General features: G+C 38.0%; 2 protein-coding genes across 2 annotated transcripts; one reads left to right on the top strand and one right to left on the bottom strand.

Annotated features, from left to right (window-relative positions):
- Window positions 1-840: 840 nt before the first annotated feature.
- Window positions 841-24,418, top strand: LOC131993136 (kynurenine 3-monooxygenase). Its single transcript, XM_059358889.1, has 15 exons — window positions 841-977; window positions 2,387-2,456; window positions 2,695-2,792; window positions 5,356-5,445; window positions 6,723-6,771; window positions 9,786-9,873; window positions 13,896-14,061; window positions 16,316-16,387; window positions 18,064-18,185; window positions 18,764-18,911; window positions 18,985-19,042; window positions 19,630-19,712; window positions 22,243-22,344; window positions 22,669-22,728; window positions 23,950-24,418. Exons 1-15 carry the CDS (start codon window positions 927-929, stop codon window positions 24,100-24,102), a joined length of 1,410 nt encoding a protein of 469 aa, XP_059214872.1. The 5' UTR covers window positions 841-926; the 3' UTR covers window positions 24,103-24,418.
- A 1,322-nt stretch (window positions 24,419-25,740) lies between these two features.
- opn3 (opsin 3) lies at window positions 25,741-43,665 on the bottom strand. Its single transcript, XM_059358890.1, has 4 exons — window positions 43,141-43,665; window positions 37,625-37,944; window positions 30,850-31,101; window positions 25,741-27,898 (listed from the first exon to the last, which is right to left on the bottom strand). Exons 1-4 carry the CDS (start codon window positions 43,466-43,468, stop codon window positions 27,587-27,589), a joined length of 1,212 nt encoding a protein of 403 aa, XP_059214873.1. The 5' UTR covers window positions 43,469-43,665; the 3' UTR covers window positions 25,741-27,586.
- Between the last annotated feature and the right edge of the window lie 17,283 nt (window positions 43,666-60,948).

The following is a 60,948-nucleotide window of genomic DNA, read 5'->3' as shown; positions in this document are numbered from 1 at the left end:
ACAGTTATAATAACAGCTAATAACAGTTATAATAACGGCTAATAACAGTTATAATAACAGCTAATAACAGTTATAATAACAGCTAATAACAGTTATAAAAACAGCTAATAACAGTTATAATAACAGCCAATAACAGTTATAATAACAGCTAATAACAGTTATAATAACAGCCAATAACAGTTATAATAACAGCTAATAACAGTTATATTAACAGCTAATAACAGTTATAATAACAGCTAATAACAGTTATAATAACAGCTAATAACAGTTATATTAACAGCTAATAACAGTTATAAAAACAGCTAATAACAGTTATAATAACAGCTAATAACAGTTATAATAACAGCTAATAACAGTTATAAAAACAGCTAATAACAGTTATAATGACAGCTAATAACAGTTATAATAACAGCTAATAACAGTTATAATAACAGCTAATAACAGTTATAATAACAGCTAATAACAGTTATAATAACAGCTAATAACAGTGTAGCTGCTGGTTGGTGCATGTGTTATTATGAGTGGTGGCCACTAGATGGCGACAGATCTCTTCTCTTGTTCAATGATTCACTGCTCGTCTCATTATGATCCTGAAACATTCCTGCTATTATCATCTCATTGTTACTAAGTATCAGACACAGGTAATATTTGACAAACTTTTTTTTTCTGTCTTTTTTTTACAAACCCCTTCAGCAGGAAGCTGAGCTCACCTTTGAAACCAGTGTGTCAGGTGACTGGCTGGAGCGTCTCCAGTTATCTGTTGCTGTGTTGACTTTAAAAGGGGAACTGATTCAGTGACATTCATGTGCTCCTCCTGCTCCTCCTGCTCCTCCTGCTCCTCCTCTTTGAATCATTAGCCACTTCTCTCTCCTGTGAACACTGAGTGGACAGAGAGAGGTCACAGCAGCAGAGAGAAGCTCAGCACCATGGACGAGTCAACGGGCAAGAAAACAGTGGCTGTGGTGGGCGGAGGTTTGGTAAGAAAAGGAAAATGAAACTCAGTTATCAATTCATAAAGTGCCGCTTGTCTTTTGATATCTTCACTGCATCATGACCTTTACCCAGATGTCTGGGTAAAGGTGAAACATAACAAAACACTTTTAAAGAAAAGGACTTTTTGTTGTGTAATGTAATCAGATGTGTGTTTGTTCTTAACAGTGTGGAGGAAAAGGATATAAGGTTACAAAAGAATGTTTACACTGTAAAAAATGTTTGTAGAAATTACAGTAAAACACTGTAAAAAGTTGCATCAGAAGTAGGGCATAAAATAAAAAAATGTAATGTGATAATAGACAGTGTTAATTATCTTAAATCAAGGAATAATACAACACTTTAAACTGTAGAAAACAAACCGTTTTTTTTCATGTAAGGTAAAACTTTAATGTCCCAGAGAGCCATTTGATTTACAGACAGACAGCATAAGATAAAGATTTTATTTTAACCCTCTGGAGTCCATCTATTTATTGAAAATACACGTTTTATTTACAGTAATAACTTTATTTATATCTGATATGTAGACAAGCTGAGAAAGCCAGTTAAAGTTCAATCATAGGAGCTTTCACAGTGTTATGTTTCTAGAACATTTTTGAAATGGGAATTTTCTTTCTACAATGAAAACTATTACTGTTTTTAATTAACATGCAAATAGACTGTTTTGTAGTTTTATTATTTATTTTTTTTTTCTGCTGTTTTTGTGTGTATAAATGGTTTTAAGTTGACAAATGTCAACCGAAATCTCCTGGACTTCAGAGGTTTAATAAAAAATGTAACCATAATGTCACACAAGGACACAATTACCCTAAAAATAAAGGGACTACTCGGTCTAAAATACAGTTTTTGCTGATATTTACATTTAAATTTACAGTAGAAAACCCACTTCTTCTTCTTTTTTTGGTGAAGTTCTGGCAACCACAGCTGCCGGTATTTTACTGTAAATTAAACAGATTTTTTTTTAACCGTAGGTATGGATACAGGCATGGGAAAATTATTAAACCACCCTTGTTTTCTTCAATTTCTTGTTCATTTTAATGCCTGATAACAACAAAAGTAGCTGATATCTATTTTTCATGGTTTTCTTGATAATGATTTTGGTTATTATGAAGTAAAAACATGTTAAATGTCTTGATATCAGCTCTTAAATGAAACTCTTATCAGCTATTTTTGTTGTTATCATTATATTTGTCTAAACAAATTAACCTTTAGTTGTTCCAGGCATTAAAATTAACAAGAAATTGAAGAAAAAGGGTGCTCTAGTAATTTTTTCCATGCCTAAACTAAACAATGTTAACACTGTAGGGTACAGTGTTAACATTGTGTAGTTAAAAGTGTATTATTTATTGATATTGAGTGTGTAAAGCAGAGTATTTGTGGTTTTATGTTGTAACAGGTCGGAGCTCTGAACGCCTGTTTCTTTGCTAAAAGAGGCTTTGATGTGGAAGTCTTTGAGTCTCGGGAAGGTAAAGCTCAAAGATCTCTCTAAAACCTGCTTTTACATCATATATATACATATATATTTACATCATTATCCTCCAGAAGAACAGCTCAACACATCAATATGACAGTAATGTTGACTAGAGGACTCACAGCGAGGAGCTCTACTGATTCCACAGCGACATTATTAACTCTCTGTGATTAACTCTTTGTGTGGTTTATCAGATTACATTACATTACATGTCATTATATATCCGTCATTAGATATCCGTCAGGCTAAAGTGGTGAAGGGACGAAGCATCAACCTGGCTTTATCTCACAGAGGACGACAAGCACTGAAGCATGTTGGGATGGAGGAGAAGGTGAATATATACACAAATATATATAAATATAACATGTACAGTACAGGCCAAAAGTTTGGACACACCTTCTCATTCAATGCGTTTTTCTTTATTTTCATGACTATTTACATTGTAGATTCATCAAAACTATTAATGAACACATGTGGAATTATGTACTTAACAAAAAAAGTGATAAATAACTGAAAACATGTCTTGTATTTTAGATTCCTCAAAGTAACCACCCTTTGCTTACTAGAATATAAGACATGTTTTCAGTTATTTCACACTTTTTTTGTTAAGTACATAATTCCACATGTGTTCATTAATAGTTTTGATGAATCTACAATGTAAAATAGTCATGAAAATAAAGAAAAACGCATTGAATGAGAAGGTGTGTCCAAACTTTTGGCCTGTACTGTATATGTATTCACAGTTTAACCCTCCTGTTATGTTTGTTTCTCAGAAATAATGTTTGTGGGTCAGTTTGACCCAGGGCATCTTTAATTATTATACAAAAGTGTAAAGAAACTACAAATCCCAATAAACATTGTTAAATATCATTAATAACTCCACTACTAAACATTTCAAATCAATATTTAGTGCACAGATCATGGTTCAATGAGGAGAATTCACTCGTTTGTCATAAATAAAAATGCATGTTAAAACTTTTTTAATGTATATTGGAAAGACCAACATATCAAATACATTGGTTTTACATGACATTGCTTTAAAAAATATTTTAATGTTTTTTTCTTTTCATGAAAAAATACTTTTTAACTATTTTTTAATAGATTTTTAAACTTTGAATGGGTCAATTTGACCCACAACATAACAGGAGGGTTGAAGAGTTCTTTGCAAAAACACATTCATTTCCCACATTTCATTATTTATTTATTATTTTTGGTGCATTCCAACTGTTGTTTTGGTTGTTTTAATGAAAAACAAATTTTCCTGAACCATTATTATTATTTATGTACATTGTACATTTATTTTACATTTTACATATTTTTCTTTTTATAAAAAAATTTATTAATTAAGTAATTAAGTATTAATATTTAAATTTAACTATTTTTCAAATGGATTTGTTGTTTTGTTGTGGGTTAAATTGACCCATATCAAAATGAAAAGAGGAGGGTTAATAATAAAAGTATGAATGAGATAAAGTTTCTCTCCAGGCTGCAGCTTGTTAAAGCTCAGTACTACAAACCGACTGGTAGTTTATCCTGCAGGTCATCCATTATTCCTGCCTGCTGCCGTATGATTCCTCTTAAAACACATAATAGGCCCCGAATGGATGCAAGCTGGTGGAAACCCTTAATTCTTCCTTACTGTATTTTAATTTATTAAATATTAAATCTGTAAGCAGGCTGCAGGGAGCCTGTCTTCACTGCTTTCTATCCTCGAGTCCACTCAACATGTTTTATTCTGAGGTCAGCAGGGTTCTTTCTTCTTGTTGCTGCTCTGAGCTTGTTATGAACTCTGCTTCAGACAGAACTGGGTTGTTGTTGTTTTTTTTACACTTTTCAGCAAGACACAACAACTCCTGCTCTACAGGGTTTACATGTTCTCCCAGGGTCAGATACTGGGACTACATGTTCTATAGACTAACAAGATGTTTAGAGCTGAAAGTTAAACACACTGCAAGAAACATGAAGCTTTCTTCTTCTATCTAGCAGCAGTACCTTAATTATATTGTTTTGAGAATAATTTACCAATTGACCGTAGCTTTATGTGCTTATTTAATTATTAGTATTGTTATTATGTGCTTATTTAATTATTGTATTGTTTAACCTTTTGATGCACAACGTGGTCTAAAGTGACCCAACAGAGTTTTTATGTTCTATATCTTTGCAATAAATTATTTTCATCATTCAGTATTCCAGGTTTTCCTCAATTAGTTTGTTTCTGATCATCATACATCCTAATTTTATGTTTTCCTTTATTAATTTTTTAATAAAATCCCTTTTTGTGTCACTACTCTTCTAATGCACAACATGGGTCAAAAATGACCCATATCCATTTTTTTTAGCTTAGTAGCTTGCTAAGCTAACTACTTAGCCAAGTAGTTAGCTATGTAAAATACAAAAACTTTTCTTCATAAAGTATGAGAAGCAAAATGGAAATAATGATCTGTTGTTATCAAAAACAAGATATCTAAAGAATACTTTATATTATATTATTATAAGAATATTCAATCATAATAAGTTGATATCAAAAGATAGAGCACAGAAACACACAGCAACATTAAATAACATGAAGGATGAATGAGGGCCATGTTTGACCCATGTTGTGCATTAGAAGAGTAGTGACACAAAAAGGGGATTTTATTAAAAATTAATAAAGGAAAACATAAAATGAGGATGTATGATGATCAAAAACAAACTAATTGAGGAAAACCTGGAATACTGAATGATAAAATAATTTATTGCAAAGATATAGAACATAAAAACTCTGTCACTTTAGACCATGTTGTGCATCAAAGGGTTAAATAAGAGATCAGAATTCTTCTTCACTGCTGAATAAAAGTCATTTATTTTATATTTGATGCTATGTTTTATATATATGTATTATATTTCCCTCTCAGATTGTGTCCCAGGGGATCCCCATGCATGCCAGAATGATCCATTCCCTGAGTGGGAAACAGTCCCCGATCCCTTACGGCAAGAAAGGCCAGGTAAGCTCACCATTGGGTTCTATGGGTACCCACGAGTCTCGCCTTTACAGACATGCCGTCTTTATGCTAATCAGAGGCAAAAAACACACGTTTCACTGAAACTACCAGTGTAAACACTGTAACATTAACTTCATGTATCCTCAGTTTGCAAATTAAATATTAATGTTGACAGCTTGCTAGAACGCACCAACATAGAGAAAGAGCTCCGTGTTTGTGTGTTTGTGTACTCACAGAGTTTATTTACTTTGACTCAAGGATGAAACAAATGATGAAGAGAACAAGAGACAACTAGTCTGATGAACTCTGTCATAAACAACACGACAAGCACGACGAGAGTCTGAGAATATCTGTTTATAATGACGCTGCTGCTGGTTGGAGATTCTTCATCTCTCATCTTCATCTTCATCAGGGATTTACTGCTAAATAAAACTAGAATATACAAGAGAGACAGACAGGAAGAGTCAGATCAGCTTCATGGAGGAGAATTCACTCTTTTTTCATTAATTAATGCAACTGTTTTAATGTACGTTGGAACGATCTACATATAAAATACAATAGTTTTTCATGATAAGGATTTTTTTTTCTTTTTATGAAAAAATACTAATAAGTTTCAAAAATGTAAAATGGGTGAATTTGACCCAAAACATAACAGGAGGGTTAAATAATAATATAGATCAGGTTCAATGAGGATATTTCACTCGTTTTTCATAAAAAAAAAAATGCATGTTAAAAGTTTTTTTAATGTACATTGGAAAGACCTACTTATAAAATGAAATGGTTTTACATGACATTGATTTATTATTATTATTATTATTATTATTATTATTATTTTAATGTATTTCTTTTGATGAAAACATACTTTTAACTATCTTTTTAATAGATTTTTAAATTTTGAAATAGGTCTATTTAACCTGCAACATAACAGGAGGTTGACGAGTTCTTTGCAAAAACACATTCATTTCTCACATTTTAATGATTTATTTTTGGTGCAGTCCAACTGTTGTTTTGGTTGTTTTAATGAAAAACTAATTTTCCTTAATTATTGTTATTATTTTTTTGTACATTGTACATTTATTTTACATTTTAAATGTTTTTTTTAATTTTTTAAATACAATTTAACTAAGAATCTAGAAGAGAGACAGACAGGGAAGTGTGATGATGAATGTAGACAGAATCTCCCTCCAGGCTTCATGTTCCAGTTTGTTCAGTTTCCTGTTTGTGAAGCTGAAGTTGTTGTTGTTTTTCTGCATTTTAATTCAGATTATTTCCCTTTTCAGTTCATCCTGTCAGTAGACCGAGCCAACCTGAACAAAGAGCTGCTGACAGGTAAAACATTCACAGTCTAACACTGAACACAATGTTATAGAATATGTGCTGAAATAACAAATTATAACCAAACTGAAACAATTATTTGGCTTTTAAATGATTCATTGATTTAAGTTTTACTCTCTTTCAGACAAACATCTCTTTAAATTAATCTGATGAAACTTTAGACCAGGGGTCTCAAACTCTAATTACCTGGGGGCCGCTGGAGGCAGGATCAAAATGACAAAAAAAGACACAAAATGACAGAAAAAAAATTAAATTACTTAAAAAAGACACAAAATTACCAAAAAAAGACACAAAATGACAGAAAAAACGAAATTTCCTAAAAAAAGACACAAAATTACTAAAAAAGACACAAATTTACCAAAAAAGACACAAAATTACTAAAAAAGACACAAATTTACCAAAAAAGACAAAAAATTACTAAAAAAAAGACACAAAATGACCAAGAAAAAGACACAAAATTACAAAAAAATACACAGAATTACCAAAAAAGACACAAAATTATTTTTAAAAAGACACAAAATTACCAAAACAGTAATTAAAGGGACCTTCCACCACAACACAGTAAAGTGCCATTCATATAAAACTCACATTAAACTTTCATATCAAGGTGGGGGCCACAAAATATCATCACGAGGGCCGCAATTGGCCCGCGGGCCGCGAGTTTGAGACCCCTGGTTTAGCATGTCTGTTTTAAGCAGTGGTGGGAAGTAACTAAGTACATTTACTCAAGTACTAAACTTAAATATGATTTGAGGTATTTGCACGTGAGTATTTCCATTTTATGTAACTTTTTACTTCCACTTCACTACATTTTGAGGCAAATATTGAACTTTTTATTCCGCTACATTTATCTGACAGCTTTAGTTACTTTAGTTACTTTCTACTACGTTGATAAAATTGAAATGCATCAATAATAATCTAATAATATATTTGGAATCTGTAGAATATATCACTGTAAGTTGGTCCATTCTGCATAACAAGTACTTTTACTTTTGATACTTCAAGTACATTTTGATGCTGATACTTTTGTACTTTTACTTCAGTAAGTTTTGAATGCAGGACTTTTACTGTAGGATCTGAATCCTTCTTCCTCCGCTGGTTTAATGTCTCTAACCACCCAAGTTATTTTTATTAATGTTATGGCAGCAACCTTACCAGGTCAGATATCTCTGTAACACTTCAACATTTCAACCGTTCTAATAGAAGTCTAACACGAGGTAAAACATGTAGCAGAAGAAGAGAAAGAGAAAAAAAATATTTTTATATTTCTTCCTTCCAGCAGCCCTGTAGTAAATGCAGCATATTATGTTTATAATCTTCATCAAAAACTGTTTAAAAAATCAGTTTAATTAAGAACTCTGATTCCAGAAAAGTTGGGATGAAATGTAAATAAAATAGAAAGTGCTGATCCTTTTTGACATTATGTCCTTAAGACTTGTTTATAGAGCAGGGATGGTCAACATGAGGCCCGGGGGCCACATACGGAAGTATAAATAACTATCTGAGGAAAAGTTAAATTTTAGCGAGTGAAAAACTGACACGGCCATTTTCAAAGAGGTCCCTTGACCTCTGACCTCCAGATATCTGACTAACAACGTGTAATCTCCTCTCAGACTTTATGTTCATCCATCATGCAGTTTATGGTCAAACCAACAGTTTAACATGTTTAAATATGTGAATATTTCTGACAGTCTTGTGATGATGTTCTGTATAAAATGACCTCTAGAATAATCCTCATGAAACTTTACAACCATTAACTACAGACCTATAGAGCCTTTAGAGCAGGGGGCTCAAACTGGTGGCCCGCGGGCCAATTGTGGCCCTCGTGATGATATTTTGTGGCCCCCACCTTGATATGAAAGTTTAATGTTGTGGAAGGTCCCTTTGTTGGTCATTTTTTAAAATAATTTTGTTTCTTTTTTTTTAGCAATTTTGTGTCTTTTTAGGTAATTGTGTGTGTTTTTTAAATAAATTTGTGTCTTTTTTTTGGTAATTTTGTGTCTTTTTTTGTAATTTTGTGTCTTTTTTTGGTAATTTTGTGTCTATTTTTTAGTAATTTTGTATCTTTTTAAAACAATTTTGTGTCTTTTTTAGTAATTTTGTATCTTTTTAAAACAATTTTGTGTCTTTTTTAGCAATTTTGTTTATTTTTTGGGGCAATTTTGTGTCTTTTTTTGGTCATTTTGTCTTTTTTTATAAGTAAGTATATCAGTATAAAATATAAAAACTGTTAGTTAAACATCCACATCTTTTATTATAATAAATTCAACTTTTTATTTGTAAAATGAAGAATGTGAATATATTTCTTCTTTTAAAAGTCACATACTGTATTATTACTTTGAAGGATCCGCTTCTCCAAACAGCATATTATGCACTGTATTAATACATATTCTTGAGTTCTATGAAGCCTGCAGCCTGAATACATTATTAATTCATGGACTCTGCAAAGCAATCCAACTTATAAAAGACTCAAACTCTTTCCAGCGATTGTTCTAAATGAGGTTGTTTCTATATTTTCCTGTCGGTTCTCTTCTCAGACTGTCTGGACGTCTTGTGTTGTGTGTCAGTGTTTTCAGGCTAAAAAGGATTTCGCCTCATTCTTAACGAAACGCCTCAGAGCTCGCTGGAGATAATGTGTGACAGCAGGAGTCTGTTTTTTAATTACGAGTGCTGAAAAAAAAAGAGTGTGATTGTAAAGCCGTCGCTGTTATCAGGACTCATCCAGACTCCTGGAGAGAAACATAAAGACATAATCTAATCATCTAAAAAACCAGAAAGGCTGCCTGCTGAGTTAATGTTGTTGATGAGATTCACTCTAATCATCATCAGGTCGTTCCTCTCCAGCAGGGGTTGATTAACTCTTTGCTGACAACCTGCCGCTGCATTTTATTACAACTGTAAAGGTTTTTTCTGCACTTTCTGAAGTTATTACATGTCATATTAACCTGCTGCTGTTATGTCATGTTTGCATGTGATATAAGCTCTTTTTGTAACATGTTTCTCCTCAGAGGCAGCGACGTATCCAAACACAACGCTGAACTTTGATCACAAACTGCAGAACTGGAGTGCAGAAACAGGGCTGATGACCTTTAACAGGTAAATATTACAGAAGCTGAGGATTCAAAGCACGAACACACAGAACGAGATCAATCTGGATGATGATGCACGCTTTGTTTTAACTGCAGCGTTATTGATCACGTCCCTCTCTCAGGGGACAGATGGGATGAACCCAATATAACCCAAATATGTTTTATTTAAAACAAACTAGTGTAAACCAGCTGTTCTCAACCTTGGGGTCTTGAGATGATTTCTGGGGGTCGCCAAATCATTTAGGAAGTCAGCTCTGTCTCCACTGTGTTAAAGTGTTCATGTGATAATGTGTTTTAGTCTTTTTGGTCACTTAATGTCTTTTTTTTGGGTCATTTTTATGTCTTTTTTTGATCATTTTGTGGTCAATTTGTGACTTTTTTGGTCATTTTGTTTCTTTTTTAGTCATTTTGTGTCTTTTTTTGGTTATTTTGTTTCTTTTTTGGGTCATTTTGTGTCTCTTTTGGGTCATTTTGTGTCTTTTTTTGGTTATTTTGTTTCCTTTTTGGGTCATTTTGTGTCTTTTTTGGGTCATTTTGTGTCTTTTTTAGTCATTTTGTGTCTTTTTTTGGTTATTTTGTTTCTTTTTTGGGTCATTTTGTGTCTTTTTTGGGTCATTTTGTGTCTTTTTTTAGTCATTTTGTGTCTTTTTTTGGTTATTTTGTTTCTTTTTTTAGGTCATTTTGTGTCTTTTTTGGGTGATCTGAACTGTGTGTGTGAGATTGTGTTCAGTGAGTGGGGGTTGCGGACAACATGCATGTTAAATTGGGGGTCATGACTCAAAAAGGTTGAGAACAGCTGGTGTAGACAACAGCCAAGACATTTACATAAATAAAAAGACGTTTGTACATTAAATTTCCAGAGCAGCCAAACAAATTTACTGACTTGAAGCTGACTCAATGGAGGACCCAAAACATCTCTAATCCTTTCATCACTCTGAACAAACTGCTGGGTGATTTCTAGTCTGTCAGGACTTTCTGAGACTATGATGGGGGTCTGGGGGGGTCTGGGGCCATTCTCCCCCGGAGAACATTTCTGCCCTAAAAGCCTAAATTTGGTGCCTCTCCACTTTCTAATTCCACGATTCCATCTTAATCATTGCACATTTTAATGGATTATTGTAAAGGAGAATAAGGGTTCTTCTATGTTTTATTTAAGGCGTCTTATTTTGACAGTCTTCTTGCAAATTTTGTGGTGGACTCTGCTAACACATCCACGTGCTCTTATTTTGAAAGCTACATGTGTTTAATTTATTTTGAAGGTGGGTTTAACACGTTCTTACCGTAACGCCTTATGGTGTGTTTAATTTACACTGAAAGTCAGTAGTTGGAGCTCGGAACAGCATCGAAAATACTGACATAAGTGTAGACCTTGAACGCACCATTAGCCCCCCCCCCCCCCGTTAAACCAGGTGACCCTGGTTACATGTCCACTCTGCAGGTTAACTAACGGTGGTAAACATGCTGCCTGTGAAGCCTCTCTGTGACTCTTTAGTGGCTTTATAACAGCTCGTCCTTGAGCCAAATGTGACACAATTTACAACCCAGTTACCAGTGAAACAGCTCCAGGTCCTTTTAGTTGCAGAATAATTGTTGCAGTGATTTATTAACAGAGTCTGCAGAAGCACGAACTGTTTTATTTTATCACAGAGCTTTTAAATTGAATTCAGCCTTATCGAAAATGTGTAAAAATCAATTGATGTGTATGTTGTCCTTTATTTTTATTAATTAAACCTGTAGCCAGTTAAAATGTGAGTCACTGTGCAGCTATTATCACAGTGAACAAACACTATAATTAAATCAGACTTTACATAAAGACTGTGAGTGTGATTTGGATTTAAAACCCTCCCCCTCCCCTCTAGCCTGTGGTTGAACTGCTCATATTTGCTCTCTGCAGCTTCTATAATATAATATAATTCAATGAACATGGAAAAGTCTGATGCTACTTGATAGCCTGTTTCCTCCAGAACTAGCAGGACATGTTCAGAGATATGATCAGCATGAAACGGATCTTCATGACCTGGTTTCTCTCAGTAATCTACTTTATTACTGTAAATCTAATAACGTGTTAATGATCTTATGGAGATCACTGAACATTATTTCAATATTGTTAATCTTTAGCTTAGCGCTGTACACTGCAAAACAAACAAAAGTTGGATGAACTCAAAGTTTCAAGGCAACAAACTTCGATAAAATTTTAAGTTGGACAATTAAACTAAATATTTTAAGTTTTCTTTTTGAGTTTGCTCAACTCTGAATTTCTCTGGCACGATTGTAACGCCGCTATGAAATGTCAGCTAATGTTGTGACCACAATTTTGAGTTAGCATTGATACGCTAATGGCTACTCTTGTAGCTGTAACAAACAGCGCCACTAGCATCAGTTAGCCGCTAGCATCAGTTAGCCGCTAGCTTTCGCTAATGACCGAATTTCCCAACATACATTAGTGGCCATGATGTGCATCATCTATAGCAGGGATGGGCAACTGGAGGCCCGGGGCGTAAAAATGCACAAAATCACTTCTTGTAATTAATGTTGGTCTGCTGTTCTTGCACTGAAAAGAAAGAAATCACAGTAAGTGGTTATTTTTTATTTGCTTCAAACATTTTGTATTCCTATTTATACTGTTATATGCATTTTACACTGTTGCACTGTAAACATATTTAAAATTGCAGTTTCATCATATCTGGTTAGGGCTGCTCCTATATGTGGCCCTGTGGTAGTGAACATGATAAACTGAGGCCCCCTGCAGGATTTAAGTTGCCCATCCCTGGTCTATGGCCACTGTGGCTTAGAATAAAATTCCTGTGAATCAGAAAAAGCCAGATACCAAAGTTCAAATTTTAAGTGTCAATAAAATATTATATATTTGACGAGTGGCTTGTAAATGAGGTAAATGCAGCTGTCTTACTTTAAAATGAATCTTTAAGTTGGCTATATTTAGTTTCGTAAGGGGAAGGTTTATTCTGCACAAAATGAAATACTTTTTCATTGTAGCCTATGGGAATACAAAAAGCCAATGATCTCATTTTCCAACGTACTACTGGCAAAGTCAAAGAGTTTCAGCTTTAACTGAACTCCTGGAGAGGAAAAGATACTCCCAGTGGGCGGGTGATGAAAAGGCCAAGTGTGAGAAAGAAAAGCTCAAACATACACTGTGTGTCTGAATCAAGGTCCACATTTTTTCTCAGGCTAAACATCCACAAATGAACACTTCTTACCTGAGGTTCAGCCTGGCTCACAGGTACGTGGGCATGTGGACATTTCTGGCTTCTGGGAAACCCGATGGTCCTTTTTTTAACATGTTGAGTGGTTACTGGTATTATTCCATAATGTTAAGGACTCTCAGGCTAAATATGAAAATAATGTTAAATATAGTTTGAATCTACACTGCAAAAAAGCCAACTTGTATTTTTTGGCCTAAAACAGTGATTTAAGTTGGTAAAACTTGGAAATATAAATGATTGACATTTAGGGCAATAATGTAAGTTAGCACAACAAAGGAAGCCAGTTGTCTGCTCAAAAACAAGTTGGTGAGTTGTTGTTACTTATATCTTTAAGTTGGGGTTCACAACAAGGGACAATAGTTCTGATAACTCTTATTTCTTTGTTGGGAAATTCGGTCATTAGCGAAAGCTAGCGGCTAACTGATGCTAGCAGCTAACTGATGCTAGCGGCTAACTGATGCTAGCGGCTAACTGATGCTAGCAGCTAACTGATGCTAGCGGCGCTGCTTGTTACAGCTACAAGAGTAGCCATTAGCGTATCAATGCTAACTCAAAATTGTGGTCACAACATTAGCTGACATTTCATAGCGGCGTTACAATCGTGCCAGAGAAATTCAGAGTTGAGCAAACTCAAAAAGAAAACTTAAAATATTTAGTTTAATTGTCCAACTTAAAATTTTATCGAAGTTTGTTGCCTTGAAATTTTGAGTTCACCCAACTTTTCTTTTTTTGCAGTGTAGTATTTAGCGTGTTTACATTGGTGTCAGCATTGAAGTGAATTCATCATGTTTCTGGTGTTTCTCAGGCCGGATGGGTCCGATAAGCAGATCAAGGCGGACCTGATCGTCGGCTGTGACGGAGCTTTCTCCGCCGTCCGCAAGCAGTTCCTCCGCCGCAGCCGCTTCAACTACAGCCAGACCTACATCCCCCACGGATACATGGAGCTCACCATGCCCCCCATCCACGGAGAGGTCAGTCTCTCTACTCTACCTCCTTTCATTATGCCTTCATGTCTGCAACCCCCTCCAAGAAATTCCACCGGATTTGGCACAAACATCCAGTTGGACTCAAGGATGAACTGATAAGATTTTGGAGGTCAAATGTCAGGGTCACTGTGACATCATGTCCATCCTATTCTCGTGAACTAGATATCTCAGGAACACATTTAGGAATAATCTTTAAATTTAGTCCACCTATCCAGCTGGACTCAAGGATGAACTGATAAGATTTTGGACGTCAAATGTCAGTGTCACTGTGACATCATGTCTGTCCTATTCTCATGAACTAGATATCTCAGGAACACATTTAGGGAAAATCTTAAAGTTTAGTACAAACATCCAGTTGGACTCAAGGATGAATTTATTACTTTCGTGGTAAAAGTTTAAGATCACTGTGACCTCATGTTCATCCCATTGGCATGAACATGGTATATCAGGAACACCTTTAGGAACAATCTTTAAATTTAGTCCACATATCCAGTTGGACTCAAGGATGAATTTATTAGATTTTGGAGGTAAAAGGTGAAGGTCACTGTGACCTCATGTCCATCCCATTCTTGTGAACATGATATCTCAGGAACACCTTTAGGGAACATCTTTAAATTAAGTACGAACATCCAGTTGGACTCAAGGATGAATTTATTACTTTGGTGGTAAAAGCTTAAGATCACTGTGACCTCATGTCCATCCCATTGTCGTGAACATGATATCTCAGGAACATCTTAGGGGAACACCTTTAAATTCAGTCGACGTATTCAGTTGGACTCAAGGATGAATTGTTTACATTTTAGTGGTCAAAGGTCAGGGTCACTGTGACATCATGTCTGTCCTATTCTCGTGAACTAGATATCTCAGGAACACATTTAGGGAACATCTTTAAATTAAGTACAAACATCCACTTGGACTCAAGGATGAATATAATACTTTGGTGGTAAAAGTTTAAGATCACTGTGACCTCATGTCCATCCCATTCTTGTGAACATGATATATCAGGAACACCTTTAGGGAAAATCTTAAAGTTTAATCCACATATCCAGTTGGACTCAAGGATGAATTTATTAGATTTTGGAGGTAAAAGTTTAAGGTTACTGTGACCTCATGTCCATCCCATTCTTGTGAACATGATATATCAGGAACACCTTTAGGGAAAATCTTAAAGTTTAGTCCACATATCCAGTTGGACTCAAGGATGAATTTATTAGATTTTGGAGGTAAAAGTTTAAGGTTACTGTGACCTCATGTCCATCCCTTTCTTGTGAACATGATATCTCAGGAACACCTTTAGGGAAAATCTTAAAGTTTAGTACAAACATCCAGTTGGACTCAAAGATGAATTGATTTTATTTTGGAGATCAAAGTTCAAGATTACAGTTACCTCATGTCTGTCGTATTCTTGTAAATGTAATATCTAAAGAACACCTTTAGGGAACATTTTTAAGTTTAGTACAAACATCCAGTTGGACTCAAAGATGAATTGATTTTATTTTGGAGGTCGAAGTTGAAGGTCACAGTTATCTAATGTCCGTCCTATTCTTGTGAACATGATATCTCAGGAACACCTTGAGTGAATTCCTTCAAATTTAGTCCACATATCGAGGTGGACTCAAGGATGAACTACTTCCGTTATGGAGGTGAAAGGTCAAGATTGCTGTGACCTCACAAAATACTTAAAAAAAACAAACATTACTCAAGAATTCATATTATGGCACATTTCACACAAATGTCTCATAGGATAAAAATGATGAAGTGATGACATTTTATATCCAAAATGTTAAAAAGTAAAATATTATTATCTAATATTCTGCATAAACACTTTTCTGGACATTATTCAGTGCCGTACCTCAGAAACAGAAGCATTTGGTCAGATACTGAACTGGTGACACTGATCTTAAAACTGTGGTTGTTGTATAGATCTTTTGTGCTGCTTGGTTGAAGAATGCTACATGTGTGTGAAGAATTCTTTGCTGCATCCATATTTGTCTACATTACTGTCATGGCTACATAATGAGTCTGAACTAACGTATATATATAATAATATAATAAATATATATAATATATATATAATGGATATAAACTGCAACTTGGCTGATTGGCGGAGGTAAAATACTGCAGAGTAGTAATCTAGTTGAAGTTTAGATGCTGCTAGTCCTCTTCTACTCACATCATCGTAGATTTTTCATCATTTATTTTATTCTGTTTGTCCCTCTTTCACCATCATCTCCTCCAGTTTGCCATGAAGCCCAACTATCTGCACATCTGGCCACGAAACACATTCATGATGATCGCCCTGCCCAACCTGGTGAGTGTGAATTTTACTGTGTTTTCTCCCACGTGTCAAACCTGCATCGATTCTCAAACTACAGTTCTTTAACGCTCTGGAGTCCACGAAATCACCGGAGCACGACTTCTTCATGACGTCACGACGTAAAAACGGAGCAGCATCGAGCCCTGCTGGCAGCTGAACTCTAAAGTTTTGGCTTTTTTTCACAAGTTTACATGTCCAATGTAAAAAAAAAAAAAAACACCTCAAAGTGTATTAACAGAGATTTTTCTAATTTAGCTTTGTGCATTTAGCATTTGTGATGCTAATATATATATATATATATATATATATATATATATATTTTTTTTTTTTTTGTGTTTTTTTTTTTGTGTGTCACAAATTTCTTTGTGTTTTTATCTGTGTTTTTTGTAATTTCTTTGTGTTTTTTTTATGTGTGTTTTCTGTAATTTTTGTGTGTTTTTTTTTATTTTTTTATGTTTTATGTGTTTTATGTGTGTTTTTTTGTAATTTTGGGGGGTTTTGTGTGTCTTTTTTTGTGTTCAAAATATTGATCCAATAAGTCAAAATGAAAAAAATAATCAGGTCATATAGGTGAGGTTGTCTTGAAAACAATGAAACCAACATGGCATGGTAAAGATTTTTAAGTGGTTTATATTCAGGCAGAATGAAAAGGAGTCCAAACTCTAAAGGGTTAATGGAGCAATGCAAGCTGTTTAATTTATGAAAGTATGACATCACATTTCCTGGCAACCACCATCTACAGAAAGACAAAATCACTTCAGAAGATGTCAGGGTATGATTGACCTCTGGGGCTGTCCTCGTAGTTAATTGGAGTTAATTAGCCTTATTTACAGAGCAACATAGCAGGCTGAGGCTTCCTTCTCATCAGTCTTTAGTCTTCGTCAGACTTCTCTCCGTCTCTTCTGTCCTTCTTAATTCAACAATGATTTTCCTGCGTGGCCTGACTCAGGACAGGGACGAGGTGAAGCAGCTGACTCCTTGGCCTAGTTCCCAGGACCACTTTATCCTGAGAGAAACAGCTAGCATGTCCTTGCTGCTGTGGATACCATGGAAACAGAGATAGTGCTAAAAGGTCCTGAGGGAGGACCGAGTGATGTTAATAGATAAGACCTGCTCTGATGGTAGATAATGGACGTCCACAACCTCAGAGCTCTCTCATCCATCACTGTTACTGGGTGGAGCTGGGGTATTATGTGGAAATAATATAATATAATGTGTTCAGCATGGAGGGGTTTTCTGACCTATTAAAGTAATGTGAATCTATATTAAAATATATAAGACATAATAAAACACATGTGTAATGAGCCATGCGTTCATTTCACATTATGCAACAAGATGCAGCATTTAAGATGCATTATTGACCTACCTGGAGAACACATTGGTGTTAAATTATTCTAAATTCAAGGCTCATTTACTTACTATTCTTGAAACATTTATCCATGTCTCACTGTCTGAAAGCTTTGTGAATGTCTGCATGCTGATGTTAGAACAGTTAGAACATTAGAGTAATACATCCATTAAATGTGAAGCTGATTAAATGAATGATTGCCAAAGACAAACATACAGAGACTGCTTCCTTTTGAGTTGTATAAAGTTCAGCTGGTATACACAAGACACAAGAAGTGTTTCACACTTTGAGAGCTAACGTCACTGTTTGTTTTCCAATTTAGGACAAGACATTTACCTGTACCCTCTTCATGCCCTTTGATGAGTTTGAAAAGGTCACCACAGGAGATGAAGTCATCGAGTTTTTCCAGAAATACTTCCCCGACACCATCCCGCTAATAGGAGTGTAGGTGACTCTCTCTCTCTCTCTCTCTCTCTCTCTCTCTCTCACCTCTCTCTCTCTCTCTCTCTCTCTCTCTCTCTCTCTCTCTCTCTCTCTCACACCTCTCTCACCTCTCTCTCTCTCTCTCTCTCTCTCTCTCTGCCTTTATCTCCCCATCCAACCTGCCAAGCCATCCTCAAAACCACTTTGATTTTTCTTCGTCCCGTCGACTCCGGCAACATCCACAGCCATAATCTGTCAAGTGTGAAATTGCAGCCTTACAGTAACATGGTTTATTTTAATTTGAGGTGAACCCTGTGTTGGTGGTGACGGGGGAGATAAAGCAGGCATGAGCTGTAGAAAACGCTCCAGGCTTTCATTCACTCACTTCCTCTCTGGCTCCACTTTATTTGGAGTGCAAAGGGTGTTCAGGCATAAACAACTGACTGTTTGCGTCTGTTCCTCTGTTGGGCTGTTTAACTTCACCAGGCAGACAGAGAATGCTGATTTCATGTGACAGATGCTGTGTAGCGAGTCTGTTTAGCAACGGACAAAATGAAAACTTTAAAATGAGTTTGTAATTGTCTCTCTGCGCCACACAGTGAAAATCTCAAGACGGATTATTTCCGGTTGCCTGCTCAGGCCATGGTGTCGGTCAAGTGCTCCCCGTATCACATCGGAGACAAATGTGTCCTGATGGGGGACGCCGCCCATGCTGTGGTGCCGTTCTACGGCCAGGGCATGAACGCTGTGAGTACATGAAGACGCAGAAAAGGCAGAAAAGAATTAAATGGAGACTCATTGGTCCATTCATGCTTTATAGGGCTTTGAGGACTGCATTGTCTTTGAAGAAATAATGGCTCAGCTCAATGAGGATTTCAGTAAGTACATTTGAAATGAACAGAGATTAAAGGCAACATGGTCTCACAGAAATCCTTGAAATAGCCACGGAATCGCTCAAATTTCCGTGAAACTGACACGGATTTGGCTACAATGCAAGTTAATGCCAGTCATATCCCGTGGCTATTCCAACATACAAAGTGATTATGTACATTCACTGAGTGAAGATTTAGAAAATAAAACATATATTTCTCGCTAGAAATGTGATCAAAATCCATTTTTATGCAGAAACTACGTCAAAATATTGATTTTTCACTAAAAATGAGAGAACTGTCCGCCATGTTTTTTGTTCTGACCGCCGGGACCTTGAAAGTCACGTGACTTGGAACAAACCAATAGGAACAAATATCCATGGAATAGCCACGGGATATGATGTCATTAACTTGCATTGTAGCCAAATCCGTGTCAGTTTCACGGAAATTTGAGCGATTCCATGGCTATTCCACGGATTTTGAGTTAAGCGAAATCCGTGGCTATTTCACGGATTTCTGTGAGACCAGGTTGTTAAAGGAGACAGAGAATGAACTATATCAGGAAGTGTGACCGCTCTTTCTCTGTGTGTCGCCAGGTGCCGTCCTGCCTGAGTATACCAGAGTGAGAGTCCCAGACGACCACGCCATCGCAGACTTGGCCATGTACAACTACGTTGAAGTAATGCATATATCTGCTTTAACCTTGTTATTTAACATGCATGTCTATTCAGCTTTGTAAGTGTAACCTTACTTAATGTATATCATTTGTTATATTTCAAAAGTTTTTGGGGAATTATCAGTTTATCTACATTCTGACCCAGAATGATTCACCCACTGTATGTCATGAGCTTTGGATAGGAACAGAAAGAAGGAGATTGCGGATACAAGCGGCTGAAACGAGTTTCTGCCTCAGAAGTAGGGTGGTCAGATAGCTCCTGGTGCCTCCTGTTAGAGGCTCTGAGGGCATGTCCAACTGGTGGGAGACCCTCGGGTAGACCCAGAATATGCTGGAGAGAATATAATCCATCTGGCCTGGGAACGCCTCAGGATGCCCCGGGAAGATCTGGAAAAGGGGATGGATGGATAGAATGCTGGTGGTAAATGCTGAATCCCACAGAATGAGAAGAGTAATTAATTAAGTTTAGAGTTAAAATATCAGAATAAGCTAATGAGAAGCAAACTGAGACAATCAGAGGCAGTGCACTGACGTTGGTTCAGTGAAAATCTGATGTGGTGCACATTTAAACATGGGATTCAGGGAACTGTTCCAACAATTCATTCAGTCATTTAGTTGGTTAACTGTAGAATGGATGGATGGATGGATGGACGGATGGACGGATGGATGGATGGACGGACGGACGGACGGACGGATGGATGATTGGATGGATGGATGGATGGATGGATGGATGGATGGATGGACGGACGGATGGATGGATGGATGGATGGATGGATGGATGGATGGATGGATGGACGGATGGATGATTGGATGGATGGATGATTGGATGGATGGATGATTGGATGGATGAATGGATGGATGGATGATTGGATGGATGGATGGATGGATGGATGGATGATTGGATGGATGGATGGATGATTGGATGGATGGATAGATGATGGATGGATGATTGGATGGATGGATGATTGGATGGATGGACGGATGGATGGATGGACGGACGGATGGATGGATGGATGGATGATTGGATGGACGGATGGATGATTGGATGGATGGATGATTGGATGGATGGATGGATGGATGGATGGATGGATAGATGGATGATTGGATGGACGGATGGATGGATGTATGGATGGATGGATGATTGGATGGATGGATGGATGGATGGATGGATGTTTTTTCTAGACAATGAAATACAAAAGAGAATATAACTTATCAAACAAATAATGTTACTAATAAATGAGGTTACTCCTTTAACTCACTTCATTAATGCATCCACAATGGTTTTCATTTACAAACTCGGGAATCTAGTACAACAAGAACACAACTACAATTACTTTCAAATGATACATGCCATATCAACCAACTAGATTAAGCATCATAAGGCAAAACAGTCCAAAATCACTCAAGATTAACTCACATCCATTCTCTTTGTTGTGGCTGGTGTTTGGAGGGAATCACAGGCCTGGAGGGCTTTATAGACTTGGGGGGAGTGGCTATCTCCTGAGTGACAAGGTGATGCTCTGGGCTGTTTGGGGACTTTAACAGGCAGAGTAGTGTTGGTCAGGCCTTTCGGTAACTACATTCGGTGGGTATTATCTAGCATCTAACAGAGTCCATCTTCTTCCAAAGATTCTGTCTGGAGACACCAAATACAGGAAAGGAACCTGAAAGGGCCTTTTAACGTTTTAATGGCACCTGAAGGCCAACGTAGTTCTCCGACATGCTTGGAAAGGGAGGGGTGATCAGCTAGTTGCAATCTGCAACCTCCCCACTAGATGCCACTAAAGATGAGCTCAATAATAATGATTCGCCTTAACTGTTTGTATATGAGGTGTACCAAGAGACTCTTTATAATCAGAAAAAAGTCAGTTTGGGTTCAGAGTGTGCTGTTCAAATATCTGTAGATATTAACAGGTGCAACTCAATACATTAACACATCAAAAAAAGTAAATTTCCAGTAGTTCAAGTCAAATAGTCCCAACCAAGTATTGAGTCGTATAGATAACATACTTTTCAGAGGCCAACATTTCCATATTAAACATACTTTTTAAAACTGGTCTTTTGTAATATCACATTTTCTTGAGACACTGAATTTTATGTATCCATTAAATGTAAGCTGTAATCATTATAATTAGAAGAAATTAAACACATTAAGACATGAAATGTTTATGTCTATATAATGTGTTATTTCCACTTTTTAAATTGAATTACTGACGTAAATAAACTTTTCAAAGATATTCAAATGTATTGAGATGCTCCTGTATGCTCTCCATCACATCTGACAGGTTGGCAGCTCCCAAACCATCTGTCCGTTAAAATTCATGCACTAAAAAGACAGTAATTGGTCTCAGAGCTGTTGTTATTCCAACAGACCTTAAAATTGCAACACTTTGTTTTAGCTTAATCCCCCATTACTGCAGAGAAGAAGAGACCCTCTGGAGTTTCTGGTGCAGCTGTAAGATTCATTTAATGACGTTATAATATGAAGAAGAGATTGTTTAGTTGACTAACACATGCACTTTTTGTGTTGTAGATGCGGGCCCATGTCAACTCCAAATGGTTCCTTTTTAGAAAACATGTGGATAACATCCTCCACTGCCTCATGCCCAGGACAATAACTCCACTTTACACAATGGTAGGGATCCAAATAATACACAAAAGGATCGCAATTGTATTGTAAGTGTTTGTATATGTATTTTGTATATTGTACGTGTTTTTTTTTTGTTTGTTTGTTTGTTTTTTGTTTCGTAATTCTCTCCTTTTTTTTACATTATGGCCAGGGGACTACAGATGAAAACTAGCCTTCTGGCTAACTCTGGCTTTTTAACCATGTATAATCATGTGTTTTATGAAATTGCACTGTCCCCTTTTAAATAAACTAATAATAATAATAATAATAATTGTTACATTGTTTGCTCTATCCACAAATCTGTTATCCGCCGCTCTTCACTTCCTCCAGGTCACTTTCACCAGGACAAGATACCACGAGGCTGTGGAGCGCTGGCAATGGCAGAACAAAGTGAGACACTTTGAGAAATGTGTATATTTTCTTGAGACTCTTTCATTTTATCTTTCTGCATACAGTCAACTTTTTTGGGGGGGATTTGAATTCTTTTGAAGTTGCAGTTTTATCAGCATTGAGCATGAAAGGCGGACGTGGGTAAATATTCCCTCTATAGAAACATCTCTTCCTCCACTAACACAGAGCTTCTGTCTCTGAGTCTCTGAGTCTCTGGCTGGCTGTAATGAGTCGGTGAGTCCTTGGCACCGTGTTGAACTGCCTGATGTGACCTGTGCTGATGGCTTCTGAGTTAATGGTCCACTAAAAGGACTGCTGGGATTTCAGAACCTCCTTTGTAAATTGTTTAGACTCATCGGGATGTCTGGAGCAAAGAGTAAAATGGCAACTGCGGGGGGAAGAAAAACTGCTGTCTGAAACAACGAATAAAGTCGGAGAACATAATTGGTCACAAAACATCTAGAGAGCGAGTTATTAACCTGCACAAACAGAAGTCTGCTGCAGTAAGAGCATACGGTCTGAGTCTTCTCTCAGGATGTTGTGGTTATAAAGTGAAGAAGGTCACTGAAGGAGGTGATGAGTTTACAGCTGGATGTATTATAGGACCATAGCAACAACGTCTCCAACCTACATGACAGAATAGACCCTTTGTCAACACCACCCATAAGGACATATATGAGAGTTTTTCAAAATAAACATTTTGTGGGTCATGGAGCTTTCTAAAAATAGCACACACATCATTATACATACACGTATGGTTGGTGGTTGTGAAAAAAGGCTACAGTTTCTGTGAATTTAAACTACTAAACCAGTGATCCCCACTGTAAAAAAAAGATAAACAATAGCTAGTCAATACAATTGAGACACACACACACACACACACACACACAGAGTTGTGTTGCATTAATAAGCAGGTGTTTTTTTTAAATCTAAAAATAAACTAAGATGCACTAAAGCCTACTTAATATTCCTTTAATATACCTTTGACATTTATTCATGAGCTGATGTGTTGTGCACTAAATGAAAGTCTGCATAAGTTACACCAGCACTTAATTGTTATTAATTAAATTTGTAATTAACAAGTTTACAAATGTAACACTGCCTTTATTTACCTATAATTAGCACACATTTACAATGAGTCCTTTCAGGAACCTTCTATGAATTTCTTTCTTTGCACAAATCTGACAAAACCAATTTTTTAAATTATTTTTATTTGTACAGGTAATAAACCGTGGTCTGCTGCTCAGTGCCACTGGAGCAGTTCTGGGAGGCTCCTACCTGCTCATTAAGAATCCTCCTGATATCAACAGGCTGGTGATCCCCGCTGAGAAGATGTGGGCCCGGCTCGGTGCCCTGTGGACCCCCGAGCACTGACTCTCAGACCTCAGCATCAAACACGAGAACTGAGAGGATCTACATTTAATTAAAGTTTGATTGAAGCCTTGAATGAACACAGTGAAAGCTCTGCCAGGCAAATTAATACAGCATAATAATGACTGTTGGAACTTACACTTGTCATAATGATGGATAATATAATTTTACAGCATTCCACTAGTGTTTGACTGATAATGGATTTGATTATTTTCTTGCCATCATCATCTTTTGTCCAATTTTCAATGTGAAAATAAAACTGTCAGTATTACACTCACAGGCGAGGCCACATTCTGTAAGCCTTTATATATATATATATATATATATATATATATATATATATATATGCTTCTACATTAATTGCAAATAAATGTTCCCTCAGCTCAGAGTCTGTCTATTATCTTTTACCCGGTTACAGGGGGTTGGAGAGGCGGCTACACCATATAATCACAGGGCTAACGTAGAGCGACAGAAATCCATTCATGCTCACATCACACCTACTGGAAGTCTGTAGTCAACAATTTACCTGCATGTGGACTCTTGCAGGAAGCGGGAGAAAACCCACGCTAACACATGGAGATCATGCTAACTGCAGCCTCGCTGGGAGCCAACAGTGGGGAACCAAACGCCCACAATATCAGCTTCTGCAACAAAGTATTATACCTGCAATTTAGGCCACTAGGGGGCAGTGAAACAAGAAGTGAACATAACATTGTCAAGAGTCAAATGTCAGGTTGTTGAACTTTGCTAGCAAACAGCTGCTTCTTTCAGCAGATCCTCATACAACGTACAGATGTTACTTACATTTACACGGTTTGTATGATCTTCTGAAATTTGACAACATCATTTAATGTTATAAAACAGATGCACAGATGCTGTTTTAACCCATTTAGGCCTAAAACGCCTGGAAAAAATGCCTGTAAAACCTCTGGGCTGATTTTAAAATCAGCCCCTAAAACCTGAAGTTTCTCTGTAAATCCAACAGAAGTGTCAACTCTTCCTACTAAATAATAGATTTTTCAGCCTCTGTAGCAGATAGAAATGAAATTCATAAAGTATCTGAGAGCTTATAGCTGTTATATCTGAGCTCCCTCCGCTATAGTCGTCTTCACCATGATTTATAAGTTCTGGAAAAGTCCCATGATGCATTGGGACACTCCCACATGGATTCTGATGCATTTCATTGGCCAAGAGACCAAAAATAGGTGGAAAAAAACTACAAATACTACAAAACAACGTAGCCTCTTTCTGCTTTAATGGTAGAATAACACAACAGCCTTTTGCAGACCTTTACATTCAACGCTGTCAAACTACTTTGTTAGGTTTAGGCATCAAAACTGCTTGGTTAAGCTTAGAAAAAAAGGCAATGGTTACAATAAATACTAAGTTTGGAGTGTTGGGATGTGTAGTTTTTGTTTACATTCAGTCAGGAATGTGTACTAGTACACAATCATGGCTACAAATGGGAACTATTAGTTAGTGAGGATCAGGAGAGGAATATTTCAAGCAGCCCTGATGAGAAATAAACCTCCCTCCTACTGTGACTGTCCCTAGATGTTGTGGAGACTTTGAGAACTGCTGCTATAAAGGAAAAAACTGAAGCACACTCAGTGGAGTGCATTGAGTTGCTGCCGTGTGATTGGCTGATTAGAGATTTGCATTAACGAGCAGCTGCACAGGTGTACCTAATAAAGTGGCAGGTGAGTTTATAAGTGAGTTATCTACATTTTTACATTGAAAAAGTAACAAGAAACCAAACGTGTATATTCCATAATGTCTTGGTAATCTTATAACTAACCGGTCTAAAAACAAAGAGCACTCAGTCGTCACACGTCCTCATTAAATACGGCTTTTATCATCTATGGACATCCATTCATCAGTCTATTCATAGCTGACAGCCCAGGAGGTTATGAAAGGAAGGAGTGTCTCAGTGGAGCATAGCGAGGTCCCTCTCTCATCTCCTCTATTCTAATTACTCTCCTGCAGCTCATACATATAAATCCACCAAACGTCATTTCACAGTGAATGCTCCGTCACACTGGAGATTTAGATTGAAATGAGACAAGGTACACACGCTGGGTAGCTTAAAATAGGATCTCTTTATTGAATCCATACACAATAATGTCAGTTTGTGTATCATGGTTTATGGCTAAGGAGCTAAGGCTTATTATCCATTTTTACACACTTGCAGTTGGGTACCAACCAAAAAAACCTGCTATCACACGTCGATCCTTCCACCTCTAGTTCTGTAGTTGTGTACTGTGTGGCATATTAGACAAATAAGTGTGATTCTTTTTTCTAAGAGAAACATATCACTAGTTGTTAACTACATCATGATATCACCACAGCTCTCATACTACCTGTTAGACAAAACACTGTCAGGAAAAAGGATTAGCAGAGGCTAACAGTAAAAGGCTAACTCCGGGATTCCACTGGATGCGTAACGACTCCGAAAGGGGTCCGTCCGCAACGGCTGCATATCTCGACAGTCCGTCAACACACACCGGATCCGTCTGTGTCGGAGCTGTTGCGGACAGCGGAGTCCCGAGGACGCACGAGATCTCGCAAATTCACGTGTAATCAATTGATATAACTGGAAGAGAATCAACATCTCCTCATTAATGACTGGAGACAAATCCAGCGACTCCTTCCTAAGGAGCGCTAACGAGGTCGGCTGGCTTGTTAACGAGCCGGCCGACCTCGTTTGTGGCAGTTAGCTACAGTTAGCTCTGTAGCAGTACAGTGTGTATGTGCTAACAGGCTAACAGTTAGCTCTGTAGCAGTACAGTGTGTATGTGCTAACAGGCTAACAGTTAGCTCTGTAGCAGTACAGTGTGTATGTGCTAACAGGCTAACAGTTAGCTCTTTAGCAGTACAGTGTGTATGTGCTAACAGGCTAACAGTTAGCTCTGTAGCAGTACAGTGTGTATGTGCTGTCAGTGGGTGAAAAGACGAGTGAAAACCTCTAACCTGTTGACTTCAGGTCTGTCCCCGCTCACCATCACGTCTTCAAGTTGTGAAATACGAGCTGCCGTGAACCTGAGGTATTTTATTTTGAAAATATACCGGATGTTTTATTTTGTGTCTGTGCACGACTTCCTGTCCCGAACGATCTGCTCTGTGCTGAATTTATGCGTCGTGCTCCGTCGTCCGACAAAAACAGAAGCTCTGCTCCAGTGTTGGAGGGATAGACTGTATATAAATGGTTGGAGGGCCATGCGTCGTCGTCGGACTCACTACGCAGCGGATCTGCAGTCGGTGGAATCTCACACATTGATTATAATGGGTGCGTAACGGCTCCGAGGACGGATCTGCAGCCGTTACGCATCCAGTGGAATCCAGGGGTAACAGTTGATATTTACAGTTGGTTGTAACAAGTCTGTGACGGTGTCGTCCAGGTCAGACGGATTATTTTGGCTTGTGTTTGCATGTTTCGGTCCTAAGGCATTCTGAGTGTTGGGGGGAGGAGTCCAGTCTGTTCTGTGGATCACAACGGCCTGACTTGGATGACGTTAACCTCGGAGGAGTCTGGGCCCCTGGAGGCCACGTCCAGGTGGTGGAAGTCATTGCTGGTGATGATGAAGACGATGGAGGAGGAGCTGAAGGTCACCCTCTTCTTGGGCCGGGCCCTGCCCACGCTGCTGCTGCTCAGCCCGGACACCACGATGGGCCTGATGGGGCGCTGGGCCGGGGCCAGGGGCCGGTCCTTCAGGCTCCGGTCCTTCAGGCTCCGGTCCTTCAGGCTCCGCTGCAGCCAGGACAGCCGCGAGCACAGCAGCTGCAGCAAACAGCGACGGAACTGAGAGAAGAGAGGAAACAGGGATGAAACAGAGTCCTCTCCCTCTCTCATCTGGCTCAAACACAAGATGTCAGCCTCTAAGGAAGCCAGAAATGAGCTGGAGACTTTCAGTCTCAATACCAGCAGACTGGACACATTAAAGGTCCCCTGTTGTCAAAAATGTGTTTTTTCTAGCCTATACATATGTTTTTCCGTCATCCTTCAGCCAACCAGCCCTGTGCATGTGGAAAGCTGAAGCCCTGCTCCTCTTTGGTCTGCTGGCCCAGTTATTCTCAACCTGGGGATCCCGACCCCTATTGGGGTCGCGAGATGATTTCTGGGGGTCGCCAAATCATTTTGGAAGTCAGCTCTGTCTCCACTGTGTTAAAGTGTTCATGTGTTAATGTGTTTTAGTCTTTTTGGTAATTTTGTGTTTTTTTTTTTGTCATTTTGTGTCTTTTCTGGTCATTTTGTGTCTTTTTTTTTAAGACATTTTGTGTTTTTTTTGGTCATTTTGTGTCTTTTCTGGTCAATTTGTTCAGACCCACCATATGGTTGGAAAAACTTGGAGGAAAACAAACTATTATACAGATTTTATTCTCTGTGAGATATCTTGACACATTTTTGCTGAACTCTATATGAAAAATGTACCTGTAGGTAGGGATGGAAATAATTAACTGATTAATGGTCGTTAAGAATTGGGAATTTTTAATCAATCTGTGTTTTTTTTGTATTTTTTATCTCTGACTGCGTATCAGTATCACTGAACTGAAACACGCTGAGCGTTCAGTTCTGCAGCCGTACGTCAATAAGACAATGAGTTGAGAATGAAGTTGGATAAAGCCACAGTTTTCAAACTGAAAGTTGCAATAACAATTATAAAACACACAGAAATACAAGAGGATTAATTTGAGCAAAACAAGCTTACTGTATCAAACCAGTGTGAAGGAAATTTGGTGTTTCCTGCATGGGGGGAAGTAGGCGGCGACCTACTTGGTATTCAAGACACAAGGCATTGTGGGAACTCACTCTGTGAACTTAACAATTCTAACACCATGAGAGAGGGGAACGTGTTGACCAGTGGGCTCTGTCCTGATGTGATGTATAGGGCAGGAAGATAGGGCCGCATTGAGACTTGCTGAAGAGTCAATGCTGAAAAGTGCAACAGTCATAAGTCGAGCGGTGTACGGGACTTTGTTGTACTGTAAAATAGCCATTCGGGATTTTGCGGTGTATGGAACACGAATGTGCTAATAAAACTTGCTGAACAGAGTATAAAGTGCTTTGTGTTTAGCCAGCTCACCCATTAACTTAGTGCAGTTGTTAAAACTGCCACGACACCTTGCTAGCATGAATTACTCGGTTTAATTTGATCCAAAACATATTTAAACACAAAATAAACTTTAACATGAAGATTACTGTGAAAACTAACCTCATGTCTCTTCAATGGCTAAAATATAAAACATTGAACTTCTTGACGTTTTCTTTACAGTTTAATCTCAGTTGAGTTAGTTTAACGATCGAAGTCTCTTTTTGTCCTTTCAAAATAAAAGCGTCTGTTATCAAAACACATACTGGAGTATCTATAAAAACATAGCAAAATAATCGATTAATTGATCATTAACGTTATAGATGTTCGAGTTGGCAGGTTTCTTCCAAACGCCACAGATTCTGCAATATTTGATGTAAAAATGCTCCTAAAAATGATAATTTCATCTACAAATATTAAAACACTGAAACCAAAAACTAAGGCAACACAAGAACAGAACCAACCCCCCCCTTCTATATATGATCCTTCTAATTGAGATGCTATTGATTTGTCCTATCTGTCCATATTAAATGACTCAGTCCAGCTGTGAAGTGAACACACAGAAACATTCTCCACAAGGCACAGAATGTTCTCCAGACGAAAGAAAAGCCTGAATCAGCTGAAGCTTTTAACTGAGGTCAACTCAGCAGCTACACAGAGCCAGCAGGTTACAGTTTACTGATGGCCCAGTATCTGTAGGTAGGACTGGCTAATATGATGACAAGTATATATTCAAAACCATATGAAAAGATGTTTATGGAGTATATATTTTTTAGGGCCGGGACTCGATTAAAAAAATGTATCAAATTAATTAGAGGCTTTGTAATGAATTAATCGAAATTAATCGCGTTTTAATCACATATAAATATCTGACCTGAGAACAGTGAGAAGTCATTTTTTTCACATGGATTTTTAGTATACCATTGAATAATGACTGAATACATGAGCTTAAGCAACAAAAATATTGTTTATTGTTGTTCAAGTCCAACAGACCAGTGCAATGTTTGCCATTAAGTGTATCAATATCATATTTATAAATATAGTACATTTCATAAATCCAGGTAGCCTATAGGTAGGTAGACCTTCTGTAAACTAGAATACTTTGGTTTTTGAAGTAAAACACAATACTTTCAAGTACATTCAGAACATTGGACATTTTACTTTTGTGTAATTAATTAATCTTAATTAACGCGTTAAAGTATATATATATATATATATATATAAATGAACGTATATTGGGACAGTCTTTCAGTCGACCTTGTTATAAAAACCCTGTTATGGCTAGTGGTGGAAAGTAACTAAGTACTTTTACTGTAGTCCTGTAAGCAGTAACAGTATATTAAGTAATTAAATGAGCCCTGTCTTTTCAAAATTGAAGGTATCAATACAAATAATATAATAATATATTTAGAATATATAAAACAATCTGAGTGGGTCCATTCTGCATAACGAGTACTTTTACTTTTGATACTTTAAGTACATTTTGATGCTGATACTTTTGTACTTTTACTTCAGTAAGTTTTGAATGCAGGACTTTTACTGTAGTGGAGTCATTTCACAGTGTGTATTAGTACTTTTACTGCAGTAAGGGATCTGAATACTTCTTCCACTGGTTCCTACAGGTTGTAGGATCTCTAACTGACAGAACTTCAGATCCACCGACCTTCCTGCTCATGAAGACGTAGATGAGCGGGTTGTAGGCCGTGCTGGACTTGGCGAAGAAGGACGGGATGATGGCGACGGTGGGAGAGACCACGCTCTGCCGGCCGAAGGCCTCCAGCATGGACACCACGGCGTACGGCGTCCAGCACATCAGGAAGCAGGAGATCATCAGGAAAAACATGACGGCCACCTTCTTCTCGTAGCGCAGAATCTTAATGATCTGGACCGTCTGCAGGTCCTGGATGGAGCGCAGCTGCAGGAAACAACAGAGAGAAACCAACAAAATGTGATCTTGTGATTGAGTGAGATCCTGTTTTTATTCTGGTGGGACTGGATTTATTTGTCTTGTGTGTTTCATGAACAATTGGTCATTTTGTGTCTTTTTTCAGTCATTTTGTGTCTATTCAGTTTGTTTCTTTTGTTGTGTCTTTTTGGTTATTTTGTGTCTTTTTTAGTCCTTTAGTCCAACATAAAATGTGACTTTGAATCTTTTTTTCTACTTTCAAAACACTATCATGCTCAATAAAGAATTTTAAATGTTGCAAATGTGACCAAAGGTGTCAAATCTACCATATAAGAGGGTTCCATCCAGTTCTATCATTTGATACTAAATCTATTTGAGCTTGTCTCCAGTTTTACTTGGTATATCATCATCAAACTGAAACTGGCCTCATGGAGTTTACAGCCAGAACTTTAGAGGTAAATGTACAGTAGGGCTCCACGCTGCTTTGTTTTCTAGTCTGGATGTGATGAAGAAGTCTGGATTATTTGGAGCTTTTGGAGACTCCAGAGGGTTAAAGTGATGCTAACGTGTCTCCTTCCAGTGAGGATGAGAGAGAGATGTGAGGAGGAAACGTGATAACAGAAGAACCAAATGAGAAATCCTCAATAATCTTCCACAGCGTCACTCTGAAGTGACATCAGCTTCTCGACATGATGCACAAATGTTTCACCTGTCAAACCTCCTGCTGATAACTGGAACAATGACTTCCTCGGCAGCGCACACGTGCACAAAATGACAGCTAATCTTTTTTTTTTTTTTTTTTTTTTTTACAGACGAGCTGAAATGTTTTTCTCTGTGGATTCCTGGGATGATGCAATCAAAGCACCTAACTTTTGACATCTGAATACTGACAGACTGTATCGAATAAGAACCTCAAAACCTCTTTTTGTTTGAATTTAACAACAATTTCAAAACCTTTTTTCATAGATAGTTATGGAAATGGTTTAACGGTTCCATAATTTGTTACGATATGAAATTTATTTACTTGCATGATTTTTACCTGCACAGAAACACCCACACACAGCTGTGTAAAATTAATTAAAAAACTGCTGTCACACCACTTTAAATGAGGCCCATTGTCTTTATTCTACAGTGACAGATATATCACACGAGGTGTTGGCGCGTTATATTGCTTCTCACCATGTAATCTCCTTTTATTATAGGCTGTTATGTTCCTATTCATGACACTATACAGTTCTGTGAGAATAAACTGCAAATAAAGAATGATTGAGTTTTGTTTAGGATAAGCTGTTGTAAATAAGGTAGTTAATCAATTTGATCATTCTTTAAGCAAAGTATGATACTAATAAATCTAAGTTAGCCATACTAAAGCTTTATTTTTTATAAGAAGGCTGCAAAAATATCTCTCATGTTGATTTGTCAGACATTGCATATGATCAGATATCCATTTTCAATTAAGATGTACTTTTAAAAAAGATGTGGCGGTGCATCATCACGCCACTTGTTAACTCTGTTTCCTCACTCTGTGCTCCTCTGTGCTCCTCTTCTCTCCTGATTATCTTGAGGTGCAATAGATTGGAAGAGTCTCCATATTGATTAGTGGAATTGATTTCCGGGTCACGGAGGAGGAGAGAGGACACGAGGAAGTTAGAGGATTGGAAAGCAACGAATGTTTTCCATCTTCTTTCCTATCCTGTCAATGATTTTGTGACCTCTTTGATTCATCTTGTCACCTTGTCTGACCAAGCCTGGCTTCACCAGACTAATTAGTAAACGGGCATTAGTCCAGTCAGAGAGCTCAGAGTGACACGCCTCAACCAAAGGAGCAGCGTAGAGCATCCAGAGTGTCCCATGGAAGCTTTGTCCAGGCAGGACGAACATGGTGGCCTGGTCAAAAACCTTCTCAAATACACAACGCAAGAACAGAACCTTGATCCATATTTGATCAGCACTGTTTGTCTGGATGTCCGCGGCACAAATCGATCAAGACGAGCAGCATGAACGTGTCGTAGCAGACATGTTTTAGGCTCACTGCCAGGAGCCCCACTCCTCCACTAACACACCCTCTATCCAATCTGGCAGTCTATTTAGGATGAGAGTAGTAGAGATAGATATATATCAGCCGATATTTGCGTTTTTTACTTGTATCGGTATCGGCAGATACGTGTGTGCGTTCACCAATCAATGATCCCATTTCACTGAGCCAACAGCAGGCAAGGCTGTGAGCAACACCTCCAGTCTCTGGTGAGCTGCTGCTGATACCAGAAAAAAAGAAAAACACATCAAATATGTGGATCATCTGAGCAGCACCACCTCCAGGCCTAGAACTACAGACACATTGTTTACTATCCAACTGTTAATATGTTTTGTTTGTTTTGGTAATAAAGGTTTCTTTTTTTGTTTAAATTGAGACTTGTGTAACATTTGTTATCATTGTGTCATTTTTATCATGTAAAATGGAGGAGAAAAGGCAATATCAGCTTCAAGAATCGGCCCAAAAAAATCAGCAGCACGTATCAGGGATCAGTTAGGACTGATGTCAAAATAATCGGTATCAGCATTGGCATTAGAAAACCTGTATAAAAAAACGCAAATATCAGCCGTCTCAGAACCTGTTTGCTTTTTCACAGAGAGAGAGACGTCATTACGTCTAGAGATAGACCGATATATATCGGCAGACCGATATATATATCGGTCTGCTGATAACGTATATCTAGACGTAATGACGTCTCTCTCTCTGTGAAAAAGCAAACAGGTTCTGAGACGGTTTGCAAGTTGAACCAACTGTAACCAGCCCACAGGAACCAGGTTCTCATTGGTCCAAAAGGGGAATTACATGCAACTTTGTTCTAGTTTTTGCTGCAGCTGAATTCAAAACAAACTGCAGAGAAACACCGTGAGAGACGAACACTGCTGAAAAGGAAATCTCTAAAAGGTATTTGCTCTAACAAGAAAAATGCCGTCTTTGTAATGTGCACATGCATATATCAATGGAAATCTCTCTGTGAATACTCTGTGTACTTTGGGGATCCATTTAAAAACGATGTAACACAAGCTGACCAGCACTTAGTGCCTCAATGTGAAATTGCAGTGTAACAGCAGCATGAGTGGAGAGTCATAAAGTCAGTGAAGTGCAATATTTGCCCAGTTTGCTGACGTTCACTGCCAGGCTGCTTGTACAGCTGCTGCAGAAAACTACTGTGTACGGCAGTGAGAAACAGTCTTTTATTGCTAAAGAATTCAACTTTTAGTTGGTAGGAGGAGGAAGGGAAGGCAAGTTGTTCTTTCAAAAGTTACATCGTACTGCTTCAATTGATTGATTTAAGCAGCTTGTCTCAATAACAGACTCTGGGTCTGACTCTAGACTAGATTACACTCTGTAGATAAAGAGATGAGATGATAAAGCTCTTTATAGACTCCCTGAAGACAGTCTACTGCAGCTGATTGGATAACCACCAGCTTCTGTTTGTATTCATGAATTCAGAATGTGTTTTTATTTACTTTCTTAATTTCCTATGATCTATTTCCATTAGTTGTCAAAAGTATCAATGAAAAGTGTTATTTTCTCTCTTGAAGTCCCAGAATGAAGCAGAGAAAAGTCGACTTATCAAGCTTTCCTAATATTGTGCTCAGCATCTAAAATATTGTTATAATTGCTATTGTTTATTGTATTTATTTATTTTTGCACTACCCTTTATTATAAATATTTAAACTGTGGTTCTGTTCATTTTTACATGTTGCATTTTTCTTGTTAAGAAAAATATTTCGGGTTCTTTGTTTTTATTCTTGTGGTATTGAAAATGGAATCGAGTATTGAATATTTTCCTGAGTATCGGTATGGAGTTGAACACTTTAGTATCGTGACACCCTCCTCTCCATGTTAAAGTTCTACTTTTCTGCAGGTTTTCAGACGTCTACATCATCAGGTTGTCTGGCTTTGCCAACGCAGGCCAACCGCTTTTGTACCAAGCCAGAAATATTCTGTCAGGCTCAGACTATCAGACTATTTCTCTTTGAAGATTTTCAGAGCATCTCCCAAAACGCTCCAGCGGGCGATGAGTCCTCCCGGGCCTCCAGGTTCATCTGGGAGGTTTTCTACCAGCTTGTGGATGCGTAAGGAAAGAAAAGCAGCCGTGCCAAACTGTGATGCAGACATACATCTGGGTCATTTGATTAGAATTGCATCTTGTTTTTCCTCATTTACATGTTTGTTTACATGTTTAGCCTGTTCAAACACTTTAACAGCAATCTGCTCGTTGGTGCAAACAGATGAACTAGTCCAGGCACAAACACATTAGAGGCTCTCCAATTTATACCAGACACACATTCTGCAGTGTTTTTACAGGAACCATTAACATTAATACAGATGCTTTAATGGTCATCTTCACATATCAGCCCGCGGTACCAGAGAAACTCACAACAAGCTTTCCAATAATTTCCACTGAACAGGAAAAGCCCCAAAGGCACAATAGCACATTATGATAAGAGGGTCCATGAAAAAAGAATAGCAGTGAAAGGCAGCACTTAGTGAAGGTCAAGGAGTTCCTTTTTATTAAAATGAAAACCCTGAAGAGTCAGTAAAGTCCATATCTGTACAGACTTCAGCTGAAAGTAATGATATCCCAAAGGTTTTATATTCGCCATGCAGCATGTTCTTCCTTTCACCTCTGTAATTAGAAAAGAAATAAAAGGCTAAAAATCTGAGAAAAATGTGCCCGCAGGAAAAAGAAAAGAAAAAAAGAACACTTACAGCATTTGAAAGTAGTTGAAATACAAAATCAGCTTTAGTTGAAGGAGCAGTTAAAGTACTCATACTGAAAGAAGTTGAAGTGGCAGTTAAAATTAAAGGGCTGAAGGAAGCTACATTTTTATTTTATTATTATATTTATATTATATTGATATTATTATATTTATTTTATATGAGTATAGCTAATGAATGATGTTCAAGTGTAGGTCATCAAAAGAAAAGTTAGTTGAAGTGGATTTTCTTGATACAAGTAGCAGTTATTTCGTGTGGTTGTCTGAAGGCCTGAGACCTGAAAGGGTTTGAAGTGGCACTGGAGTTGTATGTGTTCTTGGGTTTGTGCTCACAGCCAAAAATGAACACTTAAAGAATTTGAAAGTAATTGAAATACTGAATCAGTTTAAGCTTTACTTGAAGTGGCAGTTAAAAGAACGAAGTTGAAGTGACAGTAAAAATTGAAATGCAGTAAGAAGCTACATTTTCAGTTTAAGTGTAGCTGATGAGTAAAATGAGCAATTGGAGCAAACTGTGCGTGAGCAGTGGCAAAGGTTCTGTGGTTGTCTGAAGGTGAAGGCCTGAGACCTGAAAGGGTTTGAAGTGGCACTCAAATGGTAAGTGTGTTAGGGTAAAGGTTTGGATTGACCAGCTGTTAAATATGCAGTAGGAGAGAAATACATAAACACATTTTAAATGCTGTTGAGTAAAGTTGAGTTCTTGAGTTGAAGTGAACCCACCGAAAGCAGTGAAGTGTGAGTGGACCAGATAAAGATGTAAGCCTAAGAAATGTCTGTTGACTAGGGCTTTTTATCTTATAAAAATTACAATAGCAGTATTAATACCAGTACCCTTAAAATGATAGTGATACCAATAGAGTACTTTGATACATTTTATTTTATTTTTATTACTTCATTTGATGCCCATCATGTGAATGGAAGCATCCAGTTGTGTAAAATGCCAACACCACTTCTTCCCATCCAATTATTTTAACACAACAACATTTTACAAGCTGAACTGCCAACACCATGTTGGGTTTAACAGCAACAGAAACTATTGGTTGGTGCTGCTGCAGTCGTTGCCACATCATGTCGCACTCATTCAAAGAAAGCTGCCAGCAAAACCTGAAAGTATTCTTTCTAGATCTGGCTACAAAAAGGATCACATTGAGTTGGTGTTATTGTTTCACTGAAATTCTAATATGTCTTGGTACTGGGTTATTTTAGTCAATACCTTAAAGGTCTCAAGAGCCAATAGCCAACCCTACCGTTGACATGCACCAAACTGGTACATCTAGCTGAAATTTCAGTTGAAATGCAGGCTCTGAAGGTAGTTGAAGTGTGTGCACTGTATGCAGTAGTATAAGTTCTTTTGTATAAGTAGTATAAGTTATTTTAGTCAATACCTTAAAGGTATCAAGAACAATTAGCCAACCCTACTGTTGACATGCACCAAGTTCGTGAAATTCTTGGAGAATAAAAATCAGTGTTGCCATTTTATACTAATTGAAATACTTAAAGTGTGTGATTTGAAACTTTTTTCAAAATGTTTCATTTTTTATTTTGCAAATCAAGATCAATAGAGTTTATATGGTTCTTTGCTCGATAAAGTAAATCGTAGATAATGATATGATAACACAGATGATGGCGAGCACAATTATCAGTTTCTAAAGTCATCATTAATGTTTCATCCCAGAATCTGGTCTAAAAAGTTTATGCAATTCATACGGTGGTTTATTAGTCCAACACATTCATAATTTATTAAATATGCAAACAAGTGAACAGCGTGTCTTACCATTTGAACTGTGTAGAGGATGTTCCCGTAGCAGTAGATCATGATGCCCACAGGCACAAAGAAGCAGGCCAGGAGGAAGAAGAGGATGAAGGAGGCGTCGTTGGGGTCCTTGGAGGTCCAGTCCAGCGAGCAGCCCAGCCGGTGGATCTCCAGCGTGTAGCGGTTCCAGCCCAGCAGAGGAGCGCCCGTCCAGGCCAGCGAGTAGAGCCAGATGTGGCCGATGGCCCGCCACGCCCAGGGGAAGTCCACCACCTGGGCGTGCACCACCCGGATGTAGCGCTCATACGCCAGCGCTGCCAGAGTCATGATGGACACGATGCCTGCAGCAGAAACAGACAGCTGAGTAATCAGAGAGATTCAGGTCAGGCCGACTCAGCGTCTCTTCCACTTCTATCATTCTCCGTAGAAACTGAATTCTGAACACCTTAGTGCTGAACTTCACATTCAAGCATTTAGTTATGAAACCTTGAAGCCTCAAAGAGACTCTTAACTCCCACACACACACCTCTAAGACCTGGTTTTTTTCACACAAAGGAAAGTCGTCTGGTTCTGCTGCTGTATGGAGCTCGTATTCAAATAACTGTAGCTCTTGTTTATCCCCAGCCAGAGTAGAAGCACTCTATATAAAAAGGATTCTGCATGCATAACCCAAATATCTAATCAACAGCAGATCCAGACTAGAACATTTCCTCTGGGGAAATTCTGAAAGGGCCACGGGGGCTACTGCCGGTGTGTGTACACTATGATGAGACTCTTCAGGGATTTATAACTATGCCCTTTAACCTCAAAATGTGTGTCTGTGTGTGTGTGTGTGTGTGAAACGTGTATCTGGAGGAGTGTGCGCGCTTACGCGTGCAAAAATCACATAAAGTTACCTGTGTGTGTGCACGCGCGTGTGTTTGAAGCATATGAATACATGTGTGTGTGTATCTGTAACTGTAATCACATCAAAGATCAAAGCAATCAACAGAATTAACTGACACCTGAATGTTCCTGAACAGTGACAGCAGCCAGAGGTGGACAGACTGGAATTTCTGGCCTCGAACAGAAAGCATTTTTGGCAAAACCATAATACCTATCATTGATCCGACTTCACTTTGAGCGTCCTGAGTTCTTCCTGAACGTCTACATATGTTTTTTTTTAAGAAAAATGAAAAAATAGCTTTGTTAGAGCGATCTAAAACAACTGTTCCATCTCCCTTTTTCAGAAATCTCCCTGCGTTTTTAATATGGGAGCCAATGAGGCTGTTGGTGGTGTTGGTGGATCATCTGTGCGTCCTACGCCCAAACTATAACTCTGACAGCTTTACCAGAGGATTGTGAGGGAGAAGACTAATTTTCCTACGTTTCTATGTATAAATTATTTCTGTAGAGTGGAATTTGCGGCCTGGAGCGCAGTTTTCAAATTTATTTTTTGACAGTTTTTTCTCTCCCTCTACACTCTGGTGATGATGTCACACACTGTGACACGAACATTCCGTGCAATACACACCCATTATAATCTCAGAATTTCTCCAAAAATGATCATGGTCATTGAACAGGGATTGATAAAAAACTATATGACCTATCGAAACGTGGATTAATACACAGATACACAAGACTTGTGTCTACTGTTTAAAGTTTAAATGGAGTCTCGAGGTGAAATTATGCCGGAGAAGTAGACGTTTAAAAATCTCCAATTATTGTTATTTTTTTGCTCATTTTTTTTCGGACGTCCCATTCATTTCAATGCAAAATTTTGGCCCGCACCCTCACCTGAAGTGGCCCTCAGTACAACTACATGCATTCGAGCATGAAATCTTAAAAGTGCAGTGTAAAAATGCACAAAATTACTTCTTGGCCCTCGTGATGATATTTTGTGGTCCTCACCTTGATATGAAGGTTTAATGTGAATGGCACTTTACCGTGTGGAAGGTCCCTTTAATTACTTTTTTTTGTAATTTTGTGTCTTTTTTAATAATTTTGTGTCTTTTTTAAATAATTGTGTGTCTTTCTTTGGTCATTTTGTGTCTTTTTTTAATAATTTTGTGCCTTTTTTGGTAATTCTGTGTGTTTTTTTGGTCATTTTGTGTCTTTTTTGGTAATTTTTGTGTATTTTCTTTTTAGTAATTTTGTGTATTTTGGTCATTTTGTGTCTTTTTAAAGTAATTCAGTTTTTTTTTGGTCATTTTGATACTGCCCCCAGCGGCCCCCAAGTAATTTGGGTTTGAGACCCCTGTTATGAATCATAAAAAATGTAAAAATGCAATTAATGTTGGTCTGCTGTTCTTGCACTGAAACAAAAAAAAAAAAAATCACAGTAAGTGGTTATTTTTTATTAGCTTCAAACCTTTTGTATTCCTGTTTATCCTGTTAAACATGCATTAGAGCATGAAATATGTTAAGTTACTGCACTGTAAACATATGGTCTACCACAGCCCTGTGGTAGTCAACATGATAAACGTTTTAGTTGCCCATTTCTGTTTTATACACACCAGCTCTGGTTTCAGTGTCTCTGCTGGTTTCCTGCTGCAGCCCTGTGGCCGCTGTGTGTGTGTGTGTGTGTGTGTGTGTGTGTCCTCCAGTAAAACATGATCAGACTGAAGGATGACGGCGTGTTGGTGCTCAGAGGACACAGATAGAGCTCAGGGATTTATTTTTTGCAGAGCGTCAGCAGGAAGCGTAGATTGAGTCGCTCCAGGTTTCCTGATTGTTCACCTGAGTGATGTCACGGCTCGCTGTATCACCTTCGGGTTCGAAAAAAGGAAGATTCTGAGTTGAGGGCAGGGTTGTCAGGACGTCCTGCCACTTTAATTTAAATGTTCATTATGTTTTGTGTCCTTCCTGACTCAGTGGTGGCCAAAGCAGCAGGACACCGTGTCCTCTCTGCTCAACGTCCCTCAACCAGGAATGATGACGTTCCCATATCTGGGAAAAGAGATCAGCTTTAAATCTATCATAACCAAGAACTCTGCCTTTCACTAACTGTTTTTAATGTTTTAGCATGTGTTTTCTCTGTGCTGTTTCATGTTTTCTCTGTTCTCTCGACATCATTGTAAATGTGGGGTTGCCCTCAGTGATTCCTCCAGAAAATAAATAAAGGATAAATGAAATAAAAATACAAATCTGACGATATTTTGTGGCCCCCACCTTGATATGAAAGTTTAATGTGAGTTTTATATGAATGGCACTTTACCGTGTTGTGTGTGGAAGGTCCCTTTAATTACTGTTTTGGGGCAATTTTGTCTTTTTTAAAATAATTTTGTCTTTTTTAAAATAATTTTGTCTTTTTTTAAACCATTTTGTGTATTTTTTTAATAATTTTGTGTCTTTTTTTGGTAATTCTGTGTCTTTTTTGGTAATTTTGTGTCTTTTTGGGTCATTTTTGTTTTTAAAAAATAATAATTTTGGGTCTTTTTTTAGTCATTTTCTTTCTTTTCCACTCAGGATGTTTCTAAGTAATATTTAATAGAACTAGATTTACTAATTTAATAGTAATAGAACCACTTATTTTTTCTATGAAAATACACAAATAAATATCAGATTCACTGATGTCCCTCAGATACATTTTACTGTGAAATACCAACTAATGAAGCCAGTGAACTGGTTTAGTGAATATTACTGGAACAAATGATTCAATTTACATTAAAACTGAGAAACATAACAACAAACAATCACTAAGTAATGCACCACCTGAAAAACTGATATTTCAAAGTAAAAGCACTGAATTCGTATTTCTTTGTAGAATTTATATAGATGATTATAATAATAATTACAGGGCCAAAAATCTCTTTTCAGTGCAGTTTAACAGAGTGTTGCAGTGTTTCTAACAGTGATGCCACATGATGGAAACATGCAAACGGCTCTTTAGAGCAGCGGTTCCCAAACTTTTTTAGCCGTGCCCCCCTTCTATGTCCCAACTGGGTTGATGCACCCCCCATCAAAAAAAATTCAAAAAAACAAAATGCAATAAGAGTTTTTATAGCCATATTAAAGGTGGAGGATGATGAAGGCTCAGGATCAGAGGCAGAAAGCAGATCAGTTGGGACAATGTTATAATATTTTGAGCTGCGTTGAACAAAAATTGCAGCAAATTTAAATGAGCGTGGAGCTAAAACAACCCGTCATCATAACACAGGCTGGAAAAATGATACAAGAACAAGAAGATAACTTCTTCTACGCTCAATTATAAGATCAAAAACAAGCAAAAATGACCAAAGAGGACACAAAATTATCAAAATAGACACAAATTGACCAAAAATACACGTAAAAATTACCAAACAACCAAAAAATAGATGCAAAAATGACCAAAATAGATGCAAAAATGAACAAAAAATGTCGCAAAATTGAATAGCCTGTATTTATTAATTGATTAATAACACGTCTTTATTGTGTGGGGGAAAAAATGTAATTGTCATTATCAGACCGCCATTACATTTTTCATCTCGCGCCCCCCCAGGGGTCCACGCACCACACTTTGGGAATCCCTGCTTTAGATGATGTGCAGAACAGCCAATGTCAGTGAAAGGACAATAAGAGGACAGGAGCAGAGGGACACTGCGTCTCAGTTTGCTGATAAAGCAGATAAAGCTGGAGGTTTTGCTCTAATGAGCTGATTATCACACATCGTCCTGCTGCAGGCTGAACCTGGTCAATGACCTCACGCTCCATTCACACCTCACTCTGCTAATAAAAGGACAATCACGGCTCAGTGAGAATGGAAGAAGAAGAAAAAAAGCATTCCTCTGCAGAAAGCAATGACCTGAACATTATGCTCAGACACATTCTGTCAGAGGAAATAATATTTAATTGGGATTACTTCAAGGTCGTTAGATTTAACTGCAGCTCGTCATGGAAATCTGGATTCAACCGTCCACAATTTAAGTGTGCACAAGAGAAAAAGAGACAAAATATGTTCAGCTTTAACTATATCAACATGGATTTAATAATAACATATATATATATATTTATATGATGGATTTGCATCATTCACATGATATCTCTATTGGCCTATTATTGCTTTTTCCTACATAATACCATGAAACTAATCTGCATTTTCTCATATTCTGATGTATATCAGTTATAAGAATGATATTTTCCTATAATGAGAAGAGAATAATTAACCCTTTGATGGGTCAAAAATGACCCACATTCATTCCCATGTTATTTCATGCTGACTGCGTGTTTCTCTGCTCTATCTATTCAGATTAATTTATCTAATGATTGAATATTCAAAGTATTCTTTGAATATCTTGTTTTTTTTTATTACAACAGATCATTATTTCCATTTTTTCCCTTCATACTTTATGAAGAAAAATGTTTTTTTCCTCAAGTTAATTGAGGAAAATCTGGAATACTCAATGATGGAATTAATTTACTGCAAATATATAGAAAATAACAACTCAGTCGGGTCACTTTAGACCATGTTGAGCATCAAATGAAGGGAAATAGAGGTAAATACTGTCATAAATTCGCCTTGAACAAGTAAAAAGTTGATGTGATGATATGAAATGAATAATATTTTTCTTATTTCTCACCGAACAAGCTGTTGCTGAAGCCGTCCCAGACGCATGTGGCCTGGCTCCAGACCCAGCCGCCTCTGACGCACGAGACGAAGGTGAAGTTGATCCCGATGGCAGAGACCAGCAGGTCGCTGAGGCTGATGTTGACCAGCAGCAGGTTCGTGGGAGTCCGGAGCCGCTTGAACCGGCAGAACAGAACAATCACAGCCGCGTTGTTGCAGAAGCCGAAAGCTCCGATGGTCCCGATGGCGCCCGCCAGAAGTTTGTAGGTCCCGAGAGTGAAAACCTGGTTCTGGTTCTGTTCGGTGCTCCTCTCCGCTCTGGTGTCGTTGGGTGGATTCATCGCGTGGATTCATCGCGTGGAGGGGAACTCGGCGTGCAGCATCGTGCAGCTCGCGCTGTGGCAGTGAGCGCGCGTCCTTTGGGCACGAGACTCTGATCCACGGCGCGCCACGCGCTCCCCGCGCTGCGCATTCAAACGGAGCGGAGAGTGGTGTTGGCTGAAAGTGGGTCAATGTCCCACGGTCACACCACGCAGGTTACACACGGTACGTTTCCGGCTGTTTTTCAAAGTAAAGTACCTATTCCACCTACGGCAGGGGTGTCAAACTCAAATACACAATGGGCCAAAATGTAAAACTTTTTCACGCACATTTGCCACTTTAAAGCTCTTAAATCTGCAACTTTTTTTCTTGTAGATTTGCCACTTTAATCTAGTAAATTTGCAACATTTTTTCTCGAAATATTCCCTCTAATATGCCGTCATAGTCAAGTTCTCCTGGTACAATCACTGAAGAATAACTCTGTTTGTACGACTGTTTCTTGCAGATTTTCTTTTTTAATTTTAATCTTTACATTGGAGGACCTATTCCACCTACGGCAGGGGCGTCAAACTCAAATACACAATGGGCCAAAATGTAAAACTTGAATAAAATCTCGGGCCAACATTGAACAAATAAACCTTTTAATATAAAACATTAAAATATTAACATTAAATATGGAACCAGCAACGCTTATAAACATACTATATATAACTAAATAGTGCAGACATGCAAAATCAAATTTCAAATAAAAAACACATCAATGGCATTCATTTACAATAATAATATAATAATTTGGTATTGCCTCGCGGGCCAAATAAAATTACACTGCGGGCCAAATTTGGCCCGCGGGCCAGAGTTTGACACCCCTGACCTACGGTCATGGATAAAATGATTAGAACGCGCTTGTTTTCTTCAGTTTCTTGGTCATTTTAATGCCTGGTACAACTAAAGGTACATTTGTTTTGACAAATATAATGATAACAACAACAATAGCTCGTAAGATTTTAATTTAAGAGCTAGACATTTCCATGAGTTTTATTTATTATGATCTTGGTTATTCTCAAGGCTAGATATCAGCTCTTAAATTACACTTTTTAGCCATTTTCCATGGTTTTCTTGATAATGATTTTGGTTATTATCAAGAAAACCATGGACAATGTCTAGATATCAGCTCTTAAATTAAAATGAGCTAGTTTTGTTGTTATCTTTATATTTGTCCAAACAAATGTACCTTTAGTTGTACCAGACATTAAAATGAACAAGAAATTAAATAAAACAATGGTGTAGTATTTTTTCCATGATTGTTTGTTTGTTTTTGGCAACTAACACATTGTAGTGACACGTTTAAAAGAATACTCAGAGGGAGTATTTTATAAAGTGACTTTCTAAGAATAACACTTACATATGATGCAGTATTTCGCTTGTATTTCATGTTTCATACGCTTAAATATTTCACACTTTTATTTTGAAATTCTGCAGCTTCCTGTTTTATTGTGAATAACTGATGGGAACTTGATGTTGCCTTCAATTCAATAACAGAGACAGTGATGTGGCTAATTGAAGTGTTTATTTATACCTCCACACCAACCAACAGCAGAGCATTTTACAGAACATGATGCTTTCTAAGGTTTATTAAGGAAACAGAATAAAATGTCCAATAATCAGGAGAGAAAATCCACCGCTGACTGACACGGCAGCTGATTTTGTGATTTTTAACCCATAAGAACCCAGAGCCAGTAATCCTTTCAGTAAATTATGGAGAATATACCACAGACCAAGTGGAACACACAGAACACAGTTATCATGTTTTTTTTCTTATTTTAAAATAAATAGACTAGACACATTTTCTGCTTACAGAAACACAAATTTGCCTTTTTCTCTGCATCTCCACAACATTTATCAAAATTGTGACATTAATAGTGCTGTTTAACAATGAATTATTTTTCAGATTTGTTTTGAATTAACAAAATAAGAATAAATCAATAATAAATAAAAACAAATAACCATTTGCCTTTTTGTTTGCGTCTCCATAACATATATAAAAATTGTGAATTTAATTTGTTCAGGAAATATGGTCAGAACAAGTTAAATCTAATAAAGGACATTAACGGATTAGAGTTGTTAAATGGGTTTAAAGTCAGCCTCGTAACAAAAATAAGCTTTTAGAAATTAGCTACTTTTCCACATTTCTGTTTCCAGTCACAGCCACATTTAGGAGAAGTCGAAGGGATTTAATGAGTTAATGTGAAGCATAATGCTGAATATGGGAGATTATAGAAGATTTACAGATAGATAGACAGACAGATAGATAGATAGATAGATAGATAGATAGATAGATAGATAGATAGATAGATAGGTAGATATTACAAGTGTTACACGGATGTCCCGTGGGTTTTTATGGGTTATTTTTATTTTTTTTAGCTAGAATTAACTCAGATCTTTTTCATATTGGACATCATATCAGTGACATCACAGAGAGCAAATACTGGACTTAAATCACCAGAAACAACAACTCCTAATAATGAATGCGACTTTAATTGATTATAAGTGAACCAACACCAGCTATATTCTACATTTAATACTCTTTAGAGCTGCATCCAACAATTATTTTCATGTCTGTTTAATTTGCTAGTTAATTTCTGAATCATTTTGTCTTTAAAATGTAAAAAAAAAAGTAGTGAAAAAAAATGAACCAAATGTAAGTTGATGTCACTGATACAGATATGTCTGTGATGAGCATATATATGTTGGGCTACACTGGCGGAATGATTCAGGGGCGGAGATAATAAAAACAGACCCCCTGCTGTATGCAGAGGGGCAGCAGCGCACAAAAAGGTCACTTTATTATGTTTTGTCCAATAAAAGGGCCCCCTGGAGGGCACTTCATCCTGTTTTATCTGCACGGGGCCACACCACTATTTTAAAGTCTTGCCCTTGTCTTGGACTCAGGATCAGCTAAATAAAGCTGCTTAATCCAAACAACATGAAATTAGTTTGATGGAAGTTAGAAGATAGATCAGTCAGCAGATTATTTAAATACACTACGGCCTGTAATGGTCTTGGATGTGACTCATTGACTTTTCTCTCATTGTTCTCTCTTGGAAACAGACCGGCTCTTATGCAATCGGTTCAGATTTTCTTAATGTTCCAGCTGGTTTTGTGGAGTGGACCATGGTTAAACATTGAGCCTGGATCATGTAACAAGGACCCAGTGTTTGGAAGGAGATCAGATGGTGTTTCTCCTGATCAGATGGAGCTAGACCCTGTGGAGCTAACATAAAGACTAGAGAACATCATTAAGCAGCTTGCTACCAAGCTACTGATAGATAAATGATGTTCATGCTGCTTCTGGTTTTAATGGTTGAAACAGAGAATAAAATAAAGGATCCTGGTAGAGAAAGACCCTGAAATCTGTTTAGGTTCACTGGAAATGGGCCCATTGGCTCTGGACTTGGTCTCAACTGCCTTTGACTTGGTGGTGACCTGGTTGTGACTTGATCGTGACTTGGTCTTTATTTGGTCTTGACATTGTTGTTACTTGGTCTTGACTTGGTCTTGACTTGGTCTTGACTTGGTCTAGACTTGGTCTAGACTTGTTCGTGATTTGGTCTTGATTTGGTCTTGACATTGTTGTTACTTGGTTGTGACCTGGTCTTGACTTGGTCTAGATTTGGTCTAGACTTGGTCTTGACTGCCTTTTGACTTGGTCTAGACTTGGTGGTGACTTGGTCTGGACTGGACCTGGTCCTGGACTTGTCTGTGATCCAGCTGGTCTTGACTAGAGCTCTGAGTCATGCTGGCATGTTTTACTGCTGCTGCTCCTGGAATCTAACAGATAGTCTAATATATTCCTGAATATCCACGTGACTTTATTAATGACAAACTCAAAGGGAGCTGAAGAACCAAAGTAGAGTCTGTGGGGGAAAAAACAGGAAAGGTCAAAAAAGGGCATTTGGAGGACCCAAAGAATAATTTATATCACCAGAGTCTCTATAGAAAGACCTGCAGCAGCAGACAGGTTGTTTTATCCAGTCTCTGTTTGCATCCAGCAGCATCAGCAGCTCCTCCTGCTCCTCTGCTCCTCCTGCTCCTCTGCTCCTCCTGCTCCTCCTGCTCGTGTCTGCTCCTCCTGCTCCTCCTGCTCCTCCTGCTCGTGAGTCTGCTCCTCCTGTGACATTTGGAGGAGCTCCTCCTCCCGGTCGCCTCCTCTTGTGTCCACTAAGGAAATGTCAGCTCCGTGGTGAAACATCGACTCCAGCAGTGACGTTGTTTACGTCTGACCTCATTTACAGCCGACAGGTCGAATCTCTCTCCAATAACACGAGGGACGAGAGGAAGGTTTGACTCTGTCCAGGCTTCAGCTATTTTATCCATTTTTCATGTCATTTTGTGTCTTTTTTGGTCATTTTGTGTCTGTTGTTGTGTCTTTTTTTAGTTATTTTGTGTCTTTTTTTTTTTTTTTTTAGTAATTTTGTCTCTTTTTTGGGTCATTTTATCTCTTTTTTAGTCCTTTAGTCCAACATAAAATGTGATGACTTTTAATCAGTTTTTTTTTGCTCAATAAAGAATTTTAAATGTGTCAAATGTGACCAAATGAGTCAAATCTACCATATCAGAGGGTTCCATCCAGTTCTATCATTTGATACTAAATCTATTTGAGCTTGTCTCCAGTTTTACTTGGTATATCATCATCAAAGTGAAACTAGCCTCATGGAGTTTACAGCCAGAACTTTAGAGGTAAATGTACAGTAGGGCTCCACGCTGCTTTGTTTTCTAGTCTGGATGATGAAGAAGTCTGGATTATTTGGAGCTTTTGGAGACTCCAGAGGGTTAATTATGGGTTAATTATGGGTTAATTATGCTGCAGGGAACTGACTCTTTGGAGGGTCTTGCATGTAGTTTGAAGGTATTGTATAAGTTATAGATAAACGTATATTTATCTGGATTTAATCACAGCTGCCAGGATTTAAGCTCTTCTCCGGCACTGTAATCACATTTGTTCTTTTTTTTTTATACCAAGGGCATTTTTGAATGGAGGTCAATGGTTCATTTTGCTGGAACATGTAGTCACACTTCACTTTGCATTCTTATGAATAATATTGACCTCTCTGTGTGAGGAAAGGCTGCAGAAGATTAATAATGCTGCCATATTGAAAACCATCACCAGTGATCGATGATACATGTATTCATAGTGGCAACAACACTTCAAAACAAATCCATTAAAATATGGGTCAACGGGACTCAAGCATCATCAGGGAAACAGAATTCAAATGTGCTGGAAATGTTAGAAATTGAACAGGCTTTATTAATGAGGAGTGGCTCGTATCTAGGTCTGGTACTGTGTGTTCTCTGGAGGCGTCGCGCTTTTATGTTTTTCAATATTTTGCTGCTGACATAACGCCATAAAGACACAGATCTCTGATGGAGTTGCCTTTTATCGACGGTCAGAATGTCTGAAACTGGGTCAAGCTTCCAATCAAAGCATTTTATTTGTCCATCTCTCTCTCTGTCTCTCTGTCTTTCATCCCGTTAATTCTGCAATTTAATAAGAAGCAAAGGACATAAAAGTGTCTTCTGAGAGAGATCTTCTTATCCGAGGTAATCTCAGCATATATGAGCCTTTATTATAACTCTTAATAGGGCTCTCATTGAAATACTTACAGATTCCAAATTTCAACCCTAGAGAATATTGGAGTTTACGAGATTAAAGTGGCAAATCTACGAGAAAAAAATGTGCAGATTTATGAGGTTTAAAGTGTTGAATCTGCAAGAAAAAAGTTGTTTTTTTCCACTTTTTTCCTCGTAAATCTGTGGATTTTTTCATGCACATTTGCCACTTTGAAGCTCTTAAATCTGCAACTTTTTTTCTTGTAGATTTGAACACTTTAATCTAGTAAATTTGAAACTTTTTTCTCGAAATATTACCTCTAATATGCCGTCAAACTCAAGTTCTCCTGTTACAAGTCACTGAAGTTTGCACAGCTGTTTCTTGCAGATTTTCTTTTTTAATTTTAATTTTTACATTGGAGGTCCAGGTGAATAAAGTGAATATGATTATTTTTTTAATCTAACCCTATTATTATATTATTATCATCCTGATTGGTCAGATGTCATGGTGTCTGTGACGTAGTCTGATCTTTACTGATTATCTGGAATAAATTCATGAGGTTCTACCACCAAACAGAGAGACATGGGGACCCATTGATATCCACTGAAGTTACTAAATATAGTTCTTCGCCCAATAAAGGGTTAACAAAGCACGTCTGCTTGCACACTAGAAACTGTTGCTTTCCCCTGAGATACAATTACTGCAGCGTTACGCTCACTGTGCTGTGAATCAGCTCGATAATGAGTTTTTAAGTGGCTGTTTTCAGTCAAAAACATTAAGTTCCTCTGCAACAAGGCTTGGTACATTATTCCCACAGTTAGTTCACTATCATCACACCTTTAGTCTCCAGTCGTGCTGCTGTGTGAATGTTGAAGCTCCGGGGGAAGAAGTGGCTATAATAAGTTCCCATCAGGTGTTAATCTGTTGGCTTTATCACTTCTGCATTCAGCTGGAAACTGGTCGTTTCTTTACTGGAGTATTAAAAAGCACAATCATCATCATCACAAATGGAATATAAGCAAAGTCCTGAATTTCCAAGCTGCCAAAGAGATCAATGCAGTTTACAGACTTGGAAACAGATGAAGAAGACTGACAGAAGCTGCATGGTTTTAGCATGAAGAGGGCCTGTCTGCTTTTGCAGACTGGACTCTGAGGGGTTAACATCTCCTGCTCTGACTGCAGCTGGGAGAGACTGCTGCAGGAGGACTGGGCCGCTTGTGAGTGCTTTGGGACGGCGCCTGCTACTCGTTAAGTAGGAACGAGTCTCCAAAAGGCTCCAGTAACACCAGAAAGAGTCGCTGGATTTGTTGCTAGTTGCTTTTTTTGAAAAAGAGTCTCTAGAGGGTCTGAATAGTCGTTAAAAGTAGAGACAAAGTCAATAAGTTAGCAACGCTGCTGGCCGCGTCGGTCTGTTGTCACATTCAAACTTTTTTAACAGTATTGCATGTTTGTATTAATCGTGTTTGTTATTGTTTTTCTTGTATGTACTGTCTTTGTTTATGTTGTTTGTATGTCATGTTCTATTTCTTTTTAGGGACCCCAGGAAGACTAGCGGTCGCCAAGGCGTCAGCTGATGGGGATCCATTCAATAAACAATAAACAATAAACAATAAACTCTGTTGGTTAGCCGCTACTAAAGTACCTGTATGTGAACAGGCTGAGGGGAACTAACTAGTGGGCGGAGCCAAAACACTCAGCTGCTTTCAAAAAGTACTCAGTGGAAACATGCACACACACACACACACACACACACACACACACACACACACACACACACACACACACTATAGCAACAGGGGCCCAGCCCTTTAGTCTGCAAAAATAAGACAATCTGCCTTCAAGCACCTCTACAGTTCATTCAGTGACAGTTCCTTTGTCTCATTTGTTTTATATACATACAAAAAAAACAAAGTGTAGAAATACATAGTTAGGGTTTTTAAAACAAACAAACAAACAACATATGATGGTTTTTAGTTAATTATTCTCCCTTTGGACGGACAGAGCCAGGATAACTGTTTCTTATCTTTCTGCTGAAACAAGTGTGTTGCCTGAGAGCTCTATAGCTTCATACTTGGCATACAGATTATATAATAATAATATAATATGGATCTTCTCATTGAAAGTAAATACATAGAATTTACTCTAAAAGCTTTTGATGCTTCAAAGCTGAGAACTTAGAACTCTTTGAAGCAAATACCGGTCTAATCTGCTGGGTTTAGGTTTGGGATTAAGTATTTCAAAATATGTTTGAATATGGTTAATTGTATTTGTGGTTATTAGATTGTTTCCAAGGCTTTACTCATCAGATGTCTGGAATAAAGACTGATGACCCTGATTACCAGTGTTTGATGGATCCTGACTTACATTAGACCACATTGCTATCGTTATAGCAGCTTATAACCAAACCTCTCTCTGTCTGTGTGTCATATCATCCCCCGCTCCCTCTCAGGGATTAACACAGAGGGAATATGAACTGGGAGTTGAGGACAGAGGATGGTTTTAGCTTTTAGCTCTGGATATCTGTTTCCACCCGTTGGTAGCAGCTAAAGTGCTTGTGCATTTTCCGGCTTGCAGCTGTATTAAAGGGTAATGGAGCTGAGTGGCTCATGTAAGAGAAGATCTCTCTCTGTCATTATCTTCATCACTTGGCGATCAGCGGCGAGTCATTAAGTCCTCACTCATCGTCCTTCCTCCTCACCGTCACTGCAGGAAGGAGCTTCACTGTCTGAGGAATAAAAACGTGTAAATGTTTGAGTCCTGCAGCACATTAGACATATAAAAGACACATTCAAGGTTGTTCCAGGGTAAAATGAAAGAGATGAAAAATTAAATCTGCTAATATCTGGTTTCTGTTTTCAGTCTAAAACAAAGGGACAGCAACCTTTACTAACAAAAGAGACATTGTTGACCAATAAAAGAGAAAAAATCTGAGAATGAGCCTTACAATGAAGACAAAAAGCCTTAATTGAAGTCTAAATTAGCCTACTAGTCTGTTTGAGTACCAAAGTTTTATGATGGAGATATATAGTATGGGTTCCCAGCATGCAGAAACTGCTGGATGCTAATTTGCATATGTTGGGCAATTTAAGTAATTGAGGGATTTTAATTGTGATTTAATTAGCATAAATTAGCATAACCCCCTATATTGGTATAAAGGCTACAAGAATACAGATACATTTCCTCCAATAAAAAGTTCCTATAAAAGCTGAAGAATACAGATAAATATTGGCAGATGTAAATGATGCACATGTGTGAGGTCAGACAGTGGTGAGACAATGTTCGGAGTTTCCCTCTGAGCTATTTTAATCACTTTGTTTTAATGTTTTCACATCCAACTCCATGTGCAGCCAGAATTAAACTCTGTAATCACAGTGAGTCACAGATTGGTGGCCCAATTCTGCCCTCGCACAAAAAAAAGGAACTTAATTATGGCGGGCAGTGATGTCAGCCGGATCCAAGAAATAATCTTTTAAAGGGATTCAGAGGAGCAGACTCCAGATTAGCACGCTAACCTTTCAGTTGCGTCTTTATTGCGTTATGAATAATTCATTAGCATATCTCGCCCCGTAGTAATTGGATGAGACAGATGTGTGTGTTTGTGTGAATTACATCAGAAGAAATACCAAACAGAGCATCATCAAGCTGCCACGGAGAGAGACACACATGCAGGTTCTCATTGGGGTCTACGGAGCTCCACTGGAGGTATTTTTGGCTGCTTCAGATCTGTTTCCCTCCGACTCCCAGCAGGTTTCTCCCTCGCTGGAGGCTCCGAGCCAGAAAGGTTTTGTTGTCAGGCTGGTGTCTGGTTTTATGAGCCTGGCCAGTGTTGTAACCAGGGATGCAGAGGTAGTTTAACAAAATAAGAGCTGCACTAGTCAATTGTGAAATTATTTTTATTATAAGCATTGGCATTGCGAATAATTTTTTCAGCTAAGTTGGCCAATGGTCCTATATGTACCTACAGTCATGGAATAAAATATTAGACCACCCTTGTTTTCTTCAGTTTCATTTTAACCCTTAATAGGGCACTCATTGAAATACTTGCAAATTCCAAATTTCAACCCTAGAGAATATTGGAGGATATTACATACTGTCAGAATGTGTAAAAAAACATACGGACCCGGGGGAGGGGGGTCATATTTGGAGGAAAAAGTTTACGAGATTAAAGTGGTGAATCTGCGAGAAAAAATAGTTTTTCCCCCCATTTTTTTCTCATAAATCTGTGACTTTTTTCACACAGATTTGCCACTTTAAATCTCTTAAATCTGCAACTTTTTTCTTGAAATATTAAATATAATATAATACAACTGTCTGTCTATATAATTATTAATTTACAAGTAATTTCGTAAAGAAGCCCAGCTGGAGACGCTATCAAAGTTAGAGACAAGAGAGACGATGAAAGTGCAAACCGCGCGAAAAATGTGCTTAACTGTGTTAAGCTAGCGTTGCTTTATTTCAACCTAGCTAGCAAGCTAATACAAGTGAAACTTCTTCTTTTCTTTCCTTCGATACTGAGCACCGGAGAGCTTTGACGGTGTTTCATCTTGTGAGATTTATCAAAACATAACGTGTCTGTCACTTGATGTGACCTCTGTGACAGGATCTGACCGTCTAAAGGGGGGCAAGGCAGTGACCACATATCACGTGACTCACCACCAAAAGTGACAAAATGTCATTGTTTATCTGTTTCTTTATTTTTGTTAATATTTATTATTTTCAAGACAGAACAAGAAGCAGTGAATCAACACTCTTTACAGCAGATTGTTCACCTTGATGCTGGACCAGCGAGAAGCTGGTAGTTGATGATCCTGATCAGTATCAGTCTTCTAGCTACTGCAGGTTGGTTCAAAAACATCACGATTAGCCAGAAAATAATAAGAATATATATCAACCCACCCAAGCTTTTTTTCTTTTCTTTTTTTTTTACCAACATGATCCGTCCTTAAGCTGCCCAGCTGGATGAAAGTCGTCCAATCTGGCAACGTTTCTTGGGCGTAACATTTTCCATCCCAGATCCATTTATTTTTGGCACGAAGTGTCAATCAATCGAGGACCAGCAGGAAAATCCAAACGCTGTTTATTACAATATCACACACATACTGCAGAGAAGACACACACAGACACACACACACACACACACACACACAGACACACACACACACACACACACACAGACACACACACACACACACACACACACACACATATTCTCTTATTGATTCTTATACATTGCTGTTAGTTCATGCATTAAGTCATCCATAGTCGTTAAATATGGATTCAGGGTCACCAAAGAACCAGAATATGACACACACACACACACACACACACATACAGACAGACAGACAGACACACACACACACACACACACACACACACACACACACACACACACACACACACATACACACACACACACACACACACACACACACACACACACATACAGACACACACACACACACACACACACACACACACACACAGACAAACACACAGCCGTCTGTCAGCCTGCTGACCTATATCTGTACTGGCTGTAGCAGCAGCAGCAGCTATCAATGTTCCTGACATCTCTGGTATTTTTTTGTAAAACGCTGCAAAAGGAGTCAAACCAGAACAACAACAACAACACAACAACACACTAACACACTAACACACTCCTCCTCCTGCAGGATGTGTGCTGACTGACTCACCAGGTGCTCTGTCATAGTTAGTTTATCTATATAATATATTTATATAAATAGTTTTATCTCTGCATGCTCTGAGCTTTTTGCTGCTGCACCCCTTAAACCCAAACACATTTCTGTGCCTGCAGACTATTATTAAAGCGTTCACCACACACTCACCCAGTGGGACCGCTCAGTGTCAGCTGTCTATTTTCTGCTCAACTCAATCAGCCTCTTCTCACCTCAGCGCTCTCAGAGCTGCTTTCTGAATGTGTCACAAGAATCTCAGTTTGTTTTTATCTGGCTAACTTCTTCTAGCGTTGGTCATCGTTACATAAACATCTTTGCAGACGATGACCTCACCTCGCTGTGAAACGCTGCCAGCAGAAACCTCCGTGTCATCTTGATGTTCCTCGCTGTCACGGCGAGAAATGCTGATTCATAAACAACCGACGGCCGTCTGCACAGTTTATTTAAATGTAAACAAGTCATTTGCAGATTCATACTCTGTAGTGGTGGGTGTATCAGCTGGGTTAGAACTGTAAACTCTGTATGAGTCTGCTAGACGCTCTCCAGTGGTTTAAAATCTGTTTATTCTGATTTCACATTGGATTTGCATAATTAATGTCCATCTGAATGACTTCCTGTCCAGCAGGTCACAACAGTCACTGTGTTAGATGTGGTAATTTGCATCTACAGCTCAAGGCAACTTACTAAATATAACTCAGTTTACAGACACAGCAAGATATGAATCACCATGAATTCAGAGGAAACATTACAAAAATGTTGTTATAATGAGCTATAGCACTGACGTATTGCTCCGTTAGTTTATTACTGCTGTGGTACAAGCCTTCAGGTTGTAGTCTGCAGATTTAGTCTTAAATAGAATCAGATTAGAGAGTTACTAAATATACTCACCCAATATCTACATACACACCACTTTATTATCTACCTGTGCAACTGCCACACTGAAAAAAAAATGTAAAGTACGGGCAGCTGTGGGTTTGCTACTGTAAATTTGAATGTAAATATCACTAAAAACTGTAATTTAGACTGCAAAGTCCCTGTATTTTTGAGGTAATTATGTCCTTGTTATAATATGGTTTTTCTCCATTAATTTTACATTGAAAATGTTATATTTCTACAGTAAAACTGTGTTTTCTACAGTTTTTCAAAAGTTTTGTACTATTCCTTGATTTACGGTAATTAAAAGTGTCTACTACGATGATATGCAAATTTCAATTTCACGCCCTATTTCTCATGCAATTTGACAGAGTTTTACTTTAATTTCTACAGTTCAATCAGCCATTCAGATGGCAGAAACTCAATCAGGAGCTCAAATAACCAGAAAACCATCTCTGAACGCACAAAACACCTTGAAGCAGACAGACAGCAGCAGCAGTAGAACAAGTTCATGGCTGTTTAAATGTTCACATCGCCCTGTATACACATCACCATGCCTCTGTGATTGACAAGTCGCTATTATGGAGACTTCAGTCAGGATAAAGTAGCCATGCCCTAATTATTATCTTCCTTTATCGTCCATCCTTAGATTTGCCACTTTAATCTAGTAAATTTGCAACTTTTTTCTCGAAATATTACCTGAAGTTACCAAATATAGTTCTTTGCCTGATAAAGGGTTAAAGACAGCAACAGGTGAAACAGAGAGAGGCTGAAGGAGGAAAAGAAAGATTAGAGCATTAATGCCTAAAACCATCATAACCACGAGTCAGATATGAACCATGAATCCTGCTGTCATCAGGAGGCCGACGGCCTCATGAATGAATCACTGCGGTGTAGAAACGGACCGTGGGGTTGGCAGCTCTTGTGACTGAAACTTTTTTAAAAACACTGACGTCTAGACTTTTTGTTCCCCATGTGGATAAATCATTGATTTTATCATATCAAAAGCGCTTTTGTTAAACTTTGCTTCCACATTTTCTAACTTCCCTCTGCTGTCATCTCTTCCCTAACAACCTCTGTTTATTCTACCTCCGTCTCCAGCTGTTGGCTGCAAGACAAACCAGTTAGGTTAAAAAACGTCACATTTCTCTCTTCGTTTGGCAGTTTTATTGTTAGTCAGGTGTCCTGTTGGATTTTTCTCCCACAAAATGCGATTTTTCTTCCACGAAATCACCGGAGCACGACTTCTTCATGACGTCACAACGTAAAAACTGTGCAGCATGTTTCCTGCTGGCAGCTCAACTCTAAAGTTTCCGTGTCACATTTAATGCATCAACTCTTTTTTAGCAAAGGTAAAAAAACACCTTGTGTATTAACACGATTTGACTTTTTTTTTTTTTTTTTTTTTTTTTTTTTTCATATATATCTTTATTGGGTTATCAGGACATAATACATATTCAATCAGGAAAGGTACAATTCACCCATTTTTCCCCCTTTTAGAACAACCCCCCACCCCCCGAACCAGAGAGTTACATTCACATAAAATAAGCAAAAAACTATAAATAGTAATGATAATGAGAAAATACAACTCTCTCCCCCTCAAAGAAAAACAGGAGGGGTGAACGGTAGCCAAATAAACAATAAAAAATAAATAAAAAAACAAACAAAAATAAAAGTAAAAATATACATATATACATACACACATATACATACACATAAAACCAAACAAATAATAATAATACTAAATAATAAAATAAAATAAAAAGGGAAATTTAGAGGAGATATACAGAATGCTTAGAAAAAACAAACAAAATAGCTATAACAATTTGTATATGTTGTGCCTTGAGTTTGACCACCAAATCAGTTTACTAAAAACAATTACTGGCCATTTAAAAGTTATATCAATTTATCTTAATTAGAACCATCTATGTTAATCATCTAACAATGAAATAGACTCAATTAGGGAAAGAATGGGATTCCAAGTTTTATAAAAGTTGTCGGAGCACCCCCTAATACTGAACTTGATTTTTTCCAAGTGTAGAAATGACATTAGATCCTTTAGCCAAGAGTTAGGGGAGGGAGGATTCTTATCCTTCCAATGAAGTAAGATACGTCTGCGGGCTACCAGAGATGCAAAAGCAATTGAGTTGTTTTCCCTGTTGGTGAAGTGGGTGTAATTTTTAGGCACTCCAAAGATGGAGGTTAAAGAGCTGGAAGGTATCGGCTTGTTTAAAGCTTTTGAAAAAGTATTGTAGAAAGAGGACCAGAATGAGCTTAGTCTCGGACAGGAAAAAAACATGTGTGTATGACTAGCTGGTGACAGAGAGCATCTGTCACATGTATCGCTTGTATTAAAAAGTTTTTTAAGTTTAGCTTTGGAAAAATGTATCCTGTGTAGGACCTTGAATTGAATTAATGTCAGACTGGCACAAGATGAGGTGGAGTTAACCCTGTCAAGGGCCCTTTGCCACCATTCGTCTGACAAGGTACAACCTAGCTCCTTTTCCCATGAATTCCTAGTTGCCAGTGGGGATGATAGTGATGACATGATTAATTTTACCGCAATTGAAATGAATCCACGGACCACAGGAAGAGAAAGAATCACATCAATAAGAGTACGAGGTGGTTTGTGGGGAAAATTGGGAAAATTACAACGGACAAAATCTCTGGTTTGAAAATATCTAAATAAATTAGATTGTGGAAGGGCAAATTTAATTCGGAGGTTCTCAAAGGAGGTAAAAATGTCCACATCAAAAAGCTGATCAAAATTCACCAGCCCTTTGTCTTTCCACCGATTGTAAGTTGAGTCAAGTGCCGCGGGTGGAAATAAATGGTTTTCACAAAAGGGCATTAGTAAAGAAAGAGAAGTGATTTTAAAATGCCGTTTAAACTGTTTCAGGATTTTTATAGTAGACAAAACAATTGGGTTGGAGATGACTTTAGTAGGGGGTACATTTAAAGGGGCACATATTAAAGCTGATAAAGAGATAGGGTTACAAGAGTAGGCTTCCATCTGACACCAGTCTGTGCTGGGGAAGTTGTGCCAGGTATAGACTTTTTGAATGTTGGCTGCCCAATAGTATGCCCTGAAGTCCGGCAGAGCAAGGCCACCCTCATCTTTGGCTCTTTGCAAAACTGAGTACTTTGCCCTTGGGGTCTTTCCTGCCCAAATGAAATGTGAAATAATCTTATCCAACTCTTTGAAAAATGATTTGGGCAGGTAAATAGGTAGGCACTGAAAAATAAATAAAAATTTTGGTAGGACATTCATTTTAATAGAGTTGATTCTACCTAGAAGCGACAATGGGAGGGTATTCCAGCGTAGCAGATCTGACTTAACCTTTCTGACCAGTTCTGCAATGTTATGTTTATACAGTAAAGGAAGACTATTTAAGACATTAATGCCTAAATATTGAAAACTAGAAGAGGCTAAGCGAAATGGTAGTGTCTGAGCCGGGATCTGTTTTGCTGCATCGTTGAGAGGGAAGCATTCACTTTTATTAATGTTTAATTTATAACCAGAAAAGGAACCAAATGTGTGTAAAATGTCCAGAATCTTGTCAATGCAGACATTGGGATTAGAGACATAGAGTAAGAGGTCATCGGCATAAAGCGATACTCTGTGCTCAGTCCCATTCCTATAGACACCGGTAAAGAGCTGTGAGCTCCTAAGGGCAATGGAAAGCGGTTCAATCGCAATGGCGAACAGCAATGGTGATAGCGGACATCCTTGGCGGCAGCCACGTGTTAAAGGAAAGAAATTTGACTGTGTCAAGTTAGTCCTTACACTAGCAATTGGGGAGCTGTATAGCAGTTTAATCCACGAGATAAAGTTTTTACCAAAACCAAACCTATTTAGAACTGAAAATAAATAATTCCACTCCACTCTGTCAAAAGCCTTTTCGGCATCCATAGAAATTACCATTTCAGGGTCTTGTGATTCAGGTTTTGACAGTATTATGTTGAGCAGACGGCGTATATTTGAGGATAACTGTCTGCCCCTTATAAAACCAGTCTGGTCTATTGAGATAATGTTTAGTAGGCAGGGGTCGAGGCGTCCAGCAAGGGTCTTAGCCAGTAGCTTAATATCACTGTTGAGCAAACTGACGGGACGCCAGCTGCTGCAATCTTCAAGGTCTTTATTTTTCTTTGGGATGAGTGATATTGACGCTTGAGTTAAGGACAAAGGAAGGGTGCCGAGCTCAAAGGAGATTTGACTTTTTTTAAAGAGATTTTTCTAATTTAGCTTTGTGCAGTTAGCATTTGTAATGCAATCTTTTGTGTTTACTGTTTTTTTTTCTTTTTATTAATATGTTTGTGTTTTTATCTGTGTTTTTTGTAATTTCTTTGTGTTTTTATGTGTGTTTTTCATCATTTTTGTGTTTTTTGTATTCTTATTATGTTATTGGTGTGTTTTCAGTGTGTTTGTATGTGCTTTTTGTAATTTTGTGGGTGTTTTTGGTTTGTTTTCATAAGTAAGTCAAAATGAAAAAAATAATCAGGACATATAGGTGAGGTTGTCTTGAAAACAATGATACCAACATGGCATGGTAAAGATGTTTAAGTGGTTTATATTCAGGCAGAATGAAAAGGAGTCCAAAACCGACAAAGAGCCCCAAACTCCAACAGGTTCAGTCATGTGAATGCTTCGACTTCTACGGATTAAATAAGAAATCTGTCTCCCAGTTGGCTCAGAATGATTACAGAGCGTTGTGTTGTTTAGACTGGATGGATAAGGACCTCAGTGTGCCGTCCAGCTCACCATGTTATCCTAATTATAATACAAATATATCCTAATGACATCAATGTACTGACACTAAATCATTCACATTAATCAGGTACAGTTCATGTAATCTGTACTGATCAGTGGTTGATTAGAGGAGACAATGGACCAGGGTTGAGAAGAGACATTCTTCTTTATGCCTCTAACTGAACTAATTAACATCATAATTAAATGTACTGTACATATATCTGGCTGTGCAGTGAGAACCTGTATTTACCTGCAGCAGTAAACACTTAGTGTCATTTACTCACTTCCCACATATACAGAGCAGTGAGTGTTGTCGAGTTGTTTCATGTTAAAACTTCTACATTTCAAATCAGCAGGCAGCTGCAGCAGTCACGTTCTCATCTCCAGACCTTCACATGTGATCCTGACTGACAAGACATCCTTAAGCACCTTTATGAGGCCCAGAGGGCTTTCCATTAGCTCCAATATGAACCCATCTGATTAGACACAGATGTAATAAAGAGACAGCAGGGTGGAGGGTAAAAATAACTCTGGACTTTGACCTGTTTGGAGACAACCTATAGGCAACTGTGTCCA

This window comes from Centropristis striata, chromosome 20 (assembly GCF_030273125.1).
Source record: "Centropristis striata isolate RG_2023a ecotype Rhode Island chromosome 20, C.striata_1.0, whole genome shotgun sequence".
NCBI classification, from domain to species: domain Eukaryota; kingdom Metazoa; phylum Chordata; class Actinopteri; order Perciformes; family Serranidae; genus Centropristis; species Centropristis striata.
The sequence above is the reverse complement of the archived record's forward strand: the minus strand, read 5'-3'. Positions and strand labels throughout refer to the sequence as shown.

Bases quoted from the DNA above. Each gene is read 5' to 3' on its own strand.
- LOC131993136 (XM_059358889.1), top strand. From the start codon at position 927: ATGGACGAGTCAACGGGCAAGAAAACAGTGGCTGTGGTGGGCGGAGGT. The intron at 5,446-6,722 runs GTAAGCTCACCA...TTCCCTTTTCAG, and splicing joins CTTACGGCAAGAAAGGCCAG to TTCATCCTGTCAGTAGACCG. The intron at 18,912-18,984 runs GTGAGTACATGA...CATGCTTTATAG, and splicing joins ACGGCCAGGGCATGAACGCT to GGCTTTGAGGACTGCATTGT.
- opn3 (XM_059358890.1), bottom strand. From the start codon at position 43,468: ATGAATCCACCCAACGACACCAGAGCGGAGAGGAGCACCGAACAGAAC. The intron at 31,102-37,624 runs GTAAGACACGCT...TGTTTCCTGCAG, and splicing joins TCCTCTACACAGTTCAAATG to CTGCGCTCCATCCAGGACCT. The intron at 27,899-30,849 runs GTCGGTGGATCT...CTCTTCTCTCAG, and splicing joins ACGTCTTCATGAGCAGGAAG to TTCCGTCGCTGTTTGCTGCA.